General features: G+C 41.6%; 1 protein-coding gene across 1 annotated transcript; it reads left to right on the top strand.

Annotated features, from left to right (window-relative positions):
- Nucleotides 1-11,898: 11,898 nt before the first annotated feature.
- On the top strand, nt 11,899-57,687 carry LOC118769835 (rho GTPase-activating protein 10-like). Its single transcript, XM_036517179.1, has 23 exons — nt 11,899-12,477; nt 31,712-31,807; nt 32,419-32,480; nt 32,967-33,038; nt 33,594-33,695; nt 34,819-34,929; nt 35,441-35,545; nt 35,727-35,856; nt 36,359-36,465; nt 36,833-36,927; nt 37,939-38,020; nt 38,492-38,531; nt 38,919-38,987; nt 40,253-40,327; nt 41,771-41,858; nt 43,793-43,851; nt 46,201-46,306; nt 46,768-46,927; nt 48,336-48,474; nt 50,341-50,470; nt 54,910-55,107; nt 56,211-56,302; nt 57,513-57,687. The coding sequence occupies exons 1-23, from the start codon at nt 12,324-12,326 to the stop codon at nt 57,599-57,601; spliced, it is 2,361 nt and encodes a 786-aa protein (XP_036373072.1). The 5' UTR covers nt 11,899-12,323; the 3' UTR covers nt 57,602-57,687.
- Nucleotides 57,688-57,912: the final 225 nt, after the last annotated feature.

Raw genomic sequence — 57,912 nt, 5'->3', positions numbered from 1 at the left:
AAGTCATTTCATTTTATCATTCAAATTATGGAATGGATTAAATGAGAATGGCTTTTGTGGAAGGCAGCACTGAAGTTCTTGTAGACACAGAACAACCGGTACCTGAGTCTACAAAGATTATCCTAGCCCATTTTGGAGACAAATTCCAAATTTCAGAGGTAGCTAGATAAACCCTTGAGAGAAACTAAACAGACATATTGATCATGTTCTGTAGAATCAAATAAATACAGAAATGCATAAATAAATGCATACAAATACATCCCTATTGCAGAGAACTACAGTTAGGAGAAAGCTTTCATCTGCCCAATCAGCTGCTTTGGTATTTAAAAAGTTTTATACATTTGTTTCTTGTTGATGTCTAACTTTCTCTTAGCCCAAGACTTGACAGCAAAAATATTTTCTATAAATATTAATAAACCTTTATTAACAATTAAAACTTTAACTCCATTATTCAAAGGGCATTTCATTGTCACATTTTACTTGTTTTGTTTGATGGCATCATTATAGTACACCATAATTTTTCATTTTGATGCATAGGTATTCATTTTGTTGTGGAAAAATAAAGAAAGAAAAAAAAACACACAGGCATTTAAGCAAGCAGTTAGGCCCATTCTCACAAGTTCAGTCTTGTAAAGTCATCTCTCGTAAAACGGTAGTGATAACAGAACATCATGTGAGTCACGAGCAAATATTTGTACGGCTAGGGAATAACGTCCTTTAAAATAAAACAAACAGAATCTTTTAGCACTTGAAGTAGCCTGTTTTTTTATTCTGTAATTATACAAGTAATGAAGCATTACAATATGAATGCTCACCAACTGTTGAAAAGTGTAAACAAAGAGAAGAGAATAGGGTGTGGTCTTTCTCTCCTGTTCTCAAGTAATGGAACAGCCATTAATAAATTATTGGCCCATGTTAAATGACTTTTGTATAATGTATTATTGTGTCAGAGCTAACAACAAAACCAGGTAGGAAAAAGTGTCAAGTAATTACATAGTTAGTTCTAATCCTCAGGGGCTTCATGTCAGCATGGCAGACACTCCAGATTAACTCCGCCATCTGCTGTAAACTGATAGCAGGAATACAAACACAAACAGAGCTGTGTGCTGAACAGCATTGGCCCCTCTGGTCCTGACTTTCCATAATCATTATCGCGACCGAGGTCGCCAGTCACTGGGGGTGCCACTCAGGTCACTCAGTGCACACACATCTAGATAAAACTGGTGGTAGTTTGGAGGCCCAAAGAGCAATTAACTGAGTCATCAACACATTGAGTACTCTGCGCAGAGCCTTGTGTCTGCACTACATGCTTAAGGCATGTTAAATTTTCTCTGCCATCATGGCAATAATTGTATTTATATCTGCATTTTTGTTCAGCAGAGAATGTTAAAAATATAAAGGATTTTTCCGTTCACACCATTTTTTGAGCACACACACTCACAGATAATCAGACTGGGTTTTTGGTTGTTTTGTGACTGGGGTTTTGCGTTTTGCGTCACTTCAATGGCTGCTTAGTGCTTGCAAGCTTCCATGATGTAAGGATCACATTGGCAGCCAGCTCATTCACCCAAACTGCTCAGGCAGAAATCACAATACATATTGAAACATACAGTCCCAGATGCTATTACTCACTACTCTGAACTCTGACAATCTCTGACAATCTTGAATTTGCCTACCTGTTTGAACACATTAGTGTTAGCTGTTAGCTGGGAAGATGAGTAGTTCAGTGTAGTTCTTCCTGAAGACATTTGGAGACAAGTGGATCAAACAATGATGGCTTGTTTTTTAGGAAATACTCCCGTTGGCTCAAAACCACACACACATGTGCAGACAAATGGCAGTCCTATTAAAGCTCAGGTGTGACTCTTTTTAATGTACATTGCAAACATTAACATACTACATTCAGACTCTCTTACTTAATTTTTTCTTTCATCTTTGACTTAATTCATTACAGTGCGTCATCTTCTGTAAACAGCAATCAACTGTTTCGCAGAGTAGAGAATATGTAAAGCATAATGCAGTCAATTGTCTAAAGTGAAACATTTTCAAAGACAATGACACCCAATAAACCAGTTGTAGAAGAGCTGTTGTTTAGACCAAGTGTAAAACCACTTTCCCTCACAGGTGCACCCTGATGGCAGCTCCTCTTGTTGCACCTGGCTGCTGCTTCCTTTATGATGAATTGAATTTCTCCCTTCAGTACATTGCATGATCTAACGTTTTGAAAACAAATAGCCTTATTTCCTGCTATACAGTTTTCTCCGGGATATCAGATCTGTTGACTTGCAGTGCCAGTGGGCACAGTGAAATCACGCTTCTGCAAATGGAAGTGACAAAACACAGTGATTGACAAAGACTGGGTGTGGGTGAATGTTACTCAGTATTGGTGTCATGCATTCCACGAACAAGAACTTTAACAATTAATTAATTTATTGCTTTAGTTCCAGTACAGTGTAATAAAATGTGCCCCCTAAATGAAAATTTCCTGAACGGCTCAAGCTTTGAAATGTCAGGTCAGTGTGTGAGTATGAAAGGGCTCCTTGCACAGCAAGAGCATGCCTGCTCTTGGCAGTAGTGTGTGTGTGAGTGCCGAAACTACTGGGCATTGGACTTACTGCAGCGCTCCATCGAACCAAACAACAGCTCAATAAGTCAGCTTGGGCTGAGGAACTGAGACAATTATTTTTCTGGCACCTATTTAGGGCAACAAGACTGATGTTCATTAGTTAGCTGTTTAATTTCCACTTCATTCTTTCATCTCCTGCCCGAAAACATGTTTTGGTGTACAATCTCTTCTGTGCTTCACTGCAGTCAAGTTGAAAGGTTCTGATGGTTAGCATATCTATTCAGAATGACTTTAATCACTATGATAGTCAGCATTGACTCATACTATGACAGGCTGAACCAATTTTGAATTATTTTTTATTTTTCAGAGTATGCCAACTTCCAAATGAAGTTAACTCTGAATTAAATGCAAACTAAATACCAAAATACCGTATGTGTTTCCTGGATTAAAATATCCTCGGTAACCCATACAGTCAGACATGAAAGAGAAAAAGGCAGCCTCGGTCTGTGAAGAGATTATCAACCAATGTAAGTAAAGACATGAAAGTATGCCTGCATATGGGTGATATACTTAGCTGGTTCCTTCGGGCTGGTACAATCTGTTCATTGAGGACTGTCTGTTTGTATAAACGACATGCCTGGCTACAGTGTTTAGTTCTATGCATGCTTGGTTAAACAGAAGCTTTGTGTATTCAATCCCTCATTTTCATTGTGGTCTATGGCAAGTTGAGACAAGACACTGTGTTGATAAGGTCATGCACATATAAATAGCCAGCACTTATCAACCAACATTCTCTAAAGCCATGTAGATTAGAGTATTAATTAAAGTGAGCATTTGAAGGGAGAATTGTTCATTTATCATATGAGACCAATTTAGAGGAAACTTTACAGGCATCATATTTTATGGTTATTGTTGTCCCTCATACATCACTTGACAAACAGTACAATGAATTACTATCTAAATCACAGTACTACATCAGAATTGGGTGAATATTAACTTTTAAAACAGGAACTTTGAAAACAGTTAAAGCTGCACAATGAAACATCCATGGCAATTTATTACAAAATAGTTTTTCAGTTAAACCTTACCTTTGAACTCATCAGAATCTGAGCCAATGATCAAGCGAAAAGCAGGCACATGAGCTCCTACTGTGGACTACACACAGAGTTGCCAACTCTTTACAGCAGAAGGTCACCAAATTGCTCACTGAAAGTTCATATGCAGTGACATGGAAGTGGCTCATGCTTCCTGTACATTTACACACCCATTCATAATACACTCACAACATACATGTAGACATGTGATGACTTGGCAAAGAAAATGTGTTCTGAAGCACCAATACATAAATGTATGTATAGATCTGTTGAAAAAGACTTGGCAACACTGCTGGAGAGACTGCAATTGCGATCTTAGGAACCACCCCATCTGCTGCTTGACTCCAGAAGTGATTAAAGGAAGACACAACAAAGTATCCCATAACCTCGGAGACACATGAACGAGCATAATTAACATTTTAATTAAGATACATGTGGAGATAATCATGTCCCAAAGGCAGCCTCTGCGCGCATGCATCAGGCCCCCGTGTCAGTCGTCCCTGAGACAGCTGATTAGAGCAGGAGGGCAGCACTGAAACATTAGGCATCTGCTTACACCGGGGTGTCCCTGACTGCCTGATGACAGCGTTGTCATTCCTTACGGATATCAATCACCGGGAAAGACGTGTGTGGGCGGGGCTTTGCATTGGGCTTCCCTTCGGAGCTGCAAAGCATGCTGCATGTGTGTAATGTGTATCCCTCTATCTGGCTTTCACGGCTTGTCGCTCAAGATTACATACTGGTGAGGTTTTAGCATTTCTGTGCAGTTTTTTTTTCACAATCCATTACTGTAGGTGTTTTGTTGTGGTGCTGTTGGGGGAGGGGTGGTTTAGTAAAGTGGCCACTTTTAGCAATGGGTTTCGGCGATGACTATACATAGAACATTTTGTTTGCCTGAGACTGCAGATGCAAATCCAGATAATCAGAAAATTTTGACACTTAGTTCACTTACAGAGCAGTACAGATCTGGTACAGTCTGTTACAGTAAAGTCACTGATTTTTCAGAGAGATTAAAAAAGATCTGCACAAACTTCAAAGAAAGAACTGATGTCAGGGTGTGTACAACATACAATGTTGAGCAAGCCTTCATGCTTGTTTCTCAACACCATGAGAGCATGTTTCATAATAAGTTTCTCAAAACAAAGAACACTGAGTAATTTAAAAGGTTTTGCAATTTTACAAAAGAACTGTAGACTTGGTCTTTAAAGACTCCTCTTTGATTTTATGAATTATAAGTTCCACTGTCTCCAAGAGTAAAAGAACTATATCTCAAACTCCAAGTGTTACTATCTGTGCAGTGAATAAACAAGCAACACAGTGAGATTCCTACGCTGTTTGTCAGCATCTAAAGCAGTCAGATTCCTGTTGGCTCATCCTCCTTTTTGATTGATATGGAACATCCTACGGCAGGAACGATAAATTTGATTTCTATGCTGTAGTTCATCATTCTGAGCCATATAATTTGTGTAAGGTCTTGCGTCTGCCACCGCCAGTAGTCACCACTCAGAGCAACAAAGAAACAGAGCAAATCTGTGAGTCACAGTGTCTGAAAAGGGGGTTCAAACTCTGCCATCCTAAAATTCTCCCTTACTCAGAAAGGCCACAAAGCAGATGAATTCCACCCAACCCCCCCCCACCCCCCCATGCCCACACTGTTATTTTAGCTTATTTTACAACCTGAAGAACAAGATAAGTCTGCTGCTGCTGCCATAACATCATACGTGTAGCTCGAAGCCCTTCAAAAGCTTTTCTGTGACCTGCAGGAGTCCTCTATCACTGCAGTACATTTGATCTACAGAGCACACCCCTCTCACAATGGAGAGAATTCACACTAGAAGACATGTTTAAGAAACATAAAGTCACAAATGAGTAAGGAGTACTACAGGAGTATTTACGTAATGCCTAACATATCGCCTCTAAACCCACACCCAAGCTCTCTCCCACCTCACGTCTACAGGCACACCCATATGCAATTGGCACTAACTCCAGGAATACCACAGTGGTTATGCTAACAGCAGAGTGCTAACAATCAGTGTGCTGAATGGTATAATGTGCAAACTTTCCTCAAATCATACGGTAGTGCTTGTGTAACAGGGTTAAGAAAATTCAAAATAAATAATGTATTAATTCAGTTTCTGGACATATTATGAACAGGATTGTCAATAAGGATTTTCAAACAAGGTTGTCATTGGGGATATTCTTCTGAGCTTTGAACGTGTATAGCGTGATCAGGTGGGAGCAAGTGGGGTTTTTCAGGTTCAGTTCTTCAAAGGGGCTTGCAGGGGAGAAACAGCCTGTGAGGGCAGGCAGGTCCCAACGTTCAGCAACAGCATGCAGAATGTTTACTCAGTCACTGGTTCTACAGCTATGCTGGTCGTCTAGGTGACAGATTGATGGGGGTCTCAAATTGAGCAATGTGTGCCACCCCTTGAGCCTTCAGTAAGGTGCAAGATGCTCTGGATCCTCAAAGCGGACAGGCTTTTGAACACACCATTGCTCTTTTCCAAAGAGAACACCCCCACCCCCTCTGATATAAAACAACTTCACTGTCAGATTTCACATTTCACAGGGGATTGAGGCTCACTCAAAAAGAGTTTGATGGAGTCCCTCTGAATAAGTACAGTTATTTCCATCACAGATTGAGGAATAGCTTCCCTGTCATACCTACGTTACACAAACATTTTCTAAAGTTATGACAATGAAAGAAGATTTCTTTTCCAATGAGCTCAATACATATATAAAATCCAGTTTTAGGATATTTGCAGCATGCTTTAAAACAAGGATATACACAAATGTCAGATCTTTTTGTAAGTAAAATTTGTAGGACTCACTGTGCCAAAGTACCATACTTCAGTTTATTACTAAACCTTGCTGTAGAACAGCCTCTAGCTCAAATTTTCAAACATTATAATAGTCTATATGTTATATTAATATTCTTAATAATAGTCTTATGTTTTACTCATAGTTTCATTTTCAAGTGTTAATACATGACCTATCCTACAAATTAATTCTGGTTTGTGGTTCAACCACAGATGATCTCATTTTAGCTTCTCATCCATCTTTAGTGTAAAATTAGAAACACCATATTAGAAATACAAGCACTAGCACTTAAAACATTTCTCATTTATCTCAACACCTGTTGTTACAGATGGCAAATCGCCATCCATGCCTGGGAGAACTTGCACCAGGTAGAGGGCATATTCAATGTCTCCTCAGTGGTGTGACTCTCTCCTTCATGTTTCCAAATTCTTATTCCGATATCAGATTCAGAGATCCAAGCACCATACACATATATACTGTGCATTTTATTACTTTATTCCCTTCATATTCATCTTTCACAGTAAATTTCAGTTGTTTACAGGACAAGTAATAGTTAAGATATTTTCTTTCTCTCTCTCCCGCAGATAACAACAAGGCCTCGTCTCTTGTGTTGTGTTGAATTCATCTTAATGCAGCGTGTGACTGCCGTGCTCCCAGCATGCACGGCTAAGGCGGACCCAGTTTCACACTAAACAACAGCCTGTCTGCTCCGCCTCCAAACCACAGAAAACACCAAAGGTGCCGCGTCTGAGACAGGATGCAGAAAGGTGACTGTAGATTTCAGCGTGATGTCTGAAAGCCTGGTTTACCGTTACTCTAGGTCTCGGAACACATGAGTCATTTTTTCTGGTGGGAACACAGTAAACAACATCACACATCGTTATACTCTTCTACCAGCAGTACAGACACTTATCTCTACACAGTGGTGAAAGAAGATTCGAAATTTTGGTACTTTACCCCACTCACCTCACAACCCCCAGCACATTGATAAGTCTTCTGCACTATAATATTAAAATTTTCTTCCAGAGCAGCTCTGCTTTGCTTTACCTTTGACATGCCACCCCCTCTGTTGAGTGGGCAGCCTATTCACCCTTGCCCATCCAGGACTTTTCATGTGATTATGAATTCCATTCAAAGCAAGGAGGGGCAAATTAGCATGGTAGGCATGTCATCTGCTCAGTTAAAGGTTGGTAGGGCATATCCCCATTCCTATGAAACACTGAGATGTTGCCTCTTTTGGGGGCATACTACAGAAATAAACACAGTGGCCCTGAGGTCTGACTAATTACAAATATTAACCTCTGTGCCATCTTACCTCGTTTGAACAAATTAATTTTGCACACAATCTCAAATGGCCACAAAATACACAGCCAAATTTGCGTTTATTTACCTTCTTCCATATCTACATTTCTTCTTTTTTTCTGCTGCATAACATCATCTATAATGCTCTAGACCTCCAATTTACACATCTCACCTTTGGTTTCTCCCTATATTTAGCCAATTTCCACATCTGCTTGTTGTAGCAAATTTCTAGTCACTTTCTAACCTTAACAGGAAATGCATGACTGCTGTCTTGGTTGAATAAATGAGAGTTAGCTAACTCAGTAACAAATAGTGTGCATGATCAGAAATTAATAATAATGCCAATATAGCAACTGGGCTATCTAGCAAAGTAGGCAGGTCACTTAGTTTTGCACAGTGTTTTCAATGACAAATTAAACCGTAGTTGTTACTCAAGGTACTAGTTAATTGTCTAAGCACCTGGGAAGCTTCAGTGCTGTACATTTACTGGAAAACCAAGTACTTTGGATGCAGAATTCTGAGAGATGAAATGACTTGTCAGTAGCTGCACATTCGCTCTCTGCAATGGAAAAAATTCTACCCTTTTTTTTTAAGTTCTTCTTCATTCAAACTTGTTTCATCAAGACAACCTCTGCACTTGTGCAGGAGTACTGGGAATAGCGAATCCAATCCTCTGATACACTCTGTTATGCGAAATAGACATAGTCGTATGTGACTATTTCTGCAGGAGACCCCAACTCTCTGCACTGTATAGGTGTGAAATATACCCTCTCAAACCTGCAAGCTGGTGGATGGCACACTGATTCATTTATGCTGTCTTTTTGTTGGTGTCATAGCTTGCCAATGAGCTATCTTGCTCTACAGACATAGATGCATAGCCTTTGTTAACTAACCAGGGAGGGCCACACTAGCATGTCAGAGTGTTCATTTGGACTATAATAATTTTTTTTTTTTTAAACTGCTAAACGAGTCTTCCCTTTCATCTTATGGTGATATGGCACCACAGCAACCCAACCTGTTAGGTGGCTTAAGGGGGTAACCAAACATGTTGTGAGCAGTGTGGTGTAGGCATGATTTTCATGTGGTAGAACCAGTTAGGTTGCTGAAGCCACGATATGATGATGAGCTTCACTAAGCTGCCTTAGAAGTGACTGCATATGGCCACATTGTAGGAGGAACAAACACACAAACAAAAAATGGTGCAAGAATTGCTAGTCAGCTAAATACCTTGCAGGGTAGACAGACTTACCTTACTAGTGTTATATGGTTACTTCTACATGAAACACTACAAAGTGGCTAACTTCTGTATAGGTATGGAGTATACCTGCAATTACTGTAACCTGGCCACAGGATACCATGCCTGATGACATACCTGACATTCCACTGTAATCTTGTCTGGTGACTAAGTTTTATTGTAATAAAATATTATTTTTCCAACTTTCTTCAAAATAGGGGAAAGATGCAAACCCACTTGATCACATTGTTATTTGATTAGTCAAAATGTACAACTAGTATTTAAGAATCACAAGCAACTTGATAATGGTTATTAATAAAATAACTTGTTAAGCAAGACAAAGCAAGATAGCAAGTTACACACTTCCATGCAACTAGTTGGCTATGTAGTTAGTTAGCCAGTGAATAAGACCCTAGTGTATATGAAAGCGTGGTGTCATGACACCCTATATGGCCTTGGTGGAGAAAACCCATGATCCTGTTTGTGTAAATTTCAACTGGATAGCTCTTACTGTACCACGACTGAGGCATTTCAGATGCCCACAGGAGCCCACAGATCACACTGGTTGCCATTATAAACTTCCACCGCAGGAGGGAGCCACAGCATCACTATTGCAGTGATAACTACAAAGTCAATGGTCAATCAGGTCGAGTACATGACAGGTCATATTTTCGAACTAGCTGCACAACAAAAAGTGCGAAACTCACTCTACATCATGAAGATAACTCCAGTGTAATAGAATACACGACTTTTAACAGCATGTAGGGATTACAATATGTTATCGTTAAGAACATTTTCACAGGTTTGACTCATTTTGACATTCATTTAAGCGCATTTATGGCCCTAGGTGCTTCTATGTGCAGTGTCAGCCCTCAGTGTAGTTTGATTTTGTTTTTAAGCACCATTAATACCACGATATGTAGCCAGTTAATCACAATTTTAACATTTAACACTGTAAACTTCAACAAGGTACAATATAAACAGTGCGAACCCACCTCAATCACTAAGAGTTAATCATCAGAGAATCAGAGAATAATCATATATTAGGCTAGTGTGTTTACCTTTAATGCTTCTTCTGAATAGTTCACCTCTGTATTCATGAATTCACATTTTCTTATGAAACTGAGTGAAACGATTTGTGTTCATCCAAAGCAAGGTATGGAACACTTTTTACTGTCATCTGCAAAATTGCCCAGTTTTCCCCTAGAACCAGCTGCGATCATTATTATTTAGTAATCAATCTTTGGTGTTTCACTCCTTTCTGTGACAGAATAATCGCAAATATAATTTGGAGAACGATAGAGTGTTTCCATGAAGTTAAGAGTAGGCTATTTATACTCGGGTAACAACTGGGCTACTATACTACTAGGCTATTCTATGTTAACTAGCTAGCAGCCCGTTTACGTGCCATTCCGAAAGATCCCGTGGCCATCTGAACTCTCAAACCTCTTAAATAAGATTGCAAGCTGGTTGACTAGCTACCTTGACAGCTAGATCTATGCTCTTTTGTATTAGCGCTAACACGCGCATTACAATAGGGTTGGAATTACTTGCAAGATAACAGGCCGACGAGATTTCAGAAATTTCAGAAAAATGAGGCAACTAGTTAGTGTACATAAAGCAGCTGACTCTTCGGCGATCGTATCCATTATTTATTTAGATTTCGATGATCTTTTCTATTTTGGTTATTCTTGTATTTTCTATGTTCTTCTCGGCTGATATGCTTGTTGCTGACACAATGTAAGCCGGCATGAACTTCAAAACACAAAGTCGAGCTGCTTGCAGAAGTAAGGAACGCAAATGTGAATCGCGTGGATGTGTTTTCACATCAAGGCGCTTCGTCGGAGCTGCGCAGTATCTGCGCAACAATCAGAAAAAGTGGTGGAGTGTGCATTGAGTGTTGCAACAGTTACCATACATTGAAAGTCATCGCTTTTAGCTGATATTATAGCAATCAGTTTACAAAAGTTGCGTAGTGGTTGCAAGTGACGTAATTGCATACAACTTTACATACATTCATGCAAACATACATTTCACTTCGACGCACTGATGCAGAGACAAGACGTGAGTACATTTAAGGTTACAATTTCTACAGTTTTGACATCCAGCAGGCGCTGTTATCCGGACAGACTCCAAAGGCCAAGCACAAAGTGCACCGAAATGACACGATACGTCACGCAGAAAAGGACACGACTACCCGCACTCGGACAAAACACAAACACACAGCCGTGACAGGTGTGCACCCAGTCCAACGTGAAAGTTCAACACAAGCAATTCTTAATTAAACAATTCGCAAGCCGTTCAAACGCAATTTAAAATTCAATGTCCATATATCTACACATAATTTGTTTACTTTTTCACGATTACTTTTTTTCTTTCAGATCAATACTGATCCACTCATATTTGTCACCTGGATGTTCATCTGTTCACTCTGCCCACTATACCAATATATCCACATCTCACACAGATCTGTGGATCTTTATAACTCCAGCCCATGCAGGCTAACCTAATTAATTTAATGCATGGCTGAAACACAAATCATCACCTACAGGGGGTCCCCTGGACCAGAGTTGAGAAGACACCTCAAAACACACCCAATTATGTTTCGTTTCCTATTGTCAGCATCATTTATAAAACTCTGTTTTAACAATTTTATTGACAATCTGGAATTTTTTCTTTGAAATCACAAAAAGCGAAAGGTACCACTGAAACAGTCCTTCAATGCACGTTTGACAATGGTTCTGCCCATGTTTTTGCTGCAATGTTGGACAAATCTACGCAGCGTTCACGTAGCGTCAGTACTCACGAACGCCTCTCGAGCGCTTACAACCGTCCAACCAGACCACTGTAAAGCTACGCCTTGGCACAGCTGATTAGCTGGGTAGTTTTCTGCTGGAGTTTGATAGAAACTAGCCGACTGTGCAGTCTTGGTTATGAGTGACTCTTGAATATTATTTGACCAAAGCTGGCAAAATTACTATATCTAATTACAAAACGTGTCGATTAAATTAGCTGCAGGCATTTTGGAGACGTTGCTAGCTAGTTTGCTAGCTAGTTTACATGAATGATGATGTGATTGCATTATAGCGAGATATCCTATTCTGTGTGGATAAAGTTGTAGTTAATCTATTTTAATTAACTTACTGTAGAACAGCTAACCTTAACGCAGTTAACTTCGATCAAGGCGACTTGAGAAAACTCGTTCGAGTAACTTCTGAGATATCTTTCCCCCGGGATCTTGCGAACGACATTGAAGCAAGACAACTTAAATCAGGCTTGCATTTGTCGATCACTCCAATCAGCAGAAATGGGATTACACCCACTGGAGTTCAGCGAATGCTACCTTGACAGTCCTTCTTTCAGAGAAAGAATAAAAGCACACGAAGCTGAGCTGGACAAAACGAGCAGATTTATAAAAGAACTCTACAAAGATGGAAAGAATCTTATCAGTGCCATTAAACGTAAGTCGACCATTCAGTTATATCTTTCGAAAGAGTGCAAGTTTGTGGCGCAGGGTATTTGGTTCAAAGTCAGATCATATTGGCTTGATTTTATCTTACATTCGCTTACTACAACAATGATATTATTAGTAACACTGGGGTTAAGCAACTTGATTGAAGCTGTAATACTTGTAGGCTACGGTTCTAGGGTTAATTCACGTGTCAGTGACTAGAGTTGGCAATACACTTATCGCAAGGTAGCTGGTTATCGCATAGGCGGCTGCTACAACTTTGTAGGATGCTTGACATTATTTTCATAATAATATATGAAATAAGAATCGAGATCTGACATGAGCTAACCCAAATGACTCTAGAGCAGACCGCCGAGCACAGTGAAAGGACACTGTAGTGTGCAATCCAATGAATTTTTTGGTAGAAGTGCCCATATTTGGTCAACAGTGCTGTGGAGACCTTAGTGTAGCCTACATCACTGATGTGTATAACCTGCCGCTGTGCCTCGGCCTAACTGGTGACCGGTTCATTTCGTGTTTTGTGGCAAGAAAAAAAAAAAAAAAGTTTTTTGGTCTGGTCCTGTGACTCTTCTTGCTGGCTTGACCATCTTTCAGTAGGGCTCTTATTCAAAGTGGAGTCCCGACTGCTGCTGCTACCGTCTTCTAAACATTTTAATGTCATGTTGTCTGGCAAAGTTTGGGCTTCCTAAAATGTTAAGCAGACATTTCAATTATAAATATTTAATGTCATAAACAAAACATTTTAGACAAATGCTCGTCATGTTGCTGCTTACGCTGGCTAGTGATGTGCAGTACGCGAATGAACGAATATTTTTGAACGAATCTTTGAGGTGTACTGAGTGTACTACTGAATCGCTACTTTAAAAGATTCGTTCCTTCCTCTTTCCAAACATGCGCGCTGATTAGCTGGCATAGCAGCTATAACTCTCCTTCCGGTGAATGTTAGCGGTCTGTCCATGAAGCTTTTTATGATTAATATTCTTCCTTTAAGACTACCCGATAAAGATGCAATACAAAACTGAGATCCAACCTTTAGGAAATTAACTTACCAGGTACAACAAATTAATCAATTTTAGAACATATCAGAGAATTTGGCTGCAGTTATTTTGACCATACCTTATAATACACTAATATGCATATTGGGCTCTGGCTCCAGAAAAAAAGAGCAAATGTCTGCACTCTGCATAGAGCTAATGGTCACATAATGTTCTTGAATGCTTTCTCTCCATAATTGTAATGTCTGCAATGGTTGCATAAAAATGGTTTAAAAAGTACTATATTCAAAAGACACCCAACATAGCATTATCATGCGGGGATCCTGCCTCAAGAGTGGGATACTGATATTCATACCCATCAACCCATTTAGAAAGCTGCCCTAAAGTCAGAATTTTCAAACCTGTATAAAACTTGTGGGTATCAGAGAATGATAAATGCTGTACTGGTCAGACATGTTCATGTACATGTATGCACAAACCACACACAAGCACATATGCATACAAACCCATCCATTTGTTTGCTGTTGGACTATAATGTTTTACTTATGTTTTGTTGGAAATCCATGAGAATTTCATTAAGAAATTGTTTGCTTTAATGCTTTAAAAGGTTGTAAAATGATCCAGTGAGCTCTTTCATTTTCAGTGAGATTTTTTGACAGCTTGAAACTGGGAAGAGTGACTCTTACTATGTTCGAGTTCTTTGTCCACGTCTTCACAAGAACCCATTATTAGAAAAATAACAGACAAGCGGGTAATGTGCAACTGTCTGTCCACAAATGGAGGGCTGTACCTAATAATTATCTCAGTAATGAATTTGAATGTCACTGTACATAAAGTATAACGTTAGATGTACATGACATATGCCTAGTCAGCAGGGTTATACTCAGTGCAACTCACTATTGCACTGCCAGCACATGTGCATTACCACAATAAAAGATGACAACCATGAAATGGAAGATGACACCTAGAAGTGCTTTCGTCATGATCATGCCCATAGGGCCAGGGTGAAACACCCTTTCATTTAGAAGTGGAGTTTGCTGGGTTGCACTTGTTGCACTTTGTTGCTGCGACTGTGTAAAACTATAACCTTTTTTTTTTTACCTTCCCTCAGAGCCACTGTGAGTTGACTGTACCATCCTCTTTCATGCAAGCCTGTGTATTCTGCATCACAAAAACATTTTACATTAGCTTGATGCAACTAAGTACAGCTGGGCGCAGCATATGAGAGATCATACCCACCCAAGACAGGGTAGTAGCCACATGCAGATTTCAGTGCAAGGATGTAACTTTTAGTAGTTACAATACTAGTGTCTTAAATTGAACATGTGGATAAAAATGAATCTGGGATACTAGTGAAGTATCCCAAGGTTTAGGAACATAGGTGGATATAAAGTTAGCCAACTCACCTTTCACGAGTTTTACACCTGGTGACCATTTTGCTGTCAAAATGCTATCGTGATTTTTGGTGAATTAAGGTCCTTTTGTTGAGTACAGAAATTAACTCCATGCGTCTTGTCAATTCTGTAATATTGATGGTCGTGTACCTTCACTATAAAATTAAGTGACTTCAAGCCCAATCCTTTCTCATGCTTTTTCTTTCCAGTGCCTTTTCTTTCTGTCCTTTGGGAGGGCAAAGATATCTAGAATTCATTTTTATGGAGTTATTGAAAATTCAGCAGTCCCATTTAACTGGGAAAAGCATCACCATGGGGAATAGATGACAGCAATGGGTCAAGGGTCAGAGTGAGTAACAGGTTCATGTTCTTTCCACAAAGTTACATTTTGCACAGGTAGAGCGGTGTTGTAGTATGAAGCTAAACTGCAGTCAGCTTAACTGTAATGTATCACTTCATAACACAAAGGTATTCAAATGGAGATGTCAGCGCTAAAAGGTTAAGAAGGAAAAACTGCATATTGAAGTACAGGTTGTGCATTTTGTCCCTTGTGCATTTACGAGGCAAAGGGTGAATGTTTAGCATGCTTAACAGGGCAACTGGGGTGACAACGCTGTGTAAATACTTGTTTTCTTAGACCTCCAAGCTGAAGCGCCAGGAACGTATTGTGTAGGCTATGTGTTTCTGCTGCCCTCTCAAAACAGCAGAGCCATAACTGATCTGGCTGAAAAGTTGTGTGGTCATGATGGATGGTCTGGCAGTGCATGTGTCACTTTTTGGGAGCACACGATCAAGGACCACGTCTGGTATGGCCACTAACGTGGTAGGACATGGTAATCTGGGGTTCATATCGATGATTACATTGATGATTGTGTAGGTGATTTATGGTATATTTTGTAAGTGATCACATGCAATTGATTGAACGTATTCTGCTAAAGAGCAAGAGAACCGTCTGTGAGTGATTACAGATTGTTTATTGGCAAGGTGTTCCATGCTTAGACAATTTATGAGGACCTGCTGGCAAATGACCATCGCTTTGGTCACTTTACAATATGCAGCAGTCGCTTTTTATGAAAATCTTTTTGCTTGTGAGCTTCTGTGTTCACTTCTCTGTACTGTACGTTTAAATTGTAGTTTGTGTTTTTGTACCGTGCTGATTAGTTTAATTTTCAGTGCAGACAATGTGCTAAATGTGTTATGGCTGTTGCTTTTCAATGGACTTATGCTGGCTTATAGTGTACATGCTTATTTCTTATTCTGAAACTCTGTGGTAACGTTTGTATGTTCCCTGTGGAAAAGCTATAGAGAAAAAAATTAGCTAAAAATAAAATGTACATGTGACTGTGTGAGCCTCTGCTTCGCTGGCCTTTTTCGGAATTGTTTGAAAGAGCAGGCAATAACGTGCAGAGGGATCTTCAGAGGTCTGTCTGTTTCTTCTGGGATTTATTTTCTCCCATCACTCCTGCATGTAATGGCACAGTGCTTTGTGTGTTAAACCTGTGTGTGACAGCACTGTGCTCTGTGTTAAACCTGTGTGTGACAGTACTGTGCTCTGTGTTAAACCTGTGTGTGACAGTGCTGTGCTCTGTGTGTTAAACCTGTGTGTGACAGTGCTGTGCTCTGTGTTAAACCTGTGTGTGACCGCACTGTGCTCTGTGTTAAACCTGTGTGTGACAGTGCTGTGCTCTGGGTGTTAAACCTGTGTGGGGCAGCACTGTGCTCTATGTGTTAAACCTGTGTGGGACAGCACTGTGTTCTGTGTGTTAAACCTGTGCTCTGTGTGTTACACCTGTGTGTGACCGTACTGTGGTCTGTTTGTTAAATCTGTGTGGGGCAGCACTGTGCTCTGTGTGGTAAACCTGTGTGGGGCAGCACTGTGCTCTGTGTGGTAAACCTGTGTGGGGCCCCTCTGTGTTATATGCTTTAAACCTGTGCCACTGGCACTGTCCTCTGTGTGCTACATCAGTGTTCCATCATAGAACAACATGCTGTACCACAACATTACACTACTGCCCAGGCAGAATTCATTGTAGACCTATCGTAAGGAGCTACATTGTTTTTGGGTGATTTTGATATTAAGCAGTTATTGGCATAGGATCCTGCAGAATGAAAGTATCTTCTTCCCGAAAATTCTCTACACTTCTGCCCTTGTGCTCTCACTTGAACTTGCATCACCCCACCACCCTGCTTTCAGCAACAAAGAATTGCAGTTCCACTTTTGACCTTTTTTGTTGTTGGCTTTATGACTACTTTTTAAAAATGGCTTTTCTGATTTGAAGCTTACGCCGAAGCTATTTGAAAGCAAACAGTGCCTCTTAGCATTTGTGTGTCTGTACTAAATAAACAAAAAAGAAGTGGGCAAAAAGAAAGAGTGTTCCGTGATTGGTTGAAGTGTGCACGCTTTTCTGGGTGTGGAGTGGAAGAGCATTGTGTTGTCAGTACTATTTCAGGGTAAGCAGTGATTGGCTGTGCTTCCCGTTATTGTGGGAGTGATGGAGCGAGGCTAACGACCTTGCAGAATGAAATGTACGGGGTCACGGACAGTGATGTTCTGCAGGCTGACCAGTAAACTAAGCTAACCCAAAAAAAAATCTAATTTTCATGTAATGAGTGAGCATATTTGTGATTTCAATGACTGTTTAAACGTTGCCTTATTATCATCACTGATAAACGTGTTGGATATTTCACTCTCAAAATCTTTAAGTTGTTTCATGTTGTGTTTTAAGGGGCTTATGCCCTGTGTTTCTACCGTACATGGGCATAATCCAGAAGTTTCTGCTCAGGACATTGGGGGAGTCTGCAATGAGGCCTGTTCTCAGACAGTTAATTCCATATCGTGCCAGCCTGTCACACTGCACACTGCTGTCTGGTTTACTCTAAATCAGAATCTATGAATAGCATTGTATGTCTATAGATATCCATTTCCTTTATAGATTTAAAAGAGCAGGGTGATTTGTCAGCCATGGCATCTGTATGTGTAAAGTAAGCGGTGTTTTGACATTGACTGTACACAGACAATAATGTCAGCCTGTAAGATTGCCATTCTGGTGCAGGGTTTAGTAATTTACTGACCTGGGGTCTGTTGAAGTGCGCTTTGTGTTGTGTGATGAGCCTTCATTTAAACTATCCTGCACATGTTTTTACTATAATTAACACGCACGTTTAAATAAGGATCGTCCATTAACACCTGTTGGATTTGTTACTTGATTGCACCTGATGTGGTCCAATTCTATTGAGCCTCACACAAAATCAGTTTGGTTACGTTACATTATTGTCATTTAGCCAATCCTCTTGTCCACAGCAACTTCAACAGGTTACGGTTTTTACATGTTATCCGTTTAAACAGGTGGACATTCACTGAGGCAATCGTGAGTTAAGTACCCTGCCCAAAGGTACAGCAGCTTTGCCCCAGCGGGGAATCAAACCAGCAACCTTTCGGTTACAAGCCCTGCTCCTTACTACGCTGCCGCACTGCCAGTTGGAACAAAAATAAATAGTTTCAAGTTAAAAACATCTGACTTTTATTTGTGATCTCTTTGTTGTAATTAAAAGAATTGAATGTAAAATGCAGAAAGGTAATTCCTTTTGAAAAGGCAAGGCATAATTCCTTATGATTGGCAAGCTTGCTTATCCCAAATGAAAAAATGTGTCCAAGACCATCAGTTCAAAGTAAATTTCTTTATCTCTTTATCTCCCTTATTTGTAGCTCACTGGCCATTACTGGTGCCCATCTCAACAGGGCCCTGGTAAAGGCCGCATGTAGGAAACAGCTGGATTATGCCTATTGAAATTTTACCTTTATGAACAATACCTGCTTTAAAGCAGTGAACGTACTCAATCTGATTATAATTCATTTCGTAGGCTTGACATGGACTGTGCCAAAGCACAGAAGAAGCTTGGACAGCTATAAGGACAAAGATGGCTGATGGCTCATGTCCAACTGTTGTCCTTTTTGTAGAATGACTCAGAATCATCCAGTCGCATTTCAGTTTGAGATGGGAGAGATTTTTGGAGGGCATCCAGGTTTATTACACCCAGAAAGCAGTAACATACATATTTTTACATTTAGCAAGAGGTTAATCTTACAATTTCCATAACCTAGTCAGTTGATTTAGTGGTCGTATCAGGTAAGGAAGACGCTGTAGGAAATATTTTGATGGTGCCATTCTCCAGAAGGACTTACAGTATGAGGTCAAACAGGAAGTTGATAGCAGAGACTAATGCCAAATCTCCTTGACCTTTACCCGGCAATTATTTTTGTGTTGGAAATGATGCTTTGCACAAGCAGCTCAACTTTTCATGTGGGCGCAACCATCAGATTAATATATCTATTGCTATGTTCAGCTTCTGTGTTATGGCTTTCTAATGTATTATAAATATCTTGAAGTCACATTAAATTTCTGAGAACGAAGACATGTTTCGGAAGGTTTTTTTGTTGAAACGCTGTATTTAGAAGTAGCAGCGTGTAAAAACGGTGCACTGCGCCGATTTCGCCGGCACACCTCACAGCCTTGCCACGTAAAACACAGCCTTATCATTACATTTATTTATCTGCCTCGCTTCGCAGACAGCCTAATCCAGGGAGACGTGGGCTGAAACTAGCAGCCCTCCACTCGTGGCTCGGCTCCCAGTGCTCCGCCGCTGTTGTCTCCCCATCCTGTTTGGCGGTCGGACAGCTGTTTGAGTTTCGCTCTGGTCAGGGAGGATTCTCCGCGATGGAAAGTCCTGTGTTTGCCAAAGGAAAGCGGGCTCCACGCTCCGCGGGGCACAGAGGGCACAGGCCGTGGAAAGACGAGGAAAGAAGCCGAGGGCGTGTGCCTGCTTCGATGTGTGCGTTTCCAGTCCAGCCTCATCAGAGGCCTCATCCAGTCCATGCTGCAGACCCCCTTGATTAAAGCCAACAGGATCTGATGCTGATTTAGGGAACTATACAGTATAAAGGAAACTCTGACTACCCCTCCACAATAATCCAGTCTAAAACCATGCATTTAAATGTGTACATCATTGTCACCATTAAAAAAAGGAATGAAGCACACTGGTAAATTTTGCTGATTTTTTTTGTCAGTAATTAGCAGGTGTAGGAAGCATCTTATTTCATGCTTTGGAATGAGAAATGATTCGTGCTTGTTTTTGAATCTCTCAGGCGTTTATGACATACTCATGTGTAAGTACTCTTCAGGATCCCCACGTAATATTTACTGGTGGTTCAAATTCAGAATAGTCTTACTCAATAAATGTGTACTTTCCAGGACGCATATGATGGTGACCAGCAGTTCATTTTGTTTTCTGTGGCTGGAAGTGCTGTGTTTTTCACAGTGAAACACAAGGAGGTCTGCACTCTTTAATAATCAAGATGCTTTGCTGTATCCTTTACTGCATTACATGTAAAGATTGGCAGGACTCATAAGACTCATAATTTATGCTTTTTGCCAAAACCGATGAAACTAAAAAAAATACTGTTTCAAAAAAACAATCCATCTCCCCATCTGCAGTTAAATCTAGGACTAGTGTATTCATGCAGGCATGCTGTATCATTCATGTGTTCTTTAAAGTCTGCTCTCTCAAGTGAGAGCAAAAATGTGTTATCAAAGAGAAGACCATAACAGTAATATTGACGGTCAGACTTTATCTAGACTGGGTAGAGATTGATTACTCTGTTTTTCTGAGGAAAGTATCCAACATTCTCTTCTGTTGAGGTGTGTCGATTTGTCCTGACCTCTGACTAGCTATTTGTTGCATGTCGACCTCCAGACCTCCGCTGACCAATCGTTGGAGACAAGGTCAGGGGCTAAGATGGCTGTTTTCTTCAGGTCACAGAATCAGTTTCACTATATAAACAAATAAGAGCTATGGTATGTTGGGCTGTGTTGGCAGACCTGAGCACTGAACACTGTTATTTGGTCTGGCAAAGTGCTCACTATAATCACTGTTCTTACTATGCCAAAAGCTACATCATAGCCTTTCATTAAAATCTTATTCTGAGAGACATGAAGTCACACATTAAGAATGGTTGTTTTTTTCCCAGAGAGAAAACACAAGCATGTATGAAGACTTAAGAAAGAAAATAGTCTTTATAATGTTAATCAGCTGCTTTGATGAACCCTGGTGGCAGGGGTGTGTCTGCCCTTTGACCTGTGTGATCATGTTTTTAGTTGTCTGGTGGAGGAGCTTCATGGAGCGGTAGAGCATTCTATGGTGGAACTCACACTAAGGGCGGAGCTAATGACAGAGACGGAGATGATCTAATGGCTCTTTCCAAAGCTGATCTTAGGATGGTGGTGTAGGCAGGGTGTTGACATGTCAGTATTCTGTCACATCTTTCTTCTCTCTGGCTACACCACAGAGGGATGGATCCTTTGCTTACCCTGTCAGTTGAGTACATGAATATTAGTCATTTTACTTTAATTACAGTGCTTTCTCTAATGATTGTTTAAAGCAAGTGGAAGAATTATTTTACACTATGATCAAAGGTAATGCTGGGTCTTTACACACATCCATAATACACATTGTGCCTCCAGTGTATTGCTAGGTAACAAAACTCAGGATTATGTAGAAGTCCATAGAAAAGGACAGCTTGGTTTTAAAATAATGCCATGACTCAGTGTTTCTGATCATTTTACTGGTCTCTGACCAATTCAGTAAAACTGGCAGATTGATTGATTGATTGATTGTCTGAAGTGGAAAAATAGTAGTCTGGAAATTAGAACTGAAAAGTCACTAGTAACTGACAGCGTAGACAAAAAATAGTATTAAAATATTTGAGAATTTTATAAATAAATAATAAATAAATAAATATTTATAAATATTATTTTCAAACAATTTATGTATGTTGAATATAACCTAGTGCCACAGATTATTACTGGATGAACCAGATTAATATATGAACCAGACAGCTTAGTGTGTTTCACATTGAAAATCATGTCTCTGCTATTACTGAAGCTACAAGTGATGGCTCGTTGTGAACATGCTTCATGGGGCCTGATCTAAAGCAGAACATCCACAGCATGCACAGGGATATGGACAGCACATCCTGTTACCAACCAGAACGTCATAGATGCAGGACAGAAGGAACGCAGGCCCTAAATATCTGATCATAATAGAATTCTGTGCTGTTGCTTTCTGGTCATTTGGTTATTGTAACCTATAAAAGGAAATGTTGTTGGGGAAAGTGACTGACAGCAGTTTTTCCCAGTGGAAAGGCTGCTTTGAATAATCATGATATAGAAAATTAATGATTTTACACAGTGCGATCCATGTAATGGATGGGTGGGTGTTGTTTGGGGGTGTGCGCAGAGAAACATTTGGGCTGGACGTTGAGAGGGTTACAGGGATTACTGTCTGCAGCTGCAAACATCTGGAAGAGCAAAGGTCCTGCATATGAGGTTCTTTTCATCGGTGCCCTGAGTGTGCTATAAATACTTAGGAGAGGGTTGTTTTCAAAAAATGCACGTTTATGTCACACATGAGATTAATGAAGACACTGCAATGAAATCTGCTGATTATTCTGTACATGTAACTATCCTGAACCTCAAAATGTGGCCACAAAATATCAAAGATCATGAAGGATTTTAGAACCAAAGAAGTCTTGTGTAGAGGTCAACATTATTTTAGCAGTATGAAGGCGAGCATTTGGCACCGTAGAATATTACTAATGAGCCGGTAATAGTGGGAGGGAATCACAGGTGTGGTGTATACTGTGGAGTTTTGAAATGAGCTTGTCATTCTGGTAAGGCTGTGGTGTTTTTATAGATATTGCTGAAATCTTGGTCCTTTGACACAGGCAGGTTAAAGTCCAGCCTATCCTTGGTCGAGACCTGTAATGAACACACAGCCTCATGGTTAACATTATTGTCATTTAGCAGACACTCTTATCCAGAGTGACTTACATGTCCTACAATTTTTACATGTTCTCTCTTTATACAGGTGGATATTTACTGAGGTCATTTTGGGTTAAGTACCTTGCCCAAGGGTGCAGCAGCAGCACCCCAGCAGGGAATGGAACCGGCAACCTTTTGGTTACAAGCTCTTTCCACTAAACTACGTGGCCTCAAACTGATTTCTGAAGTGAGTGAGCTCATTCAGTTCCTCATGGTTCCCACATGTGATACTGCATTACCCAGATTTTACACTCACTCGTGTGACTTCCTACCCAGCTGTCCCCATCCCACTCCATCGGAACAGCTGCTCTTCACTGCATTAAAGTGTGCAGCATCATTAGTCACTGAAGTTACTGCGTGTCGATGTGTCGTTCAGCTCGTAGGGTGTTCCCATTGGCACAGAAGAAAATTCTCACATCCTCTGTGAGTTTGGCACTTGCGTATGTGTGCCATGTCATTCATCAGTTTACAGCAATGTAGTAGGGTCTGGGTCTATTCTCTTATATGGGCTGAACACCAGTCTTTTACATTACATTATTATCATTGGCATTTAGCAGATGCGCTTATCGAGAGCGACTTACATAATCGAATCGAACCAGCAACCTTTCGGTTATGATAAGATGTAACAAACATTATAAAAACCGTGTTCTGATATCTGTCAGACTTAAAAAAAAAAAAAAAAAAAAAACTGCCATGCTGGTGAGCTGACCTGTCCTTTTTTTATCAACAATTTCTTCACCGTCTGCACTCATTTTGTCACTCCACGCCGTTTCTGTCATTGTGTCTCATGTCGATGGTGCGACCGAACAATACACCTGTTGAATGATTGGCTGTTTGCTTGTCACTCATAGCACGCTCCATTATCAAGGGATATGATAGGCTGTTTATGAGCCAGGGAGGGAGCACGCTTGGGGTTTGTTCATGCAACCGAACTTTGCGCATTCGTTATGTGCTTTCCTGGTGGTTTACATTTAATGCATTTAAGTGAAAATACCAAACATTCTATCAAACAATTTTCTTATTGCTATTGATGAAGTGTCTATTGTACATATCGCTATCGTCTTATCGCCCAGGCCTACGGCTACTCCTTACTGCTATGGTACCCTGCCACCCCATATTAGTAGTGTTAAGGCTAGAGTGGTATCACAGGTGCATGAAAATGGATGTGTGACCATAATTCTGACGTGTCACTTCTGTAAGTAAGTCACACAGAGGGGGGAGTGAGCGTGGTGGCAGCCGTGGGGACTGTGAGACATGGCAGCCTCTACGTGGCCATGCTGAGCCATGCTGAGAGTGACTGTCTGTCCGTCGTGGGGCTTGATACTGCTGAAAAAGCCTTTCCCCTGTTCTGTGATGTAAGGGGGCGCGGCGTTGTTTTTGTTTCCCCCTCCTCTTCAATCAGGGCGCCGCTGCTACAGATCGCAGTTCCGCTGTCACATGTTTTCCTTGTTAGAGAAACCTTGGGAGTAATATCAGATTAATGCAAGGTCATGCCATTATGACTCAGTTTAGTGGAATCCTTGTTTTTTCATGCAGCGGAATAGCTTTCTGAAGCTCCTTGCTTTGTAAGGAGTTATGGAACATGTTGAAGCTTTAAAGCCTTTAGCAGTTACTATTAGGGCTTTTTCGCTGTAACTATTAGGGCTGTGTATGAACTGATATGCTCAGTACGTTATATATTTATTCATTGCAATACACAGCAATATTCTATGAAAATGTTAACAACCAGTTGTTACAGAGTATTCCCTCAGCAGAGACGGATGTTTCCATGCAGAAATGGCAAAGAATCGTCAGGATTAAGTGTAACTTCATTCATACCTGTACTTCTCTCTAATGTGTTAATTGTCCTTCAGAGGAATTTCATTGGATTGAGTAGTATTTTGGAGGTGCTAAGCATTATTTATAAATCCATAATTTTTCTTAATGGATACTGATTCTCCAGAAGTGTAACATATCATACCTCATACATGAGAATAAAATGGTTTATGTAATAGCAAATTATCATTATTCAGCAGCTGAATTATCAGAAAGGCACAGGCGGTTATGATCTGTACCACAATTAGCATACACTAATGACACATTCACAGATAAGACTCGGGCTGGATACGTCAAGGTCTTATTTATTTATTTAATTCAGAAAAGTACTCAGTCTTACGTTCCTGTTGGTCTGATTAAATACATGTATATTAGGGATGCAAATAACTATCAGTAACATACTTGGTTACCTGTTCTGAGGCAAATGATATCTGTTTAATGATAATAATGATAATCTTAGATCCCTGTTGACCTTGATCATGGCACTACACACCGCAGAAATAAAAGAAGAAAGCTGCAGGCACCAGAGTAACTTTTGCCTTGCTTTGAGATATATTCGCCCCTCCCATTGGCTACATATGGCATGCCCCATGTGCAAGTACCACTGCCCTCCCTAAAACTGATTCCAAACAACTATTGACATGGGCACAGCTTTTTTTCTGGCATGTCTCACAACCCAGATCAGAAAAGGTAATGTGACGCACATTAGCTAAATGCAATGTCTCGTGGGAGGAAAGGGCAGACCCGCTGCCTGGCGCAGGTGCATGACTCCACACGGCTCTGTGCTAACAGGGTGGCATGCTAGCCAGCAGGAAGTGTTCTGTTGGTGTTAACAAGCATTCTGGCTACAGGCTACAAACCTATTGCTTTACTCCCCCTCCTGTTCATTTTGAAACACAGCGTGACACGTTGGTGAATTAGTCTAGGGATTATTGAGTTTAATTTATTAAACCTGTAAAGAAAATGTGTGTTCTTTCTCTTTTTGAGCACTATGTATATTAAATAGTAAAATATGTTTTTTTTTTTTGATCCATTTGTAAGATTTTCTTGCTTGCTGCTCTACTTTATGTCCCCTGATGACTGTAGGTTGTTTGTGTATCCTGACTCTTGGTTTTGATGTATACTGCAGTTGTTGTTGAATTCCGGTTATGTCAGTTACTGTACATTATGTGAGGGGTTGTCTCAGAATGTTGTGACAACATTGTCTGCTTTAGGTATGTATGTGTGTATTTATGTGTGTATGTATGTGGGTTGGGGAGGGAGTGAGTGACTCTTGAGTTTTTAAGCACTCACTATGTGAGTTATTTATGTAGTTAATTCTGTAGGTATTGTATACAATTTTTGAACCGAAGACTGAAAATCATTTGATGGAGAGAAACTGAGAGGTCCCTCACTAGCTATCTACATTGAAAAATAACATCTGGAGTCCATTTCAAGATCAGACATCTTAAAAGTACGTCACTATCAATATACTAGTCATCTTAAGTTGTCAGATTCAAAGCAAACCCTTGAAGAATAAATGCTGTGGGAAAGAACATATAGGTCATAGGGGGAAAATCATAATGGCTGCTAGAGAAATGGAGGACATAGTCTGAAATTAACTCCTTTAATAACGTATGAGTAGTTGGAAATTGTTGTAATATGAGCTAATTATTGGCAAGTAAAATATAAAAGTCTGTAAAAGATGTGTCTTTTTGAAATAAGAAGATAATGTGAGACTGCTTAGTCCTACTGAGCAACTTCTCAAGTTTATCTAGAAATATCTTTCTGTGTTCCATTGGGTGTGGTAATGCCCAGTAATGTCTTCTCTAGCATGGCCACAGTGTGTAGTTGGTAACCAGGTCAGCAAAGGTGACCGGCACTTTCTCTGGGGTGAAATGGAGCCCTGGTGCTGCATGGCCACAGTGCTCCCTGTGAAGTTCTCTGAGGCAGTTCTCTGTGAATTAGTGGAGATGTGTCGAAGGGGGAAAGCGCTGCACACAGGCTGTGTTGGGGGAGCAGGATTACGCTCTGTGAGAAATAGAGTTTTCCGCTTGCTCTTTTTTGTCATTTAGGGGAAGGCAACCTTGCTTTGATTCGAACAAACTCTCTCATCATACCAAAACAGATTTTTATTTTACACGTTCTATATGTTTGTCCTCTAAACAGACCCTTCATATGTCAGTGTCTTTGTTTTGTCAATATGTCCTGTGCTCCCCTGTCCCCACATGGCAAGTGTTGACGTCACCCTGGGGTCAGTTTAACCCAAAAATCATCAGTGGATGAAGAGCTGCAGGGGTCGACCAACTGCTTACCTGTTCTTTCAAATAAAACCATGAATGCAATTAAGGATGCAGATGGAGGATTCATTAATTGACAATTACGAAGTGTAGTACATGACAAAATACCATTTGAAATGCATCAAAAATGAAGTGAACACGAAACACTGGTAATGTAGGTCTTAGGGAGCTGCAGACACCATGGTTACAAAGGACCTCCCTGTAATGATCACGCCACTGGCTCGCTCAGGATAGAGCTCTGCTTCATTATAAATCCACAGTCACGCAGTGTGTGATAACATTACTGAGGTCACATTCCTCCTAACCCCAAATCACAGTGTAACATTCTCCTTAAATGAAATGGTGGAAAAATCACAGTCACCACTTGGTGATTCACCAGGACGAATGCTGAGCATTGAAGAAGCCTTTTGTTCAGTTTTTGGTGAAGCGTCTCTTTTCTTACTTAAATTCCACTGCACAGGCAGTCATTAACCATGATCTAAATTCACACAATTGGCCAATTAATGTAGTCTCACACTAATTTTCATCTGTATCAGGGCTAATAGGGTTGTGTGAAATGTCTCTGATACTCACTTGCAGTCATGAAACAGTTATTAATATATTAATATATATTAATGAATATTTCACCGGCAAAAAAAAAAAAATCACATGTGAGTGACTGCCGCAGATTTTCTGGACCCACAAACCCACTAGTGCCAGGTGGTGTTCCCCATAATAATTGTCAGCAACCTAAGACAGCATGTTGTATTATTTTATAATGGAGAGGTATTTAACATTGATCTTGACCATAAAAGTGATGAAGGAAGTGCAACAAAGTTACATGCCTATTACTCTCATGCTCCCTGGAGTTTTGGGTTCAAATAAGTAAAGAAAAAAGACATTTGCGTCACATGTGAGGCAGGTTACCTGCAATTTCCATTTAAGGACAGATAACTCTAATCCAGCAGTTTTAAAAATTTGTTTGGTTACAACCCCTTCCATTTCTTATTGTTGCCATGATTCCTACCCCACTCAATAAACATTGTATGCTATTTACTTAGCACATTAATGATAGATGATATTTACTTAGCAGATTTATTGAAGTAACTTCAGTTAAGCACCTTTGCCGACGGGTGGAACAGCAGTGGCCCACCTGAGAAGCAAACCCAGCAACCTTTTGGCGACAGACCCTGCTCTGTGTCATTTTGTTGGACATTGTCACAATTTCAGATAAGGCATTTATTCTTTCATTGAGCGGGTGTATGAAAATATTTATACATTTTTGTACCTGGCCAGTGCCTTTCAAACATTTTTGGAACTGAATGTGAAATTGCAGCCACATGTTTTTTCAAGCTGACAAGCTGATTGAGACAAAGCAGCCCACACACAGCCTCTGATACTTCAGGGTCATAGATGATAACATTTTGGAGCAAGAGTCTGATTATATTTCACCGCTTTGTGATGTGTGGACAAAGTCTAGCCAAGCTTAAACAAATTTTAGTATAGTCCATCTGTTTTGAGATTTTTTTGTTGTTGTCTTTTTGTTTGTTTTCCTGTTTTACTCAAAAACCTGCGTAAATCATATCTCAGACTATATTTACATTAAAAACACGGAGCACAAAATGGCATATAATATTTGTAACATCGTGCACAGAGGGTCAATACTGCCCTGATTCCAGGATCAGCTGAGGCCAACCAGGGCCCCGAGGTCTGGTGTTTCGAAGAGCTCACATGAACCAGCTTTTGCGTGTGGATTCAGTAATCCACAAACAGTTCTGCTCTGGGTGGTTCTGCAGAAAGCCTGGATGTGACTGGACATAAGCCACTTACTCACAAGCCTTGACTGGAAAGCAAAATTTAGCAAGAAGTTTGTATGTGGTGCAAAGTGGCAGAGAATAATGTTGCCACAACTGATGTGTGGGTTCAGATCAAGCCGTCTGTAATTTAGCAGTACACATTAGGAGATGTAGTGTTGACTCCTGATGTCATGTGACCTCAGTCTAACACACCAGATCTGCTGTGTACAGCTACACACCTCTCCAGCTTTAGCTTGCCTAAAATGAACATGCATTAATGAGTAAGGTGTCAGAGCAATGTGTTTATTTATTTTCTTAGGCTACTGTGGAAGCAAATGGTTACATACTGTGGAGCTTTATACCACTATTGACATCTGCATGATTTTGATGATTAAATGTTACAATGCTTCCAGGACCCTTAAGGTAAAAGAGGTTGTAGTTGTGATGTCAGTAGTAGTGATTTCTTTCTCTTCTAATTCCACTCTTTAGTTTGCTAAGATAGTATCAACTTTTTTTCTTTTGTTTTTTTTTTTTGCAGTGGCACACTTTCCATAAATGACAAAAGCTGGTGGCACACCATTGTCTCCCCCAACCACCACAACTTAACATGCTCACCACAGCACTTGCCGTTATGCCAAATGAACAACACTTGCTTTCAGTGTGAAACCTGAGCTTGTCTTGATGAACACAGAGCTGTTATCCTGGCAGGTATTGATGATAGACACATCAATACACACAGAACTCTAGGTCTGTCTGGAGTTTCACTCATAGTATTTATCTATTCGCAAATTTCCTATGGCAGACTTGGTCGGCTCTGGTGGCATGGCAATTGAGAAACACTGCTTTAAGGCTGTCAGAACTGATATTTCTGTTAAATGAATGCTGATGGTGTTTTGATGCTTTTGATGCCTTCTTTATACAACCCTTCTTTGGAATGACTCAGCAAGTGCACAGCACCACATCCTCTGCAGTTGTGTGGGGGCTCTGAATCGAGATGAATGCAGTCCACTGATAACACTCTCATGTGAGCCATTGGCTTCTTTTTTGCAAGTGTGATAATGAAACACCTTTAAGTGGATGCCAATTGGTGGATAGGTGCTATTCCACTGATGATTTTCTGGGTGCCTGAGAGTGTTGAGACAAAGAATATCCTGGCTGACTGACTCCTTTATGGTGGAAAGAAGTTACTTTGCTCCCCTAATGGAGGCTCAGATGACACAGCTGGTTTGGAACCTGCACTTGGGATGAGCACCTTGCTTACTGAGCCACTCTGGAGCCTATGCCCGTTGTGATGGTGTCTTTGAAGTGGGTTATCAAACAATTACAAAAAATGGAAGTGTTGCCAATTATTTTAAAAAAGTATCCATTTGTATATGGCTTAAGGAGAAAAAGGAGCAAGGAGAAAAACATTCCTCCAAACTTTAAGGAAAGTAAAAAAAAAATACAGAAATGAATGATCCAGGAACATAAAATTATGTCTCTAAATGAATTATATGTTTATAATATATGTATTTCGAATATATAGCAAGCGATGTACAAATTACAGTCTTCATCCGGGAGTATAGGCTATTAGTGTATCTTTAAATAACCGTCATAGCTACTTTCTTAAGGTGCCCTCCCTGGGACCATCAGAAGTATCTGCGTTGTAGAATGCCATTAGCAGTCAAACGCGTGAAGGCCCACCGGGTGAAAGAAAGCCCAGGGATCACACCAGCACCCAGGGACCTTCTTATCATTTGAGCCTGTTCTGCAGTCTGTAAACGGAGCCCTGTGGAACAAAGAGGCAGGGCATTGTCCGCGCTGAATGTGGGGTCTGTTCGGGGCTCAGTCTGAGAGGTCACGCACCACTGCTGGCCTGTTTTATTTTTGACAGGAGTCTAGCGTCACAACAAGATAGGGGGCCTTCAGGCCTAATGAGGAAGGTAGGTACATCTCATTTCCCACGCGTGCAAACTCCTGTGGCAGGATGCTACTGCTTACGTGTTCGGAGGTGGCAGGATGTTTGCAGAAGGTGGCGGTCTGTGTGCTTTGAAACTGCTTTTTGTGCTGGTTGTTTTTTTTTTATTTGAGCAACAACATGTTGTTTCAGTTTCAACTCCGATGTGACATTGTGTTGCTTGTAGCATGGAGGCTCTATCAAACACTAAAAACAGCAGTGTTTCAGGAGCAGGGGGTGGAGAAGGTGGTAGTAATGTGTAATTATGTTTAGATTTGACAGAACTGAGAGTCTGAGGTCAGGTTTTGATAATTAATGAAGTAAAATCAGGGGAAATGTATGTGAGATAATAGTCAGTGTTCAGAAGAGTTGAAGCGTTATGGAATTTAATGTGTTGTTAAATGAATTGATGGTTATGCAAATAGCAATTAAACGAAAGTTCCCTGTGAAATTCCCTGTGCAGGAAACAAGTTTAACTTGCAGATGGCAAAGATATACCCTCTTCATCTGTGTGAATACAGTGTGTTCTGCCCACAGGTGTGATAGGGTTGACATCAACATACTGCATAAACTCATAACCTTCTTTGGACTTTTCTTCTTGCCCTTTCAGTGATACTGAAGGACATCACACAGGTGTATGATGCAGATTTGGATGGTGTATCTCTGTTCTGCATTTCTTGCCATTTTTTTTTATCTGTGCACCCAAATAAAATATTCCGAACAGATTAAAGTGGGTCACAGATAAAGCTTGGGAGCACTGCATCATAATCATGAGAAGCACAGCTTGTAACCCAAAGGTTTGACTTCCTGGTGGGGCACAGCTGAAGTACCCTATGGCAAGGTACTCAACTCAAATTGCCTCAGTAGATATATCACTGTATAAATGGATAATGTGTAAAGCTGTATAAAGCTATATAAGTTGCTGTGAATAACACTGTCTGATAAGAGACTTAAATGTAATGACTGAGAGTGGTAGGCAGGAAAACCTCAGCATGACTTCTCAGTGTTTTGTCTGGGGAAGTTTGCATATGTTCCCGTATTCCAACAGAGGGCTTTTGCCCAAGTGACATACAGCAGTAGTCCGTTTGATTGAATAATACACTTAAGTCTTTTATCTGCTGGGATGAAGAAACATGTTGTTCTCTCTTTCAGAACTGGGAATGGCGCAGCGCAAGTTTGCTCAGTGCCTGGGAGAGTTTCAGTTTGAGTACATTGGAGATGCTAAGACCGATGATGAGAAGTGCATCGGTGAGTGTAGTCACGTTCATGCCTGTCAGGGTGACTGGCATGGCTATCCATTCGTTAATTCCACTCTCAAAAATATCTGTGTTTGCCAGTTTTAATTATTTATCTGCTCATATCAGGAATAGTTTGTTTATCTGAAAGACAAAAGCAATGCATGGTCTGCTTTTTTGTTTAAATTTTAAGTCCTCTAATTTGGTAGTGGTGCTAAAGGCGCATACTGAAATGTCATAAGACTATGCTGGTGTGTGTTGTTTCAGGATATCATGAAGAATAAAATAAGTTTAATAATATGTATGAAAGTGCATCAATTATTATAGTTTGTCCTGTTGAACTATTTTTGATCTTCTGAATCATTTGGGAACCATATTTTAATGTGGTAATATGAAAACAGATTTAGTCTTCCACATAGTGTAACTCTTATCACTATATTTTGTTATCAAGTTTATCAGTACAGATTCAAATAATGAAGCCTTTTAGTAATTGCATCAATAAAACCAGTCAATTAGCAATGCTTCACCGGGTTTTATTCCCCTCAAAACTTCTCATGGTGTCTCTCTGTGCCTGTCTGTTTGTGTGTGTGTGTGTGTGTGTGTGTGTGTGTACGTACAATGTAGATGATTCGTTGCAGGAATTTTCTTCTTTCCTGAAGAACCTGGAGGACTACAGAGAGCTGATGGTAAATTTATTTTGTGGGCACCAGCTGAAAACTGATGATAATTAAACCTCATTTATTCTATGGGCAAGGGCACCTTTAACTAAAATCTCCAGTTGCTAGGTCTCCGCAGCTGGAAGATTGCTCTGATGCCTATAGTGTAGTATGTTTAATGTTAGCAGAGTTAAGCTCTGGAGTCTCTTCATCACAGTAGGATGTGTCTCTGGTTTGTGCTATTGTTCAGAAGGCCACCCAGTGTCTGCTACAGTTTTCCACTGGCCTATTTGCTTGGCAGGCATACGTACTGAACAAGTTCTGGCAAAAGCACGGCATTCAGACCTGTGAACACTTTTCTCTGGTCCAAACCATGTTAAAACTTGGTAACAGTAGCTTTGTGCTGTTTTTAGAATAGACTCTCATTGAACACAAGTTAAATAAACAAATAAATAATTTTTAAGACACCATTTAAATGTGGTGTGATGTGTTAATTGATCCTGTCTGTGTTCTCAGATGAGGAACATCACAGAGACGCTGATGAAGCCTCTGGAGAAATTTCGTAAAGAGCAACTGGGCTCTGCCAAGGTATGGCCCTCTACTTCAAAGTTACAACAACCTTACAACAAGGTACACCAAATTTACACAAAGGTATGACGGTCTTACACAAAGGTGTAATACTAGCTTGCCTAGAGGTGCAGCACTGTTCCTGAAAAGGTCTTACACAAGGGTATGTTGCTCTTGCCTAAAGTTACAGCACTCTTCCTCAAAAGTAAGAGTGCTACTACAATAAGGTTTAATTCTCTTAGAGAAAGGTGCAGTGCTCTTACACAAAAGCATTGTGCTCTTACTCAAGAGTAATTGGCTCTTACGCAAAGATACAACTTCAAAGTCATCATCATTTCTGTTTCTCCGTCATCTGGAGTCGGTGATGTGAAGGTGTGGCTAGCACACACTGTGAGCCGTGGACTTTAGATGAGGAATGACTTGGAATTATGAATTTGTTGAAGATACATTTAGCCTGTCCAAATCCCTTGTGTACCTTATTGAATGAAAATATCCCGCACATTCTTTTGCCCAGAAAGGCCCGTCTAAATTACTGATCGCAGCCGTTCCCCTGATCTCATGCCATGTCCTTTTCAGGAGGAAAGAAAGCGCTATGAGAAGGAAACGGAAAAGTACTACAGCTCTCTGGAGAAGCTGCTAACGCTGTCAGCAAAGAAGAAAGAGCAGCAGCTACAGGAGGTGCTTTTTCTCTCTGCATTCTTTTACACATTTCTTTAAAGGAAGATGGGAAATGGAGCAAAAGCACAGGCCTTTATCTCCGCTGGAAAATGATCTGAAAAGGATATTTACATTACAAGGAGAGACAATGGTCTTGGCACCTCGCCGTGCCTCTGTAAGCATGACCTCACGGTGAAGCACGTGCGTTTTGTGAGTGTTTACAGGCCTGTCATTTTCACATTCCTTCTGGCCATAGATGGAAGAGGCGAGGCAGGAATGTTAGATGCTAGATGTTTTTGCAGCACTGAGGGTCAGCTGCAAGGGCAAGTATCTGAAAAAACTAATGGGCTCTTGACACATTTATCTCAGGCCCAACCGTACTGTCACGCAGGGGAGTTCAGAGACGAAGCTTTCCATTATCAGGGAAATCCTGGGTTACGTTTCACATGGAAAGCTGGAAAATGGAACAGATAAACAGGCCTATGGAAAATTTGACTCCCCCTCTCACATGAATGAAAATAATAATTGCAGATATGCCTAGAGTGGCCAAGTGTACATTTCTCATGTTATTGTCTGGCTACTGTAGCAATACAGTCTCCAATCTCCAGATTCTGTTGGGTTCCCTTGTGAGAAGATGACCTCAGTGCCGTGCTTGTGGTGAGCTATGCGATGTGTACACCAAGCACAGTAAACAGTTGCCGTGCCATGCACTGTGTCCTGTAAAGCTTTTGTGACGTCTCGGTTTCCTTTGTGTATGGATTTTGTCAGAACAGTTTATGCTACCATCACATTGAGAATGTGCTAGCGTTTCTGCTACCTTTCTCTTAAGAAGTGAGCTATACCACCATGTTCTTATAAACAAACAATACAGGTCCATAGAAACACACACACACACACACGCATTGAGACGCACAGAGATATGGTCAAGACATTTTCCGGTGACTCCGCATCCAGTCTCAGCTCTAGTACTGACTGCTTCTGTTTATTCACGCAATGCTCTTGTCAGATTTCTTCCTTAGTTTTTGGGGCCTTCTGTGGTCCAGAGAATTTTGATTTTGTTTTTGTGTTTCTGTGCTTGCTCTCTGCCTCGCTCCCTCTCTCTCCTCTCTTGGCCATGCTCTCTGATGTGCTCCCCATCCTGCAGGCGGATCTCCAGGTGGAGGGCATGAAGCAGCACTTTCAGGAGGAGTCACTCGAATATGTCTGCAAGCTGCAGGAGATCCAGGAGAGGAAGAAATTTGAGTGCGTGGAGCCTGTAAGTGCGCATCTGATCAGACAGCTTCACCTGCTGCCCCTGTGCATCTCCATGCACACCAGACCAGAGACTTGTCACCTGCAGTCCCCATGCCTGTCTGTGCACACACACCTGATCAGAAAGTTTTACCTCCTGCCCCTGTGTGTCTCCGTACACACTTGATCAGACACCTTCATTTCCTGTTCCTGCACCTGTCATTGTACATGTCTTTACATACCTTTGCATGTCTCTGCACCGCCCATATTCAGACACTCACTGTCCCCATACCTGTCTGTATGCACCTGTTCAGATACTTCAGGGTATATCTATTAATGCACAACTGCTTAGACACCCTCATTTACTGTTTTCATACAAAGGTGCTCATGTATGCTACATTGGACATCGGGAAATATAATTAATGAATGTAATTAAAGTATGATATTTGTGATGATTATTAGTGTGATGTAATGCAGTCTGTATTTAAATTGTGTATGCATCTTTCTGTCTCTCCCTGTACCTCTCTCCTTTTCAGATGCTGGCCTTTTTTCAGACGGTTTTCACCTTTTATCACCAAGGATATGAGCTGGCCAAGGACTTCGACCATTACAAAAGAGCACTGCAGATCAATATTCAGAATGTGAGATGTTGTGCTTATTAACCATATACAATACAATAACATTGAAAACAGACTTCAAACTCGTTCTTGTTGCTGATGGCCTTGGCTCAGAATGTGTAGGTGAAATATGTATGAGAGAACTGGGAATATGTGCAAAGGCTCTCTGTGTGGAGGTGATGTTCCCCTATCGGTCCCTTCCCAGACACGGAGTCGCTTTGAGGGCACCAGGTCAGAAGTGGTGGAGCTGATGAGGAAGATCAAGGAGAGCCCACACGATCACAGACAGACGAGTCCAATCAGCATTGAGGGCTACTTGTATGTCCAGGAGAAGCGTAAGAATCCCTTTGGCCCCTATACTGTTTACTGCTCTGTTGGCCTCAGGCCACAGTGCAGCAGTTAAAGGAGCTCTGCGCCTTCCCTTCAGCTTATCCCGGGTTTATTTATCAACACAACCAGCCCCTAGGACAATTATGTAATCTGTTGTAACTCAACTGCTGGAAAAGCATTATGGGAAGGAAGAACACAGAGTCACAGACACATAAACAGACACAGAGCTGTTTATAACGGCTAACATTTTCATATCTGAGGTGAAATTGTTTTGTAATGTACTCTCTCAGAATAGTCAAAAGTAGAATGGTTTAGAAAGCAAAAAAAGATGCAGAATGGCCTGTTTGTAATCATACACACAAATTGCAGTTAGCATTGGCTACAAGTTAAAGGGAAGGTGTGCAGTTTTTTTAAGGTCTGGAATGTAGTGCCATTGATCAGTTAGCTGAAGTGCTCAGAGCAAATGTGATGTGATGGTAAATGATGTGCGCTGTGTGGTCTCCTCAGGGCCGCCCCCTTTTGGCTCCAGCTGGGTGAAGCGCTACTGCACTTTTGTGAAGGAGCAGAAGATTCTGCACATGATCACATTTGACCACAGATCCGGAGGAAAGATTGTAAGTGTGGCCTGTACACCCTGTATGTTGTTATTATACTAGGCCCTCAAATTGTCTGAAGTGTTTGTTGTACTATTAAACTGCACTACAGTGGTTTACTCAAGCTGTTCATCGACTCTGCTAGAGGAAGAATGCACAAAAACAGGTACAGCTAGAACAACATCTGGAGATTGTTTAAAGGTGATGTAACTGGCCATTTTAATCTCTCTCTTTGAAATAAGGAAGTCAGAACTTAAAGACCTCCTGCTTTACCAGTATGAAACTCTTCTCTCTCTCTCTCACTCTCTGTCTCTCTCTCTCTCTCCCTTTCTTTCTTTCTCTCTGACTTTCACTCTCTCTCTCTTTGTATCCATCAATCCATTCCCAGGGTGAGACAGAGTCTGTCACTCTGAAGTCTTGCGTGCGGAAAACAACTGATATGCTCGACCGGAGGTTCTGCTTCGACATAGAAATAACAGACCGGTAAGATCTTCAGTCCAGCGTTAAACATAGACAGCTTTCACTGTCATTTATGTTTCAGTAAATGCTAATCTCTGAAATGCCAGAATTCGAAGCTACAGAAGATGCAGTTCAATAGGTTGTGCAGAGCGCTGCAGAATCCTACTCTTTAGGCTCAGGGGATTTGTCATGGTCTGCCGTGCTACAAAGAAATAAATACAGTGAAGTAAATATTATATTATATCAGACATTAAGCTTACATTATACATCGGTTAAGGGAACTGTTCTGTGTTCATCAGAAAGATCTTAAAATAATCGATTCATAAAGGTGCATAGCAGTCTTGAACAGCTCGAGTTCAGAGCGTCCCAACTGCTATGGACTGGCCTTCCCATTCCCATCCCAGGGGGGAAGGGAGGAACAGAATGAAGTGTCTGGTGACAGGTGAACAAGTAGGTTGGGGAAAGAATGTTAGCCACGCCACACATGGTACAAAGTCCAGCTCCACAGTCAGCACAATTTATCACCTGTAAAGTGGCAAGTTTACCTTGGGGTTAAGTCCCCTAAGAGCAGAGGTCAATACGCTGTAGAAGGTGGCCCCAAAGGCACAGTCAATAGGGGTTTGTTGTATTCAGCTAATTATTGTTCCCATTATTCTGTGATTGTTGATATTGATATTGATATTGTGTGAGTTTTGTTCATTGAACTCTACAGCCACTGGTCAATGTGAGGCACCTGTTCTTCTATAACTACAAACTATTTGTCTTACTCTGTTAATTTTGTAGCCATCATTTTACCTTGGGAAGGAAATCATTTTAAAATTAATAATTAAGATCCCAGTTTATTTAAGAAATTATGTATGAATTATTCAGATCCCTGTGGCCTCCTCCCACAGGCCTTGTTTGTGTTAGGCCAGCCTGCAGAAGTGAGGTCTTTGAAGTGCTCCGTGAGACGTGTCTGTAGGTGAATCACTGAAGTGTTACTGATGAATTATGGGAAAGTAATGAGGGCTTTTACGGTCTCCTCCACACCGTCAGGCCTGGGGTGGTCCTCACTGTCCAGGCACTCTCTGAGGATGACCGCAGGTTCTGGATGCAGGCCATGGGGGGCAAAGAGCCTGTAAGTGGGTTGGGGGTGGGGGTGTAGCATAGAACCTTTCACTCTACTGACCATCCTCATCCTCTTCCTCTCTTCTGACCATCCTCTTCCTCGCTCTCTGTATTGACCGTCCTCTTCCTCTTGCTTCCTACTGATCATCCTCTTTCTCTCCCTCTCTTTTGAAGAGCCTCTTCCTCCCTCTCTCGCTCTCTCTCTACTACCCGGCCTTTTCCTCCCTCTCTCTGTACTCCCCTGTCTCATTATTGTATTATTTCATCATGTATTGACCAGCCTTCTGTAATTTTGACAGGACTCTTTTGTGCTGCTTGGATGACTTTATTTTCATACCACGCCATTAAGCGCTCATTGTGGTGTCTTGTTTTGTGCTAGTCTTCGCTTAAGGAGGTATATTTCCTTCATTGTTTTAGCGTCTTTTAAACTGAGATTGATAAATTAATGTTTCAATGAATTATGTTCCATCCTTTTAAACAGATACGCTCTTTTGGGAGGACATACTCAAAAGAAAGAGGAAGCAAGTATCCTACAATTTATTATTGTTTTTATTTTTTATAATTGAAGCAATGACAGTAAATAGAAATCAGTCAAATGTATTTAAGGAGTCTCTCTACCAAGATTAATGTGCTGGTTCCATGGTCATTTGTAGAAGAAAAACACTGTTATCTGTACCAAATCCAGTTTTTTTGGTTAAAGGACACTAATATCTACTACAGTCTCATCCGATTTATAACAATGATGTTAAATGCATTTTTGGAATGGAGATCACCATCCTATTTGGCAGTGTTTTCCATAAACTTAAATTATGTGTCACATATGCAGTTATTATGATAACAACTGTTGTATTACCACAATTTGCATAGTTCCCAAAGAAGAAATATGAAGGAAATCATTTACTTTACAGTTGATGTACAGCTGGATGAAGTCGGGATATCATTTGTGAAGAATGCAATCAGTGCCATTGAAAAAAGAGGTGAGACATCAAAGGAAAATCTGAATGCACTGCTCTTTCAGACAAACTCCTGTCTGGTCCAACTGATGAGAACTCTTTATTAAGCTTTGACAGCTGTAAAAAAAAGAATAATCTTACAAACCACTCCACCCTTCTATACTACCAACTGGGACAGACCCGTAAAGGTGACAGTAGGTTTAAAATAACCTCCAAGTTGTCACCCATATACCTTAGCCCAAGATGTAACATATATTGCATATGCCTTTACATATTATGTATATATGTTGTTGTTATTATCAGAGTTGGATGTCCTCATACTGAAGCTATCCCCACTGGAAAATAGGCAGCTGATTTGATTGTATGCAGCAATACATTCTGGGCCATGACTTGCAAAACCATTTCCTCTCTGTCTCTCAATAACAAATTACAACTGAATCAATGTTGGGTCCAACAGATATCACAACGCCAAAATGGGAATAATACCTAATGGGCCTAGCAGTCTAAACACCTGTATCCATTACTCCAGTGATGGACAAGACAATTTCATGTCCTTTCGATCCAAGGTGTATATGTGTATTTGTGTATTCTGTATTTGCTACCATTCAGTAGTGTGCAGAAGTTTTGTTTTTCTTTTATGAACTTTAAAAAGAACTTCATCCTCATGTGCCTCAGCCTGTTCTCAAGATATTTCATCTCCTCCATCATCATAGCATCCACCATTTGCCTGTGTATCATGTCTTATGCCTATAGAATCCCCCTGTTCTGTTAACATGTGTTTTGTATTTTATGCAAATTTATGCACTTCGAATTCAAATAAAAAAATCAAACAAAACAACAATTTTTTTTTACTTTTCCCTGGAACAGCAGTTTGCCTTCTTCATAAACAGCAGGCCAAATAAACATGAGGAAGATCCCCTCAGATAATTAAAGAGGAAATGCACGAGAATGTCGGTAATGAAATATTCACTGTCATACTAATGAAATATTCCTGTTCTCCTGGCGAATACACAGCCTTGTTGCAGCACTGTGGCAATGCCCAAAGTTGAACACTAGAGGGCAGAAGAAGCTTGCCTTCTTTTGGTCCGCAGAAATAGCACAAGCTGTCCCTGCACTGGATCTGAAAGGTCTTCAAAGAAATGTATAACCTAACCTTTTAAACAGCTAATGAACTTTGTTAAATTCTTGTGTAATGACAGAGCTCAGATTTACGCATTAACTGCATAAATTATTCATGGCCATTATTGCACAATTATCATCTACAATCACCTTGTTTTGTCTTTGTACAGGTATTAATGACCAGGGCTTATACAGAGTGGTGGGAGTCAGTTCCAAAGTACAGAAGCTTTTGAATCAAATGATTGGTAAGATTCAAGCCCTGTCCCCAGAATCATCACAGACCTTGGAGCACAGAGAGAGAGAGAGAATAAGCAGGATCGAGAGAGACGGAGAGAGACAGACTGCATGATCCTGTCTAGGGTGTAGGATTGTGTCTGCCAACGCAACATTACCCAGAATACCAAGTGTCAGTTTGCATCACAACACACATCTGTTAAACAGAATGGATTGAAACCAAAGGGACATGTTAATAAATGTTTAAAAAGTCTCAGCACAGCGGTACGTGGAAAAAGAGCCTAAAACTATAACTGAAACAAACATTTTGTGCACGTTTTTGGTTTCTGACTAAAATGCATCAGCATTATGGTAGTTTTTTTTTTTTTTTGAGCTGTTCTGTTTGTGGACCGAGAGAAACAGCAGATTTCTCGCTCAGTCTCCTTGTCGTCTGTGCGTTAAAGGTGACCTGGCAGTAGGTCTGCAGGTCACGCAGTCGTTAAGGCAGGTGCCCACGTGGACCTGGCTCCTTGGTATTCAGACTGGCTCTCACCCTGGCAGCAGCACCTGGCAAGAGGGCTGTCCCCGTCCCGTCCTTGCGGGTGACACACGGCTTGCCTACAGAAAGCAGGCAATCAGACTGCCCCCCCCCAAAACTGCTCACTCATGGCGGCGTGCTCTGAATGCTGAGCTGTCAAACTTGTGGCGTGTGTCCGGGAGGGGGGGGGGGGGGGGGCATGGAGGTCTTACATAATAGTGTAAACCCACTTCAAGGGAACGAGATCCAGCTCTATCCGGTGGTCTGTTTCACATGAGGTATTTTCATACACTGGTGTGTAATGCCTTGTGACCAGAAGCTTTAATGTGGTGGGGGTATGTAGCGGCTCTAATCAAATTAGCAATATTTTGTTCCACTAGTACAGAGTCGTCAGTCAGCTGATGAGTGAGAACCTACCCTATCCTTCCAGGTGTTCTCATCTCTTCATAATATAGGTGCTCACAGTGAGGTGTGAGTGGGTGACAGGATTATACCTGCCAAGCTTTGTGATTTTCCCAATGTGGTCTCCTTAACCACTGGAAGCCTTTAACCCTACGGTTGCAAGTTCACTGTAAGATGGGGTGCCGCTCCTGTACTCAACACATGTTACTGCAGTTGCATAAATAATAATTGATAACATGTCAAAAAAGTTAGCTTCTGTATGTTATTAGTCTGCTTAGCAAATTGGTAATGTAATATCATAAAGTCCATCTTCTATTCTGAACCTGCGATGACCCTTTACCTATAGTTCCATTAGTGCAATTGTGATGGTTCAACAAGGATGTGAAATTAGGTGGTTTTGTTCATTGACAGCTGTCTTGTTCCTGCTACCCAGATAACCGTGAGTCTTAGTTGAGCAACATAAAGAATGCATTGTAACTGTCTTTTGTGATGTTAGGTTGGAAATATGCTGAGTAATTAATGTGATCTCACTCAGATGAGAAGGCCTGTGATGAAGTGGATTTGTCTGCTTCTGAAGACTGGGACGTCAAAACCATAACGAGTGCATTGAAACTCTATCTGAGGTAAGAAGGGTTTCAGCTCCATAAGATGACAGCTCAATAAACATTTTCTTAAAACAACTAAAATAAAAGCAGTAGGTCTGATGTGACTTGAAATATGTTTTTCATCATAACTGTGATCCCATGATGCACCTGTATACAGAGAATTCCACAGGCATTGAAAATCCTTGAAAATTCTTTCATCATGCAAAGTCATGGAAAAATCAAGTGGCCAGATTGAAGTCCTTGAAAAGCCACAGATTTCTATTTTACTCTGCGCCACAGATTTTCTGCGCCACAGATTTCTATTTTACTCTGCGCAAAATAGAAATCTTTTCTGTTAACTCACTAGCTTCATTCCATTTACCATCAAGTCTGGCAGTGTAAGTGTTAAGAAATTGACTAGCTTAGTCCATTGATGATGTTTAAATGTATGTGTACAGGCAAGCAAAAAAAAAAAAAACATTCTAAAAGTATTTCCCTTAGAAATTACATATGCAAAATAGCTCAATTCCATGAGAATTTAACTTTTGCAGCAATAAAATTTGTTCCTGTAAACCTTATTTCAAAGTTTTTGAGAACCTTGAAAAGTAATGTAAAATATGAATTTGGTTTGAGTGGGGGGGCCCTTTGGCGCCAGCTGTCACTCTGCATCTGGGGTAAGGTTCACCAAGTCACCTCTAATGGGTGGGACAGCCCGTTAATTCTCATGGATAGTTATACAATTCAGTTCAGCCCTTTAACAAATAGACTGGATCTATGGTCAGAGTTAATTACTCAAATTGACAATGTGTCAAGGGATCTCAGTGCTTGACCTCGAGGGCCTGAAGAATACTTAGGATTATTGCTCTCCTGGGGGTAGTTTTGCCTGCCCCACATAGGCCAGTCTGTCATCTGTGGTGATTTTCTAATGATACGATCGACTTTTATTTATCATATTGGTACCGAGTGTGCAGAAGTGATAGGCCTTTTTATTCCCTGGTACATAATCACTTTGAGCTCCTGGAGGTTTGAGGCTGAAGTAGCCTCAGGGAGATTGAGGAATTGTATTGCCTTGCGTGGCATTACCATTTCCACAGCTGTTTACATCCACATAAAGCAAGAAACAGACTTCGAAACTGTGGGCAAACTAACGCGGATTTGGTGCTAACTGAAAAAAAATGTCATGTTTTAGCATTTATTTGTTCTTTTTTGCCTGTGTACATGTCATTTTTCATTGAGGTTTATCAGTCATATTTTTAATGTGAATACACGGGAGAGAAATAATCATTAAAGGATTTTGATCTGCCGTTTAATGGTACGTTCAGAAAATGGAGCCGTTTCATTAACCTCAGCCATTTTATTTCGTTTTTACTACAGCTCTGAAACTCTCTCTTGCAGAGTTATTTGACAGAAATGTTGGCATGCCAGCCTCGCTATGTAGCGCTTTAATCAAAAGCTGAACTCAATCCCTGGCGTTTGGCAGATTTCCATAATTTTTAGAGCGCCGGTAAATGAATTGTTTGTTATGCGTTTACTTTTCAAAAGTGCATTAGCAGTGATCGCTTCACCTGGTCATCCTTTCAGTCTGCTAGTTTAGCACAAGAAGACGGTGCTCGTCCAGCTGTGATTGGCCAGACAGGCACGCAGCCCCTTGCAGATGCAGGCAGTAGTGCAGAGTAGTGATTAGGACACAGCACTCTTGGACCAGAGGGTCATAGAATTAAGTAGGGCCTAGCTTCAGTATGTTACACTGTGCTACATCCTAGTTCTCTTGTAAAAATCCCGCTAATATGATGGACTCTGCCTTCTGCAGAAGCTGGATGTAGCTCGGGTCCAGTTCAGCAGTGCCTTTACGTGACCTCAGTGATCTTAGTATGTGCTGTCCAGCTGAACCCTGGGCCGTGTTATATTTCTGTGTCCCTGTGTGTGCTGTGTTTCCGAACCCACAGCTCTGATTCCATCTTCTTTCCCTCAAGGAGTCTTCCAGAGCCGCTGATGACCTCCGGACTCTACAAAGAGTTCATCGTTCCAGCAAGTTAGTCTGTCCCTCTTTCTGTCTGTCTCTCTCTTCCTCTCATTCTCGGTTCAGACCACTGAGGAGTTATTGCAAACATAGCAGAAATACAGTTTGTCTTTTTTAAGGGTATGTCCAACTTTACTTGTGACACCAGGGAACAAATGTATTTGAGGGATAATAATTCACAAAAACAGGTGTTGTTTTCACCATTTCTAATGAATTATTTTTAGCCGTAAATAATAATGAAAATGGCTTAGCAAGTGCTCAGCTTGTCTCTTCTCTGTGATGGAGTTTTTTTGCTCCACAATAGGCCAGGGCTATTCAGTGCTGTGGGCTTGGTCCAGATTTGGGGGATAGATGTCATATTATTTACTGTAGTTCTAGGCTTCTTCCTCTCTCTCAGAAGAAGGCTATAAATAATTCCCTGAAAGAAAAAGTCCTGTAAATTTACCCCGTCTGTAAATTTAACTCACAATCAGGTGAAATATGCTTCTTTCTACAAATATTTGTCCTGATCAGGTGATACACAGCAGGCTCTTTTAGTCTCTTGCCATTAAGCCTTAGTGTCCTCATATGGCAATGGCAAAGCAAGGTTTGAACTGAACCGAGGCAAAATGCGGAATAACTTCAAAATGTTCTTGAGCATAAAAGAATGTGTCTGTAACGTTCCCCCTAGTATTTACGTATCGGGGGAATCAAGCAAACATTACAGCCAATCCCTCTTCGCCTTGACGACTGTGGTGCTGTGCTATGCCAGACTGCTGCTCTTACACTGTCAGCATATCACAGACCAGTTCTGTCTCTCTCAATATACCCCAATCAGCAGAACCATTTTAACCAGCCATAAGGTCATATGGGGATATGGATATGACATTTAGCGCTTTTGATGTTCTGTATACAGTATGATTTATTTATGGTAAACAGTAATTTGTAATAAAAAATGCAAATGCGTGTATATATTTATTGCAGGTATTTTTTTTTTTTAGAATTTTTATGCGCATTGCGCATTAATGGGATAGTGCTGAAATGTTTTATCAGTTATTCCCAATGTTTTTGCACTGAAAGAGAAAATGGATTAGTAATAGATATTTTCCGAAGGATGTCAGAATCTGTTGAAACCCTTGTCACTCCCGTAATAATGGGCTGCTGATGTGTGGGCGGGTGCTGTCAGACACTGGAGGGGGTGAGCAAATTTGAGGGGATGATCTTGCCGTAGGAGGCTTAATGCGGCCTAGCCTGCGCACGGCAAGGCTATCTCTTCTGTCCTGTTGCAGTCAGCCGCACAGCAGCTTTAAGTATTTAAACCTGAATTTACACATCTATAGAGAGTCAATGCCCTACATATTTGTGATAAAGTAACCAGTTGCTTATTCAATTCTGCTTGTTTGTATGAGCCTTAACATTGAATCCCCATGTTCTATATAATTTGCTGCTCTCTTGTGCTTGGATTTTAGTGCCAGTTCAAATAGGCTTTAGGGTATGAGTGTTTTGTTATTTTATAGGAAGCAAAAAAAAAGAAAAAAATCATTGAAGCGTGCATCTTTTTGACCAGTTTTTATTCCAAAAAACTTTTAAATGGTTTGAACTTTGAATGATTATTGAAGTAACTTTTAATCTGTAAAGATTTTAAAATAAGCTAAAGAGTGAATACACACAGAATCCCTCTCCATCTGCCCTCTGCTCTTGCCTCCCCCCCGAGATCACTTTAATGACACATTGGTGTTACATATACAGAGATAGCTGTAGTTTGCACGGTGCATCACTGTAGTTTACACAGTAAAACAGCCCACATGCCCTACAGTGAAGTCTTGCGCATTGTGTGGCTTTGTGGGCAGAAAAACTCCAGTATGATGGTTACTTTTTAAAGTATATACTGGGGTAGGAGATTGTGCTGTCTTCTCAGAGGGAAAAGGTTTGGAATGTTAGGTTGGTAACAGTCAAAGCATTTATGGTTGAAACCACTGATTGCAAGTTGTTAGTTAGCTGATAAGTGTCACCTCTGTATTTTGATAATTTGCATAGATTGATTTACTTCATTTTCATTTTGCATGCCAGGATGAGAATTTTTAAAACAGTACAGTAATGTATTGAATATTATTAACAGCAATTGAAAGGATATACTGTCAGTAAAACATAAAATGTTGCCTAAATAAACTTTCAACAGCTTTCACAATTTAAGTACAATACTGTAGATTGAAATATAGTCATAAAAAATAAAATGCCTTATTCTGAGCTTTTTTGCTAGTAATTAACATATTTCAATGAAGGTTGTATCGTCTTCACATTGTTTTATTGTATGAAATATTTTGCAGTGTACATATTTATTACATTCATAACATGGTGTCAATCCCCCTCACACATAAACAGAGTCTGCAAGCCCAGAGTCTCGAGTGGAAGCGATTCACTACCTGGTCCATAAACTCCCAGAGAAAAACCGGGCGGTTCTGGGACTGCTGATGAAACACCTGGCCAGGTGAGAGACTTTGGGATGCCTGGTCTGCTGTCGCCAGGTAACAGCTCTCTCTCTGAGGTGAGGGGTGTTTGAAAGGGGGAGGCTGGGATTGGTAACCCTCATCTGCACGCCAATTCACAGCCTTTAATGAAATGGGATCTCAGAGATTAAAGATTTATTTCCTAAGGAGATTATTGTTTTCCCACCAAAATGGGATCAGTAGTCTGAAACTCCATGTGGAGGTTAGATAGAATATGAGATTTCACAGTAATTTTACCTAACATTACAAGGTTTAGCTGAAGCCTACTTTTTATAAACTGTATGGGAGCAAAAACTGAAGATAAGCACATAATCTCTCCCCTCGGGCCATAAAAAGAGGGACGATCCTATTTCATAGAAAATGTATGGCAAAACAGAATGTAGCTGAAGGCATTGCTGTTGAAATAGTCAACATCATGAATTCCCCCCCCTTCCTCCCCCAGTGTGGCAGCCCACAGCAAGCAGAACCTGATGACTGTGGCCAACCTGGGCGTGGTTTTCGGGCCCACGCTCATGAGACCTCAGGAGGAGACGGTTGCCGCCATCATGGACCTAAAGTTTCAGAACATCGTGGTGGAGATTCTCATTGAGCATCAGGACAAGGTGGGTGGTCCAGTCTCACACGCAAACATGGTCTGTTGCAAGGCTCAGACTGCCATTCGCACCATACCCATGGTTAACCAAATCATGTAATGATCGTGATAAACTACAGATCCGGACGCTGAGGTCGGCACCACTGCTGCTTCAAATTACTGCGCAATATGCAAATTTACACTGCTCCTCTTTAATACAGGAGGAGAAAGGAAATAATTTCCGGGCCCTTGTGTGCTGGTTTTACTCTCTATTCTCTATATTCTTGAACAATCTGCTTGGAACTAAATTTCTTGAACAATGAGATTTCAGAGGAATTCAGTCCGAATTAAAGTATCAGTCCTAATCCCAGGGATTCTGCAAGAAGTCAGAAGTCACTTCCCTCACTGTCAGACTCGCTCTCCTCAGAGACTTGCTTTCCTCACTGACAGAAACTCACTTCGCTCAGTGACAAGCTCATTCTTCTCACAGTCTCGCTCTCCTCACTGCCAGAGATTCACTCTCCTCACTGCCAGAGACTCACTCTCCTCGCTGCCAGAGACTCACTCTCCTCACTGCCAGAGATTCACTCTCCTCGCTGCCAGAGACTCACTCTCCTCGCTGCCAGAGACTCACTGTCCTCGCTGCCAGAGACTCACTCTCCTCACTGCCAGAGATTCACTCTCCTCGCTGCCATAGACTCACTCTCCTCGCTGCCAGAGACTCACTGTCCTCGCTGCCAGAGACTCACTGTCCTCGCTGCCAGAGACTCACTCTCCTCGCTGCCAGAGATTCACTCTCTTCACTGCCAGAGACTCACTCTCCTCACTGCCAGAGACTGTCCTCATACCGGCAGACGTCCCAGGGTTTGTCAGTCGACAGTTTTGCAGTGAGGTCCATGTGTACAGAAAAGGAGGCAATGCAGGAGTAAAGAGTCCTCTTCTCCCCCCTCCTCCTCCTGGTGTGTCACATCCTGTCTCTGATCAGTCGAAGTTCCTCACTTTGTCTTTATGTACTTGAGCTAGAAGAGGAAGGCAACACATAAGCACTGACTAATTGAAAACATGGTTTGATTAATTGATATTCTGATTTCTGCATAGCATTTCCTCTCGGGGTCAAAATAAATATGTGCCCTCGAGTATCGAAGTGCTGTTTATCACCTCCTACTCATAGTCACTTCAAAGCTGTCATGGCTGTCTTTTATGCCGATTTCCTAATTCCAGCACACTCTACTGTACCTGCCTCTGTGACTCTCTTGTTGGCTGAGCACTCAGTGTGTGGGTGCGACTGGTGTTTACAGGAAAAATTAGTTACCCATCCCACTGTTTTCCCTGCCCTGGGACCATGAGCTCACTCTAGGACTCCATTTCTCCTCCATTGGGGTAAGGGGTCAGAGCCCTGCCTCCACTCCACTCTCACGCCTGTAAATTTGTGACTCCAGATTTTTGGAGACGCCCCCAACACATCCCTGTCGACACCGGCACCGTCCCTCACCGCGTCGGCCAGGCAGGCCAAGAAGCAGAGCCGGCAGAATAGGCCCCTCGCTGTCTACAATCCACAGGTGCAGGACATCCAGGGAGGTAAGATCCACCCGCCTGCTTTACAGCCCCGCCCCCAGTGATGTGTGTCTGCTTAAGAGGAGGCAAGTGTCTGGTCTGTTTGTGTCTTTTCTTGAACCCAGGGCCAGGCAAGGTGGAAAATGTGAACTTAACAGCAGAAGGGTAGTGCACACACACCCTCTCCCACCCGTGAATAAAGGGAACTAAATCTGCTCACCAGATTTCTCTCCTCACCCTCTGCCAGGATGTATTATGTGGCGTTGACGTTTTTTGGATGAAACGCACAATCCATTTTTAACCTTTGTGTCTCCCGTCTGGGTCGAGCATAATGATTTTACAATGGGCTTTCAACCCGCAGAATAGCGCAGCGAGATTTAAAATTTGTGGTCGGCGACTGCTGATCCAGATATTCATCTGCACCTTGAGTACACAGCTTGAAAAGAGAAGAGTCGTAACACATCTAGCTTTCGGCTAGTGTTGGATTTCACCTACGCTGCGTTTCTCAGCGCCAGAAATATCAGATTTTCAGCCTTGAGATAATTAAAGACGAAATTTTGTGTTGATGTTTTATAGAAATCTTATTATATTTCTTAAAGTTGTTCAAAGATGGAAATAATGATGTTGCCAAAACAAGAAATGGGAACAAATGTGCTAACAATATGTTGGCAATGTAATAAAGATATTGTGACTATGAACAAAAATAGTTTTCTATGTGGTTTCAGGACAATAGGCCTTTATGCATAATTCTGCATAATGTGTGCAAGTTCTGGAAATCTTCCAGTCAGGCAGTTTTCGTGGCACTTAGTAGATTGAATCTTTTATTAAATGCTGCAGATGTATCCTCAACTGTAATGGCATGGATGATTGCACACAGTTTGATTTCAGATATTGGCTTGTCCTACTTTACCCTTGCCAAAACAATGACATATACTTAAAAGTGGGCTTTTTTAACCACACATTCGAATGTAATCACAGTTATATCCATCCAACTTCACAGGTCTTAATATGGTAATTGATTCTTCAACCAATGCCATCTGTAACTTGTTCCACATCTAATCTTCACATTTAATACAGGAGTTCTGAGTTCCAGGTGTCCCTATATCATAATGGAGCTTGTTGGAGGGTTTCTACTTATAAAGGTAGCTTGGATTTGTGAACTTGGATGGGTCATAGTGAATTTCCATCAGGGCTGCCATCCATTTCCAAGTTATGTGGCGTAGAGGTTATGTGCTAATGAACACACTCATAATTGGACTAGCTGTGCTATAACCCTAGAGCAAATTATCATACTCTTGTCCTCTACAAATCATGACTGTAGAGGACTTTATAGAACTGCAGGATGAAGCTGCACTCACTGAGTTCTCATTGCTCAGTGTCATTGTTATGCATTGTTAATTGTATGCAGCACACAGTAAATTAGTGTATATATACTGTATATGTGAACGATGAGATTTCAGTGGATGAAGTACATATGTTTGAAGTGTGTGTGTGTGTATGTGTGTATACAGTAATGAATACAGTTAATTAGGTAACAGCTAAATTAGTGGTCCACTGTCCACAGAATTGTCTCATAGTTTAGTCAGCGTCCACACAGATCTCAGAGCTGAATCTAAGCCTTGTTTGAACATCACTCATTAATATTACAGTGCAGACAGAAAGGCTTACTGTGATGTGCACTTTCTGGGGAGGGATAAGGAAAACAGAATTGCCCAAACACAATGTAGCCCTGAGAAAAACAGGATTCCACAGGAAAAAAACAGCCAATCCCTCAAACCTGTAACACCCTCCTCATTCTCATTCAGCCCCTCTGTTTCATTTCAGTGTGCTGCATCCATTCAGAGGCATAGGCCTAGTTTCACTCTTCCACTATTGTTGTTTTGCCAACAGCTGATTGCCCAAACTCTATCCCTGATGAGGCCTCTCTGGGTAGCACCGAGTCCGTGTCGTCCCAGTCCTCCAACACCTCCACGTGTGACACCCCCTCTGAGAAGGCCCCACTCACACCAGGGGTTACAGGGTGAGTCACCACGCTTATGGGGCGGTGACCCTGTCATTCCCTCTCAAACTGAGCCGAAGTGCCTCTCAGTGCCACCTTGTACGTCTGTTATAGACCGTCTGTCCTCTCTGTCTCTACCTCCACTTTAACTGGTGGCTTTTCTTTTTGCAGCTTCCAGCACTCGGTCAGCTGTGAGTGGTTATGGGTGACACAGAAACATTGTGTGTTAATATCAACAATAACGTAATTGGATTATGCTGTACATTTGGGCAAGGCAGGGTGTTGTGTGGTAGAAGTCTGTTTAAAGGCGGCGTGTTTTTCTGAGACACTAATCACAACAGTGCAATGTTGAAAACTCTCACTCATTTCTACCTAGAGGAAAATGTGCCTCTTTTATGCGTATGTGAGAGCTTCAGTTAGAGTGGGCACAGGGTGTGACTGTGTCACTGTCCATCTAATGTCCGCTTGGCTGGTAGGTGCCATTGATGTCATCCCTGCAGTCCTATCATCACATACCACGGGTCCAAACCGCAGGACGGAGGCAGAGAAGGACTGTGTGGAAGTGATAATCTCAGTCCTTATCTGTTAATGAGCTGCTGAGAGATGAGATATGCTTTACCTTGGTAAACCACATTGACTCTGGACGATACTAATCTTGTTTACTCTATTTGTGGGAGCTGTCCAGCCATAACTATCTCTGTGAGGCGATGTTGCTTCAGCGCAAGGCTGTCTGGCTTTTCTGAGGCAGACGGGTAAAAGATTCCCTACAGGTAGCCACCAAGGCCCAAACCCAGACACTTTGATGCGTCAGGAATGCTGATTTTCTCTATTTGTTTGTGTTTTGTTTGGTTGAATGGGCTGTATTGGAGTGGACCTGCGCTTATCAGTCCTGATGCTCTGCATGTGAGAATGTGAGGGTACACTTTATCTTCCTGTGTGACTTTTGTCAGCATAAAGTTCTTGTACAGTCTGTGTGATGAAAGCATTAAGTTTATACAGGTAACATAAGCACATAATGTATGTGCAACAGCAGAGCCAGGTGGAGACCAACAACATATTTTTTGTGTATTTTTTTCCTTATAATTCGTTACCACATAGAGTCTGTGTAAATAGCTAATTTGATTCTCAGTTGTAAGTATAAAGAGCTCCATGTATAATTTTGTATTTAATGCTATTTTTACTCCATTTAATTTAAACCCTTTTTCTTCGGTTTGGCTTTATTCTAAAATGTTTTTTTTTTTATTTTTGGAAAAGCGATTTCCCCGCTAGCAACTGTAATCCATTCTGTGATATTTTTTGTAAGTAAGCATTCTATAAAATAATAATTTAAATATCCATTAGCCCCAGAGCTTCCCACAGTGAGCTCTACATGGCTAACAGCACAGCGGGGTGAAGGGGAGCCTGGTTTTGTTTTCGGATGAAGGGTGTTCGTCTTCATAAGAGTGACATCGTGTCATCAAAAGGTACAGAAATACAGGCACTCCTGGGACTTTGTGTGTGTGTGTGTGTGTGTGTGTGTGTGTGTGTGTGTATGTGGGTGTACACGTGTACATGCATGCATGTTTTGTGTGTGTGTGTGTGTGTGTGCATGTGTGTGCATGCATGTGTGAGTGTGTGTGTACTTGTGTACGTGCATGCATGTCTTGTGTGTGTATGTGTGTACATGAGAGAAGGAGATAGATGGAGAGAGAATGACAGAAAGAGAGTAGTGTGTTATGCCTCAGACCGTGTACGAATGCGTGTGTGTTTGTGAGAGAGATCTCAGCCAGCGCGTGTTGTGTCCGGGACGGTTGCAGATGAGCAGGCAGTCTGCGAGTCAGACAGTAGGAGGTTAATGAGAGGCGCTCCTGCAGAGGTGTACTGCCGGTCCCCTCTCTGATGAGGGGCATCGGAGGACCGGCTGAGGCTGCAGAGGCATAAATCACGCAGTGTGACGGGCCGGAGCGGGAGGGGCTGCCAGTTCCACTCCCACGGTGCCCTGCAAATCCTCCACCGCTGATCCCTGTAATGGCCGTCATTACTGTCTCTATGGGGGCCAGAAACTCAGGTTTTTCAGGAGCAGCCTTTTCAAAGGAGCTTTATACCCTAACATTTTTTACATTCCTACATGGATACATATTTATTTATTCAGTTTTTTAACATAACGTTGAGAATAACCATGCCTAGGTAAACAACGACTGTTGAAGCATATGGTAATATATTGTTATTTGAGGAAAAGATATCCTGGCCAAAACTTCAGCTGGTTAGTTAATAGCCAGCTATAACCGAAATACTGTAGAGCAAATTGTTTGATCACCCTACAATATCATCACGTATTTAAGACAAAAGAGAAACTGAATGGGTTTAATGTTGAATTTTCAACACACTGGTTCTATAGAACCTGGCACTGTACAAGTGCTGATGAAAATCAAACTCACTGGTCCAGTAATCCTGGCTCTGTCAAACTCCGCAACCACACAGCAGTACAATATGAACCGCTCTACAGTATAAACGTCACACTGTTTCTGGAGCGCAGTGCGAACCGACGAGTGTTTTTATGCTGAGCTGCTCTTGCCTCTCATGGGGTTATTTTTCTCTAAATGAAGTCTTTGCACAGGACTGGTGATTGTGAACTTGTGTCTTTAGTCTGGCTCACAGGTCTTCATGTGCAGCTTTACGGAGGCTGAGGACAGAGGTCGCTAATGCTGCTATGTCTGCATATTCAGAATGTTTAACTCGCCGCACATATTTTGAACAGTCTAATTTTTAAACACTAGCACTACCTACTCGCAAATTATATTTAAATAAATGAAATGTGTTTTCAAAAGCCCCAGAGAACATTATGTATGGTTTGTGAATGTTCTCTGTATTTAATTTGGATCTGGATTGTAAGTGGTAGCAGCAGCGGTATTTTTTGGTGTTTTACTCGTTGTTTACACACCCATCCTGCTGCTTAGTATCACCTGCAGAATTCGCACAGCTCCTTGAACCTTGGATCTGCTTGTTTTTGAATGCGGAAGGCTGTGAAGGTTCTTGAATTTGACACTTGAGTGCTTGAAGGTGCTTGAGTTTTTGTTGGTTTATGCATTTTTAAAACTCTCCATTTTCCTACTCTTTTTCCCTCTCACACTCTCTCAGATGCTGCCAAAGGGAGAAGGAACAGATACTGTACAAGAAAATGCAAACTTACTATCACTAGCGGCTTAGAGCACTAGTTATAGTGCACGGGTGGGAAGCCACTTTGCTAGTGGCACTCTCACTCCAAATTAACCCAGTTAATGTCTCATTTCTAAACATCACAACCCTCTTAATGAGCTCGTTATGTTTTTCCACACCTGAAATTCAGCAAATTTTTGTGTAGGGTATATGAGCTAAACGGCTCACAGCCATTCAGACTCAGATGCTGAGAACTACTGGGAATAATAAATCTGATGTATAAAACTTGTAATCCTCCATAAAACGTTATTGTACGTCCTGCGAGGGCTGAAAACAAAGTGGTAGGGAGTGAAGCCGCGGGGATAAGAGGAGCAAAATGAATCCGCCTGTGTGATTCCTCTGGCTCCGCTGGCTATGCGAGGCCCGCTGTTCCTCTTCCAGATAAAACACTGCAGCTCGCTCCCCTCTGCCAGACTCCGAGAGGCTCCAGCGACCGGCGGTGTCCCACACGGCTCGTCAGGGACTTTCCTCCGCCGCCATTCTCATGGCCTTAAGCTTTCTGTGACTCAGAGCCTCTCCTCTGCTGTGACTCTTAGGGGCCTGTCTTCTGTCTCCATGCATCACAGAGCGTGTCCCTCAATACAATTATTTGGCTCACTAGGTAATGTAGTTGCATTGACCACTGCTGAACCTGTGAGGAAGATGTAAACGTTACAGAAGGATTCAGTCCATAATACGTGAAGCATAGATCCAAGTATAGATCACCCAAATCCCCCTGTAACACATTCTTAACCTCTTTAGCAATGTAATTGTTGGATAGGCATAGCTATTGTTAGTTTTGCTAATTTTAAACATCACAGAAAGCATGGGTGGCTGTGTACCTTCAAATGCCAGGATTAATGCAAAACATAGCCAAATATGGGTGTTTTTGAAATGCAGTGGAAAACCTAGCTAGCTAGCACACTGAAAGAGGAAAGCTGGAAGAGCTCTATAAACCTACATTGCATTTCATGCTTATGCTACTACATCTGTGTATATCTTTCCTTCTATTCAAAATGATGTGAATAATATTCCAATCCTGGCACAGCAATGCATGACTAAGCCAGCTTTGTAATCCATGTGCAGCCAGATTTGGTTAATTTAGGTCAGGGACTCAGTAAAGTGCTGTCAGTAGGAAAAAAAAAGAGTTGCTCGTTGCCAGTGTAAGCAGGGCAGCACTGAAATACAGTGAGCAGGTCAGTTCCTGTACCTTCTGACATCTGACGCCCCTGGAATGTTGGTGATTTAGAAAAACGAAGTCATGGCTTTGCCTCATGCACTTTCAGAGGCGGAACCTCGGCGGCATCATGGGTGAATTCAGGAACCTCCTCCTCCTCGTCCTCTTCCTCCACCTCCTCCTCCGCCTCTCAGACTGTACCCAAAACCAGGCCCCTAGCTGCGGCTGCTGATGGTGCCAAGCATGAGACCGTACCCAAAACCACGCCCCTAGTTGCGACTGCTGATGGTGCCAAACATGATGAGAGGTAAACTCCCAGTCATTCCCTTACTCTCTCCTCCACTCAAATTCAAATTCAAATTCAAATGTTTTATTGACATGACTGTTTCAGTGATAACAGTATTGCCAAAAGCAATCATTCTTATAAACGTCACATCAGTAATGATACCCTCCACCCATTCACTCACTCCCTTACTCTCTCCTTTACTCAATCATTCTTTTACTATCTCTTCCACTCACTCACTCACTCACTCACTCAATCACTCCTCTACTCACTTACTCACTCCTTTACTCTCTCCTTTATACTTTTCTTCTCTTACTCTCTCCTCTCCTCCACGCCCTCACTCAGTCCCTCACTCATCTACAGGTTTGTGAGGAGACAAACTGAGGCTCTGACGGGTACTGTGATCTGGTTGTTTGATTCAGCACATGATAAATTCATTTTATCTTTCGCACCTCTTTGATATCAATCTCCGTATGCGGCATGCAAAGTCAGTCGCTGTCCCCAGCGCAAACCCCCGAAGTCAATCAGTGTCGATCACTGGGTGACGTTTCACGTCTCGGGCTTCTCAGAGCTCACAAACTTTGTCAGGAAATATATGAAATATTTATCAGATATTGAAGGCAGTCTCTGCCCAGAAATGCTGCCAGCTGAAATAAATATTACAAAGGAGACAAAAATTCCTACAGTTTTGCCAGTGCCGTTTGATATGAATTGCCTCTCAGAGTCTAAAATAATAACCATATTTTGATATAGCTCGAATCCTTTGGCAGCTTTTTTTCTTTTGTCGAACGTTATTGAATAAACAAGGGGTGAATGGGTGCATAGGAATGCTAGAAAACAGAAATGAGATTCCTCCCCTGTGATGTGATATCTGTGGCAGTGTGTGCTTTTTGCCGCTACCTTTATTGTATAAACAGTGATATTTTCCTTCCAGTCTCTTGGTCCAGGCCTTTTTGTGAGATTCGGGGACACAGGTACAGGCTTGCAGGGGGAAATCTCTTCAGCAGGAACCTGGCGGACTGTGTGTGTCATTCCCTGGTCCTGCTATCTCAGTCTCAGCGTCTTCCCCCACACTGAGCTGTAGATTTCCTTCCAAACCCGGCACCCAGACTGTATTTGTTTGTCAGCCTCTCAAACAGGAGGGCCAAGGCAGTTTACCCGTGCGAGGCCGAGCACCACTCCGAGCTCTCCTTCCAGGTCGGGGACATATTTCTCGACGGTAAGTTTTACCATCGCCGCCGGACTGATGCTCAGAAGCGCTAACATATTGAATCTGACCCCCGGCAGGACGTCTGATCTGTGACGAGTGGAGAACCTGATAAACTGGACCGAGGGTTTCCTCTGGAGTCCTTCTGAAAAGTTTGACAAGGTGGCCTGTTGGCATGAAGAGCCATGAGGGCTGTCCATACTGTGATCCTGTGGGTTCACTGCATCCCCTCTCCATAACGTGGTCCTGTATATTCTCTCAGTCCCCTCCCCATAACATGGTTGTGTATATTATCCAGGTCCCCTCTCCATATCACAGTTCTGTATGTTCTATAGATCTGTTGATCTTATGTTCACACTGTGATTTTTTGTGGTCTGAGGATCCTCTCTTGTGTTGATCTTGAGCGAGAGATAAACTTTTCTAACACAATCTCTGTGAAGGCAGATCAGATGCGTCTCACTCACCTGGACTGCTTCTGGAGCTAAAGCAGCAAACTTTGCCCACCGTCCAGCCATGGAGACCTCACACCCTCACAGACAAAATAAGAACATTTTTTTAAACTGCACCTTGGCAAAACAGATCTGACTAGCTACACACCTGTGTCCCCATTGTGTCACCTTTACCAACACTTTCCACCAGCTGTTTTTGCTGAGTAATTAAGGCACCGTAAAACGGCTTTGCTGAGGAGAGAACAGAGTCAGTGTGTCCTGTACAGGCGTCCCTGGGACTGGCTGAGGTACAGTCTGTGCATTTCTGCTCAGACATTCCCCTCCCACTCCTAGAGCACATCCTTTAGAAGAGGCTGCTGCAACCGAAAAGTAATCTGCTTCATGTGTCTTTCTGTTGCGTTTACCGCATGGGTCTCATCTAATCTCGGTCCAGTACAGCACACTTCCAACTTAAAACTGTTCTCAGCACACTGTTCTGTGCTCTTCCTTTATGCATTTGATTATGCATTTTTAAAACCCAGTTTTCCACATGGTATTTTAGTGGGAGAGTTGTTTATTTAGTTGTGTATATGTATGTATGGTATATTTGATTGAAAGGAACCTCGTTAGCGTTATATTAGTTATTAGTTATAAAGTTCATTACAAACCCTATACAGTAGCTTGCTATAAGGATTGCGTGTTTTCTTTGTTGGCGTTTACCCCCAAATCACCCCCACTCCCCAGTCTCATTCCCCCTGACCCCCAACCTGCTGTGTGTCCCCCCCCCCACACAGTGACTGTCTCCCAGGAGCCAGGCTGGTTGGAGGGGGAGCTAGAGGGAAAAAGAGGCCTCATTCCAGAGAACTACGTGGAGATGCTGTAGCCCAAACCACTCACCTGCCCACTTATACATGGTATCCATGATTTCTCTGCTTCACGTGCTGATTCACGTTTGCATGCTTTTAAACCCCCCCCCCCCCCCCCCCCTTATAAAAAAGATTAGCTTATCAACTCCTGAGCCACAAAACTACCAAAAAATACACAATTCAGCTGACGCCCGTTGTCTTAAAGTGATGAGTTACGTTTGTGGTTATGGCCAAAGCAGGGTGTCTAGGTATGTGTACAAAGGTATGTATAAAAATGACACACTGTCGCTGAATATATACTTTTCTTTGTGGTTAATATCATTTTAAT

This window comes from Megalops cyprinoides, chromosome 22, assembly GCF_013368585.1.
Source record: "Megalops cyprinoides isolate fMegCyp1 chromosome 22, fMegCyp1.pri, whole genome shotgun sequence".
Taxonomy (NCBI): domain Eukaryota; kingdom Metazoa; phylum Chordata; class Actinopteri; order Elopiformes; family Megalopidae; genus Megalops; species Megalops cyprinoides.
The sequence above is the reverse complement of the archived record's forward strand: the minus strand, read 5'-3'. Positions and strand labels throughout refer to the sequence as shown.

Bases quoted from the DNA above. Each gene is read 5' to 3' on its own strand.
- LOC118769835 (XM_036517179.1), top strand. From the start codon at position 12,324: ATGGGATTACACCCACTGGAGTTCAGCGAATGCTACCTTGACAGTCCT. The intron at 36,466-36,832 runs GTAAGTGTGGCC...ATCCATTCCCAG, and splicing joins ACAGATCCGGAGGAAAGATT to GGTGAGACAGAGTCTGTCAC. The intron at 55,108-56,210 runs GTAAACTCCCAG...TTTGTTTGTCAG, and splicing joins GGTGCCAAACATGATGAGAG to CCTCTCAAACAGGAGGGCCA.